This window comes from Triticum urartu, chromosome 2A (genome assembly GCF_056163025.1).
Source record: "Triticum urartu cultivar PI428250 chromosome 2A, HENAU_Tu73, whole genome shotgun sequence".
NCBI lineage: Eukaryota > Viridiplantae > Streptophyta > Magnoliopsida > Poales > Poaceae > Triticum > Triticum urartu.
Genome location: NC_141874.1, coordinates 691,682,849 through 691,754,937, shown reverse-complemented (window position 1 = coordinate 691,754,937; position 72,089 = coordinate 691,682,849). Strand labels below are relative to the sequence as shown.

General features: G+C 47.1%; 2 protein-coding genes across 2 annotated transcripts; both read right to left on the bottom strand.

Moving 5' to 3' along the window:
- Positions 1-38,191: 38,191 nt before the first annotated feature.
- Positions 38,192-40,632, bottom strand: LOC125537944 (BTB/POZ and MATH domain-containing protein 2-like). The gene is made up of 2 exons (XM_087540153.1): positions 39,547-40,632; positions 38,192-38,659 (listed from the first exon to the last, which is right to left on the bottom strand). Exons 1-2 carry the CDS (start codon positions 40,606-40,608, stop codon positions 38,471-38,473), a joined length of 1,251 nt encoding a protein of 416 aa, XP_087396279.1. The 5' UTR covers positions 40,609-40,632; the 3' UTR covers positions 38,192-38,470.
- Positions 40,633-42,373: 1,741 nt separating this feature from the next.
- LOC125534153 (BTB/POZ and MATH domain-containing protein 3-like) lies at positions 42,374-45,261 on the bottom strand. Its single transcript, XM_048697441.2, has 2 exons — positions 44,650-45,261; positions 42,374-42,580 (listed from the first exon to the last, which is right to left on the bottom strand). Exons 1-2 carry the CDS (start codon positions 45,259-45,261, stop codon positions 42,374-42,376), a joined length of 819 nt encoding a protein of 272 aa, XP_048553398.1.
- Positions 45,262-72,089: the final 26,828 nt, after the last annotated feature.

Sequence of the window (72,089 nt, the reverse complement as noted above, 5' to 3'; positions counted from 1 at the left end):
CATATTACAACGACGATGCAGCTTGTGGCAATACATGGCTTCTATTGCAACAAAACGAGTACTTAACGCGATGAAACAAAATTGTGGCAATATGTAGATCCTATTACCACAGACTGGAATTTTGTGGAAATATAGCATTTTATTGCAACAAAAGATAGCTGTAGCAATAATTTTTGTTGCAATAGACCGGAATCCTTGTAGTGCTAGTAGGAGTCCTACTCCTACTAGGAGGAGGACTCCTCCTGGCGCGCCAATAGGGGTCGGCCGGCCTCCTCCCCTTGCTCCTTTATATACGGGGGTAGGGGGCACCCCTAGACACAAGTTGATCCATGTGATCATATTCTTAGCCGTGTGCGGTGCCCCTTCCACCATAATCCTCGATAATATTGTAGCGGTGCTTAGGCGAAGCCCTACGACGGTAGTACATCAAGATCGTCACCACGCCGTCGTGCTGACGGAACTCTACCCCGACACTTTGCTGGATCGGAGTCCGGGGATCGTCATCGAGCTGAACGTGTGCTAAAACTTGGAGGTGCCGTAGTTTCGGTGCTTGATCGGTCGGGCCGTGAAGACGTACGACTACATCAACCGCGTTGTGCTAACGCTTCCGCTGTCGGTCTACAAGGGTACGTAGATCACACTCTCCCCTCTCGTTGCTATGCATCACCATGATCTTGCGTGTGCGTAGGAAAATTTTGAAATTACTACGTTCCCAATAGTGGCATCTGAGCCTAGGTTTTATGTGTTGATGTTATATGCACGAGTAGAACACAAGTGAGTTGTGGGCGATATAAGTCATACTGCTTACCAGCATGTCATACTTTGGTTCGACGGTATTGTTGGACGAAGCGGCCCGGACCGACATTACGCGTACGCTTACGCGAGACCGGTTCTCCCGACGTGCTTTGCACAAAGGTGGCTAGCGGGTGACAGTTTCTCCAACTTTAGTTGAACCGAGTGTGGCTACGCCCGGTCCTTGCGAAGGTTAAAACAGCACCAACTTGACAAACTATCATTGTAGTTTTGATGCGTAGGTAAGATTGGTTCTTGCTTAAGCCCGTAGCAGCCACGTAAAACTTGCAACAACAAAGTAGAGGACGTCTAACTTGTTTTTGCAGGGCATGTTGTGATGTGATATGGTCAAGACATGATGCTAAATTTTATTGTATGAGATGATCATGTTTTGTAACCAAGTTATCGGCAACTGGCAGGAGCCATATGGTTGTCGCTTTTTTGTATGCAATGCAATTGCACTGTAATGCTTTACTTTATCACTAAGCGGTAGCGATAGTCGTGGAAGCATAAGATTGGCGAGACGACAACGATGCTACGATGGTGTTCAAGGTGTCGCGCCGGTGACGATTGTGATCACGACGGTGCTTCGAAGATGGAGATCATAAGCACAAGATGATGATGGCCATATCATATCACTTATATTGATTGCATGTGATGTTTATCTTTTATGCATCTTATCTTGCTTTGATTGACGGTAGCATTTTAAGATGATCTCTCACTAATTATCAAGAAGTGTTCTCCCTGAGTATGCACCATTGCGAAAGTTCTTCGTGCTGAGACACCACGTGATGATCGGGTGTGATAGGCTCTATGTTCAAATACAACGGGTGCAAAACAGTTGCACACGCAGAATACTCAGGTTATACTTCACGAGCCAAGCATATACAGATATGGCCTCGGAACATGTAGACCGAAAGGTCGAGCGTGAATCATATAGTAGATATGATCAACATAGCGATGTTCACCAATGAAACTACTCCATCTCACGTGATGATCGGTCATGGTTTAGTTGATTTGGATCACGTAATCACTTAGAGGATTAGAGGGATGTCTATCTAAGTGGGAGTTCTTTAGTAATATGATTAATTGAACCTAAATTTATCATGAACTTAGTACCTGATAGTATCTTGCTTGTTTATGTTTGATTGTAGATAGATGGCCCGTGTTGTTGTTCCGTTGAATTTTAATGCGTTCCTTGAGAAAGCAAAGTTGAAAGATGATGGTAGCAATTACAGGGACTGGGTCCGTAACTTGAGGATTATCCTCATTTCTGCACAGAATATTACGTCCTGGAAGCACCGCTAGGTGCCAGGCCTGCTGCTGGAGCAACACCAGATGTTATGAACGTCTGGCAGAGCAAAGCTGATGACTACTCGATAGTTCAGTGTGCCATGCTTTACGGCTTAGAATCCGGACTTCAACGACGTTTTGAACGTCATGGAGCATATGAGATGTTCCAGGAGTTGAAGTTAATATTTCAAGCAAATGCTCAGATTGAGAGATATGAAGTCTCCAATAAGTTCTATAGCTGCAAGATGGAGGAGAACAGTTCTGTCAGTGAGCATATACTCAAAATGTCCGGGTATAATAATCACTTGATTCAATTGGGAGTTAATATTCCAGATGATTGCGTCATTGACCGATTTCTCCAATCACTGCCACCAAGCTACAAGAGCTTCGTGATGAACTATAATATGCAAGGGATGAATAAGACTATTCCCGAGTTCTTCGCAATGTTGAAAGCTGCGGAGGTAGAAATCAAGAAGGAGCATAAAGTGTTGATGGTCAATAAGACCACTAGTTTCAAGAAAAAGGGCAAAGGGAAGAAGAAGGGGAACTTCAAAAAGAACAGCAAGCAAGTTGCTACTCAAGAGAAGAAACCCAAACCTGGACCTAAGCCTGAAACTGAGTGCTTCTACTGCAAGCAGACTGGTCACTGGAAGCGGAACTGCCCCAAGTATTTGGCGGATAAGAAGGATGGCAAGGTGAACAAAGGTATATGTGATATACATGTTATTGATGTGTACCTTACTAATGCTCGCAGTAGCACCTGGGTATTTGATACTGGTTCTGTTGCTAACATTTGCAACTCGAAACAGGGACTACAGATTAAGCGAAGATTGGCTAAGGACGAGGTGACGATGCGCGTGGGAAATGGTTCCAAAGTCGATGTGATCGCGGTCGGCAAGCTACCTCTACATCTACCTTCGAGATTAGTATTAGAACTAAATAATTGTTATTTGGTGCCAGCGTTAAGCATGAACATTATATCTGGATCTTGTTTGATGCGAGACGGTTATTCATTTAAATCAGAGAATAATGGTTGTTCTATTTATATGAGTAATATCTTTTATGGTCATGCACCCTTAAAGAGTGGTCTATTCTTATTAAATCTCGATAGTAGTGACACACATATTCATAATGTTGAAACCAAAGATGCAGAGTTGATAATGATAGTGCAACTTATTTGTGGCACTGCCGTTTGGGTCATATCGGTGTAAAGCGCATGAAGAAACTCCATACTGATGGGCTTTTGGAACCACTTGATTATGAATCACTTGGTACTTGCGAACCGTGCCTTATGGGTAAGATGACAAAAACACCGTTCTCCGATACTATGGAGAGAGCAACAGATTTGTTGGAAATCATACATACAGATGTATGTGGTCCGATGAATGTTGAGGCTCGTGGCGGATATCGTTATTTTCTCACCTTCAGAGATGACTTAAGCAGAAATGGGTATATCTGCTTAATGTAACATAAGTCTGAAACATTTGAAAAGTTCAAAGAATTTCAGAGTGAAGTTGAAAATCATCGTAACAAGAAAATAAAATTCCTGCGATCGGATCATGGAGGAGAATATTTGAGTTACGAGTTTGGTGTACATTTGAAACAATGCGGAATAGTTTCGCAACTCACGCCACCCGGAACACCACAGCAAAATGGTGTGTCCGAACGTCGTAATCGTACTTTACTAGATATGGTGCGATCTATGATGTCTCTTACTGATTTACCGCTATCGTTTTGGGGTTATGCTCTAGAGACGGCCGCATTCACGTTAAATAGGGCACCATCAAAATCCGTTGAGACGACGCCTTATGAACTATGGTTTGGCAAGAAACCAAAGTTGTCATTTCTGAAAGTTTGGGGCTGCGATGCTTATGTGAAAAAGCTTCAACCTGATAAGCTCGAACCCAAATCGGAGAAATGTGTCTTCATAGGATATCCAAAGGAAACTATTGGGTACACCTTCTATCATAGATCCGAAGGCAAGTTATTCATTGCTGAGAATGGATCCTTTCTAGAGAAGGAGTTTCTCTCGAAAGAAGTGAGTGGGAGGAAAGTAGAACTTGATGAGGTAACTGTACCTACTCCCTTATTGAAAAGTAGTTCATCACAGAAATCTGTTCCTGTGACTACTACACCAATTAGTGAGGAAGCTAATGATGATGATCATGTAACTTCAGATCAAGTTACTACCGAACCTCGTAGGTAAACCAGAGTGAGATCCGCACCAGAGTTGTACGGTAATCCTGTTCTGGAGGTCATGTTACTTAACCATGACGAGCCTACGAACTATGAGGAAGCGATGATGAGCCCAGATTCCGTGAAATGGCTTGAGGCCATGAAATCTGAGATGGGATCCATGTATGCGAACAAAGTATGGACTTTGGTTGACTTGCCCGATGATCGTCAAGCCATTGAGATTAAATGGATCTTCAAGAGGAAGACGGACGCTGATAGTAGTGTTACTATCTACAAAGCTAGACTTGTCGAAAAAGGTTTTTGACAAAGTTCAAGGTGTTGACTACGATGAGATTTTCTCACTCGTATCGATGTTTAAAGTCTGTCCGAATCATGTTAGCAATTGCCGCATTTTATGAAATCTGGCAAATGGATAACAAAACTGCAATCCTTAATGGATTTCTTAAAGAAGAGTTGTATATGATGCAACCAAAAGGTTTTGTCAATCCTAAAGGTGTTAACAAAAATGTGCAAGTTCCAGCGATCCATCTATGGACTAGTACAAGCATCTCGGAGTTGGAATATACACTTTGATGAGTTGATCAAAGCATATAGTTTTATACAGACTTGCGGTGAAGCCTATATTTACAAGAAAGTGAGTGGGAGCACTACAACATTTCTGATAAGTATATGTAAGTGACATATTGTTGATCAGAAATAATGTAGAATTATTCTGTAAAGCATAAAGAAGTGTTTGAAAGGAATTTTTCAAAGAAATACCTCGGTGAAGCTGCTTACATATTGAGCATCAAGATCTATAGAGATAGATCAAGACGCTTGATAAGTTTTCAATGAGTACATACCTTGACATGTTTTCGAAGAAGTTCAAAATGGAACAGTCAAAGAAAGAGTTCTTGACTGTGTTACAAGGTGTGATATTCAGTAAGACTCAAAGCCCGACCACGGCAGAAAATAGAAAGAGAATGAAAGTCATTCCCTATGCCTCAGCCATAGGTTCTATAAAGTATGTCATGCTGTGTACCAGACCTATTGTATACCCTGCCCTGTGTTTGGCAAGGGAGTAAAATAGCGATCTAGGAGTAGATCACTTGACATTGGTCAAAATTATCCTTAGTGGAATAAGGATATGTTTCTCGATTATGGAGGTGACAAAAGATTTGTCGTAAAGGGTTACGTCGATGCAAGTTTTGACACTGATCCAGATGACTCTAAGTCTCAATCTGGATACATATTGAAAGTGGGAGCAATTAGCTAAAGTAGCTCCGTGCAGAGCATTGTAGACATAGAAATTTGCAAAATACATACGGATCTGAATTTTGGCAGACTCGTTGACTAAACTTCTCTCACAAGCAAAACATGATCACACCTTAGTACTCTTTGGGTGTTAATCACATAGATGTGAACTAGATTACTGACTCTAGCAAACCCTTTGAGTGTTGGTCACATGACGATGTGAACTATGGGTGTTAATCACATGGTGATGTGAATTATTGATGTTAAATCACATGGCGATGTGATCTAGATTATTGACTCTAGTGCAAGGAAATATGCCCTAGAGGCAACAATAAAGTTATTATTTATTTCCTTATTTCATGATAAATGTTTATTATTCATGCTAGAATTGTATTAACCGGAAACATAATACATGTGTGAATACATAGACAAACAAAATGTCACTAGTATGCTTCTACTTGATTAGCTCGTTGATCAAAGATGGTTATGTTTCCTAACCATAGACATGAGTTGTTATTTGATTAACGGGATCACATCATTAGGAGAATGATGTGATTGACTTGACCCATTCCGTTAGCTTAGCACTCGATCGTTTAGTATGTTGCTATTGCTTTCTTCATGACTTATACATGTTCCTATGACTATGAGATTATGCAACTCCCGTTTGCCGGAGGAACACTTTGTGTGCTACCAAATGTCACAACGTAACTGGGTGATTATAAAGGAGCTCTACAGGTGTCTCCAAAGTTACATGTTGGGTTGGCGTATTTCTAGATTAGGATTTGTCACTCCGATTGTGGGAGAGGTATCTCTGGGCCCTCTCGGTAATGCACATCACATAAGCCTTGCAAGCATTTCAACTAATGAGTTAATTGCGAGATGATGTATTATGAAAAGAGTAAAGAGACTTGCCGGTAACGAGATTGAACTAGGTATTGAGATACCGACGATCGAATCTCGGGCAAGTAAAATACCGATGACAAAGGGAACAACGTATGTTGTTATGCGGTCTGACCAATAAAGATCTTCGTAGAATGTGTAGGAGCCAATATGAGCATCCAGGTTCCGCTATTGGTTATTGACCGGAGACGTGTCTTGGTCATGTCTACATTGTTCTCGAACCCATAGGGTCCGCACGCTTAAGGTTTCGATGACAGTTATATTATGAGTTTATGAGTTTTGATGTACCGAAGTTAGTTCGGAGTCCCGGATGTGATCACGGACATAACGAGGAGTCTCGAAATGGTCGAGACATAAAGATTGATATATTAGACGGCTATATTCGGACACCGGAAGTGTTCCGGATGATTTCGGAGAAAACCGGAGGGTTACCGGAACCCTACCGGGAGAAGTAATGGGCCATATGGGCCTTAGTGGAGAGAGAGAGGGGCAGCCAGGGTGGGCCGCGCGCCTCCTCCCCCCTTGGTCTGAATTGGACTAGGAGAGGGGGGCGGCGCCCCCCTTTCCTTCTCCCTCCGCACTTCCTTCCCCATCCTAGTAGGAGTCCAACTCCTACTAGGAGGAGGACTCCTCCTGGCGCGCCAATAGGGGCCGGCTGGCCTCCTCCCCTTGCTCCTTTATATACGGGGGCAGGGGGTACCCCTAGACACAAGTTGATCCACGTGATCATATTCTTAGCCGTGTGCGGTGCCCCCTTCCACCATAATCCTCGATAATATTGTAGCGGTGCTTAGGCGAAGCCCTACGACGGTAGTACATCAAGATCGTCACCACGCCGTCGTGCTGACGGAACTCTACCCCGAAACTTTGCTGGATTGGAGTCTGGGGATCGTCATCGAGCTGAACATGTGCTAAAACTCGGAGGTGCCGTAGTTTCGGTGCTTGATCGGTCGGGCCGTGAAGACGTATGACTACATCAACCGCGTTGTGCTAACGCTTCCGCTGTCGGTCTACAAGGGTACGTAGATCACACTCTCCCCTCTCGTTGCTATGCATCACCATGATCTTGCGTGTGCGTAGGAAAATTTTGAAATTACTACGTTCCCAACACAATCCGCATCATTGCTACTAACATCTTTCAACACAATTTTCTCTAGGAACATATCAAAATAAACATATGAAAGCAACAACGCGAGCTATTGATCTACAACATAGATATGATAATACTACCGGGACTAAGTTCATGATAAATTAAAGTTCAATTAATCATATTACTTAAGAACTCCCACTTAGATAGACATCCCTCTAATCCTCTAAGTGATCACGTGATCCAAATCAACTAAACCATGTCCGATCATCACGTGAGATGGAGTAGTTTCAATGGTGAACATCACTATGTTGATCATATCTACTATATGATTCACACTCGACCTTTCGGTCTCCGTTTTCCGAGGCCATATCTGTATATGCTTGGCTCGTCAAGTATAACCTGAGTATTCCGCGTGTGCAACTGTTTTGCACCCGTTGTATTTGAACGTAGAGCCTATCACACCCGATCATCACGTGGTGTCTCATCACGAAGAACTTTCACAACGGTGCATACTCAAGGAGAACACTTCTTGATAATTAGTGAGAGATCATCTTAAAATGCTACCGTCAATCAAAGCAAGATAAGATGCATAAAATATAAACATCACATGCAATCAATATAAGTGATATGATATGGCCATCATCATCTTGTGCTTGTGATCTCCATCTTCGAAGCATCGTCATGATCACCATCGTCACCGGCGCGACACCATCATCATCTTGTGCTTGTGATCTCCATCTTCGAAGCATCGTCATGATCACCATCGTCACCGGCGCGACACCTTGATCATCATCGTAGCATCTTTGTCGTCTTGCCAATCTTATGCTTCCACGACTATCACTACCGCTTAGTGATAAAGTAAAGCATTACAACGCAATTGCATCGCACACAATAAAGCGACAACCATATGGCTCCTGCCAGTTGCCGATAACTCAGCTACAAAACATGATCATCTCATACAATAAAATTTAGCATCATGTCTTGACCATATCACATCACAACATGCCCTGCAAAAACAAGTTAGACGTCCTCTACTTTAATGTTGCAAGTTTTACGTGGCTGCTACGGGCTTAGCAAGAACCGTTCTTACCTACGCATCAAAACTACAACGATAGTTGAGGCGTCGGTGTGGTGGAAATGCTGAGCTCCGCTGCTTGGTGAGGGGTTTCTCTGTTTGGACGGTGGGGCGAGCGTCGTGGCTAGCCACTGGAACACTTCGCTGCCTTTTTATCACCTTAAAATTCGGTCAAGTTGGTGCTGTTTTAACCTTCGCAAGGACCGGGCATAGCCACACTTGGTTCAACTAAAGTTGAAGAAACTGACACCCGCTAGCCACCTTTGTGCAAAGCACGTCGGGAGAACCGGTCTCGCGTAAGCGTACGCGTAATGTCGGTCCGGGCCGCTTCGTCCAACAATACCGCCGAACCAAAGTATGACATGCTGGTAAGCAGTATGACTTATATCGCCCACAACTCACTTGTGTTCTAATCATGCATATAACATCAACGCATAAAACCTGGGCTCGGATACCGCTATTGGTTATGTAGTAATTTCAAAAAATTTCCTACGCACACGCAAGATCATGGTGATGCATAGCAACGAGAGGGGAGAGTGTTGTCTACGTACCCTCGTAGACCGACAGCGGAAGCGTTATGACAACGTGGTTGATGTAGTCGTACGTCTTCACGGCCCGACCGATCAAGCACCGAAACTACGGCACCTCCGAGTTCTAGCACATGTTCAGCTCGATGACGATCCCCGGACTCTACTCCAGCAAAGGATCGGGGAAGAGTTCCGTCAGCACGACGACGTGGTGACGATCTTAATGTCCTACTGTCGCAGGGCTTCGCCTAAGCACCGCTACAATATTATTGCTTCACTGTTGTTGCTTTGTCATTGCTTGCGTGTCATGCATTGCATATCATGTCATATGTGCATTTCATTTGCATACATGTTCATCTCATGCATCCGAGCATTTTTCCCGTTGTCCGTTTTGCAATTCGGCGCTCCTATGTCACCCGGTGTCCCTTTCTACCTCTTTTCGTGTGCGGGTGTTAAACATTTCCAGATTGGACCGAGACTTGTCATGCGGCCTTGGTTTACTACCGGTAGACCGCCTGTCAAGTTTCGTACCATTTGGACTTCGTTTGATGCTCCAACGGTTAACTGAGGGACCGAAAAGGACTCATGTGTGTTGCAGCCCAACACCCCTCCATTTTGGGACAAAAACCACCAAAAACCTCTTCATCATCTAGAGCGTTCGATCACGATCGCGTCCCCGAAAACCGCACCTCATTTGGACACTCCTAGCTCCCTCTATGCCTATAAACACACCCCCCCTCCGAAATTCTCGGTTCCCCTCTCCTGAAACCCTAGCCCACTTCATCCGCCGCCGCCGGACAATTTTTCCGCAGGTCGGACGTGTCCGGTCCGCCCACCGCCACCACGTGTCATCGCCTGGTTCGCACGCCGCCCGCGCGCCCACATCGCCGCGCCGGCCCGACGGGGCCCAGGCGGGGCCCTCCCTGGCCCGCGATCGGGCGCCGCCGCCCCACGGGCTCCCCGCGCCCCGCCGCCTTCGTCCCGCCGGCCAGTGACACCGCGCCGCCGCACGAAGCCAACGCCGGCCACCACGCCCTCGCCGGTGACCGCGCCGCCCCACCGGACGCCGACCCCGCCGCTTCGTCCTCGCCACCAGCCGGCGCCGGAGTCCACGCCCGGCCACCGCGCCCATGCCCTTCCCCGACAACTCCGGCCACCGCCCCTCTTCTCTGGCGAGAGGATCCGGCCGCCTCGGTTCGCGTGCCGACGATCCGATCCAGATCTGAAAACCCTAGGTTGACCCCATTTTTTCCCTAAGTCTGCAGTCCAAATTGCCATGTTCATCGTGCCGTAACTTTGCATCCGTAGATCCGTTTGGGCATATAGCATATCAAAATGTTCGCCTCTGAGAGCACATGATTTCATCTCGTTGCATCATTTTCATTTGAGATCATCTTGTTGCCCGAAATGCTGTTGGAAGAATGCTATTCGAGTTAATTGTCAGATCTGCTGCTCCAAATAGCTATTTGTCATATTTGCCATGATTATTGTGTGCATGATATGCCCCTGAGCTCTACATATGTTTTGTTATGTGCTTTGTCTTCTTTCCAGAGGTGCTATCCATGTATTTTTGTGATGTGTGTGGTGACTAGCACAAGCTTGCAAAGTGGTGCATTCGTTAATGTTGATTTCAGGGACTTAGCAATTCCACTAAGTCCTTGATCTGTTTTTATCAATATGCCATATGTTCATGTTGTTTCCTTGTGATACGTCCCTCTTTTGAGGATGATCGGTAAGGGTGATTTGTTATTCTTGTAGTGCTCTATCCATCCATGTCTTTGTTTGCAATTATGGAGCACCCTAGCTTGAGTCAATCGAGCTCTACTTTTGCTATTTCATGAACCTGGGCAGATTGTCTACTTGTTAGCGATTTTGCCGAGGATGTTGTAGTTGATCCGTGCATGCTATGTTGTCGTTCTTGCCATGTCTAGCTTGTATAATGTGTATTCTTGATGGGTGTATGCTTAGTTTGTCATGCCTTTCTCTGTAGTGAGTGCATCAAGCTCGTAAACATGCCTACATGATATCTGATTTGCATGCTCCAGTTTTTCACTAAGTCTGAGATCTGATTATGTTTTTGCCATGTTCACATGCTTGCAATTGTATTTTCTGATACCTTTTGGCTCAAGGTCACTAAGAGACTTTTGTTAAGATCTTTGAGTAGCTCCATGCCATGCTTTACTTTGCCATGTTCATGACTTGTAGCATATAGTTTTCATGCTCCAAAGTGTGCTACCTGATCTGAAATTCCAGACAAGTGTTAATTTCACTAAGTCTGAAATCTGTTTATCAATTGCACTTTTGCCATGCTTGTTTGAACCTGTTAATGAATGAATTGGCCGCAGCTCAGTGTTCATATTTTGTTAAGCTTCATGAATGGATCCCTGCCATGTATTTTGTTGCCATGTTTGGGTGCTGTAGCATGTTTAGTTTGTTGCATTTAGATGGCTACTTGCTGTATATCGCAGACCGGTGGCATATTTGAAATGCTTGCCATTTCCAAACAGTGTCTCCGATTCCCGTGTTCTTTATATCGATTTCAACCTAAATCACCTCACCTTTCCAATGGCACACTTGGATTTCCAAGTGGAGGCCAGGTTCATTCATTGCTCGCCAAATCTTGTATATGCATCACATATCGCATCCCGCATATCATCCCATGTTTGCATCATGTTGTTTGAGCTTTGCTCGTGGTTGATTGTGTCCTTTTTGCTTGTTTGTCTTGTTTGGGTAGATCCGGGAGATGAGTTCGCTAACTAGGAGCCCGTTGAGTTTGCTTTCGAGGATCCAATCAACTCTGACAACTTTGCACGCAAGATGATCATACCCTCGAAATCACTTCTATCTTTGCTTTGCTAGATGCTTGCTCTTTTGCTATGCATATGCTACGATGCCTACCACTTGCTTATCATGCCTCCCAAATTGCCATGTCAAACCTCTAACCCACCATGTTCTAGCAAACTGTTGATTGGCTATGTTACCGCTTTGCTCAGCCCCTCTTATAGCGTTGCTAGTTGCAGGTGAAGATTGGAGACCGTTCCTTGTTGGAACATTATTTTCTTATTGGGATATCATTATATTATCTTGTTATCTTAATGCATCTATATACTTGGTAAAGGGTGGAAGGCTGGCCTTTTGCCTAGTGTTTTGTTCCACTCTTGCCGCCCTAGTTTCCGTCATATCGGTGTTATGTTCCCGGATTTTGCGTTCCTTACGCGGTTGGGTAATAATGGGAACCCCTTGATAGTTCGCCTTGAATAAAACTCTTCCAGCAATGCCCAACCTTGGTTTTACCATTTGCCACCTAGCCTCTTTTTCCCTTGGGTTTCCGGAGCCCGAGGGTCATCTTATTTAAACCCCCCCGGGCCAGTGCTCCTCTGAGTGTTGGTCCAAACTAGAGTCCTGTGCAGCGCCCCCTCGGGGAAACTCGAGGTTTGGTTTTAGTTGTATGGAGCGCTCATCTGAGTGTGCCCTGAGAATGAGATATGTGCAGCTCCTATCGGGATTTGTCGGCACATTCGGGCGGTGTTGCTAGATTTGATTTAACTTGTCGAAGTGTCTTGTAGAACCGGGATACCGAGTCTGATCGGAATGTCTCGGGAGAAGGTATATCCTTCGTTGACCATGAGAGCTTGTCATGGGCTAAGTTGGGACTCCCCTGCAGGGATTTGAACTTTCGAAAGCTGTGCTCGCGGTTATGGGCAGATGGGAATTTGTTAATATCCGGTTGTAGATAACTTGAACCTTAACTTATTTAAAATGAATCAACTGAGTGTGTTACCGTGATGGTCTCTTCTCGGCGGAGTCCGGGAAGTGAACACGGTGTTGGAGTAATGCTTGTCGCAGGTTGTTCTCTAGTTAATCGATCGTGCATTGCCTTCTCTTCTCGCTCTCATTTGCGAATAGGTTAGCCACCATATATGCTAGCCGCTTGCTGCAGTTCCACATATTACCTTGCCTTACCTATAAGCTTAAATAGTCTTGATCGCAAGGGTGCGAGATTGCTGTGTCCCTGTGGCTCACAGATTACTTCCAAACCAGATGCAGGGCCTGATGACTCCGTTCCAGATGACGCGCTTGAGCTCAAGTGGGAGTTCGACGAGGACTCACGCCGTTACTACGTGTCTTTCCCCGATGATCAGTAGTGGTGCCCAGTTGGGGCGATCAGGACCGTGTCGCATGTTGGGTTGGTCTTTTAGTTTTGGCACCGTAGTCGGGCCATGAGTGATTGGATGATGTAATGCTATTTATGTACTTTGTTTGACGTGGCGAGTGTAAGACAACTATGTACCTTTCCCTTTTATCATCTATATTACATGGGATGTTGTGAAGATTGCCTTACTTGCGACATTGCTTTCAATGCGGTTATGCCTCTAAGTCGTGCTTCGACACGTAGGAGATATAGCCGCATCGAGGGCGTTACAAGTTGGTAATCAGAGCCTTCCCCGGCCTTAGGAGCCTCCACTGCCTGATCGTTTTTAGCAGCCGAGTGGAGTCTAGAAAAAATGTTTTGAGTCATTTAGGAATTATATATCGGAGAGTTTAGGAATTCTTTTTACTCCCCAGTCCCTTCATTGCTCTGGTAAGGCATCCTGACGTAGAGTTTTGACTCTTCTCTTCTCAAATTTCACTAAAAAAAATTTAGGATCACACGGGTATCTTGGAATCGTTCCGATCGATTTGTGACGAGAACATTGTTCTTGGTGCCTCCTGTCATTTAGGGGTTGCGGCAGTGTCCCGGGGAGTTGATCTCCGAGGTGTTGTCGTCACAATTTTATCGTTGTAGTTCTGGAATACCTGAGTTTAGTTCGCCGAGATCGAAAATCTATTTTATGCAGTTGTTGGTGAGATAACCTCGACGCCACCCAGTACTGGGGCGGGAGTTCGGGAGTATTGCCATAACTTGTATAACGGATGCTTTTCGAAGGTTGAGGTAGACGATTTCCGAAGGTTTCTTGGTTATGTGTTGAAGGATGGATACAGCTGGATGTAGGATTTGCTAGTTTTGGGTGAGATATTATGCTTCCCCTGTATCCCCAACACCTGATTGCATAACCAGAAAATTTTCGGGAGTTTATAAGTGGGAATTCAAGTAGCTCTTAGGATTTCTTTCCGACAGATGTATGATTTGAAATTGGGGTTCGACGTCTAGTGGTCCGCCTATTCATGGTTGATTTTACAGTGGTCTCGTTGTGTCTTAAAGAGTCCTTGGCTATGCCGACTCGAGGATGCTTCGTATGTCATGTGCACTGCCTTGTACATGATGGTGCTGTACGATCGAGCCCGTGTAGGCCCCACCACGAAAACTTCGGACGAAATCTCTATCATATGTTTGTTCTGGCTTATTCTGCAAGCCAATCCTTTGTTTTGTTTTGAGTTGTGGTATTCGAGTTGCTTCGATGTCAAGTGTTGATTCCATACCTTTTTCCTAAGTGGTGTTCTCATACTCCGATGGGAATACTAATCCTTCTTGATAATCGAGATTGCCATGTAAATCCTTTTCACCGGTGTGTTTCTCTTCAAGTGGATCCGATCATTTCAACATCCGCAAGATCAAGTACCAGTTCTTCTCAACGTTGTTTGTTTCATCCGCCCAAGCTGCCTTTGTTTTTCCGGCCCTCCCACCCTTTTTTCTCGAAGGACTAAGATTTCTTTATCAAGTATCCTTTTATTCTTGTGAAGTCTCTCCATCCTTTTCTGTCAATATTGTTATCCGGTGATTCTCATGAAGATTCTAACGGAGCCTCAAGTTCGTCATTCTTCATTCCTTTCATCTACGGTGGATTCAATTCAAGCTTTTGGTGTTGATCATATCCTTTCCTCGTTTCAGAAGTTTTATCATACCGGTGCAACCTCTCTTTTAAATCATTTCAACGGTGTTCTTTTGAGTGGGCCCTAACACACAGGTCTTTTCCCAGGATCTTACATGACTCTTCTTATTTTCCCGGAGCTATTCCCAAATTATTTTCAAAGTCTGACGTAAGAATGAGTTATCATCAGTCAATGGCCTTCTCCAAGATCTTTCAAATTCTTTTCATCATTGGTTCAACCTTTATAATTTTCATCCTGGAGTATCTCAACAACTCTTGTTGGTGTTTCTCGTCGTCATTCTCAACATTTGAAGACCGAAGAAGAGTTTTACCTCCAAATCTTGTCTGTTCTCTCAGAGACTCGTGATTCTAGCTTGTTGCCTTCCTCTCATAATTGTTTTCGTTCGTGATAATTCTTTTCACCCATCCGGAGTAATTCAGAGTATTTTCAATTTGATTCTCCGGAGCCCATCATCTCATAATTATTCATTCTCAGCTTTCGTCTCTTTTTCTCTAAAATCTTACCGGTGTTTAGTGCAAATGTCCTCTATTCAGTTCGGGATATTTTCGTTCACTTGTATCTAAATACTCTCAAGTATCGTCATTCGTTCTCAAATTCTTCCCGGTGTTTTCTTTATCTTTTCTTCAATCGTTTTCAATTCTTACGGTGGTTCGTTCAAGAGTTTTCTTCCTTCGTGTATCATATCTATGTATTCGTTCTTTTCAAATTCTTTCGGTGGTTCGTTCAATACCTTCTCAAGTTTACGCTATATCTCTCTTAATACTTTCTACGACAATAAGTAGTGTGCCAAATCCATTGTTTATCATCAATTTAAATTGGTGAAGGATAAGCATAATGTAATTCTTTTTCTTGTTTCATAGAGTGAACTCAATTCCTTATCCCGGAGGTTCATCAAAATTCTTGTTTCCAATTGTTCATCTTCTCCTTTCCCCGGAGTTCCAACCTTTTTCAACTATTTCATCATGGAGATCCATCTAAGTCATTACAAGGATTCACCTTGTTCTTTCAACTTCTCTTTCTTTCGTTTGATCATTCTTTTATTACCGGAGTTCTTCATGAAGACTCTACATGTTGGTTCATAAAGGATTTAATTCCATCTAGAAGTTTTTCATTGAGATTCTTTTTCTAAGGAGCTCATGCTTTCTTCATCCTGCAATCCGGAGTGCAATTGTTTCTCCCTTATCTTTTGAGGTGGTAATATATCATTCTTCATTCACAAGATTGAGATATTTAAACCCATCAATCTCTTCATTGCAATTATCTTGGGTTATATTTCACCTAAAGTTTTCCCTAAGGATTGTTGCTATTTATGGTGCTTATAAAGGACCCTAGTTCTTTATCCTCCCGGCGAAATACTTTCTCATCTCCTTGCTGATATCAATCCAATTCTTCTTCCCGTGAGTTACTGGTTGTCACCTCATAATTTTGAGATGTATTCCGTAAGACCATATCAAGCTTATTCTTTTCGTTGTTGTTAATTCAACAACTCCGTTCGACCCTTCTCCTAAATATGCTTTTTCAAGCTCAATTGAGGTAGAAGATGTTGTTTTCTCCTCCGTTCTTTTGATTCCATTATTTTATCTCTTCCGGAGGCATTGTGGTGTTGCTCTCCTCACTCTTCATCTCGGATTGTCAGGTATATGTTCTTTTCGTGCTCATCCTTTTAACCGGAGTGTCATGGCCTCTTTCCAAGTATCCTCTCATCCTGTCAAGATCATGTTCAATTCCTTCCATTTCCAACCGGAGTATTGCCGTAATTGATCTTTATCATTCTTTGTGCTTCTCATTTCAACCGGAGTGCTTGCTTGTAATTCCTGTTCATTGCAACCTTTTTTCTTATGTCTTCAACCTACAAGGTTCTAGTAATGTTCCTTGTTCCTCTTGTCTAACGGAGTGTTTTCAACTTTGTTCACCTTCGTTGTATTCTTTTCTCGTATTTGTTCAACCTCGCAAGGTTCTTTGGTTTCACTCAATTGTCAAAGAAGCAATTTGGTTAACCTCACCTCTTCCTCTTCCTTTTCCCTCCGGTGCCATCCCTAGGATCTCGAGTCGAGATCCTCTCGTAGTGGTGGAGTGTTGTGACGCCCCGAGACCGATGTGCCAGGTGTCCTCCAGTTATTCGCTGTTGTTGCTTTGTCATTGCTTGCGTGTCATGCATTGCATATCATGTCATCATGTGGATTTCATTTGCATACATGTTCATCTCATGCATCCGAGCATTTTTCCCGTTGTCCGTTTTGCAATCCGGTGCTCCTATGTCACCCGCTATCCCTTTCTACCTCTTTTCATGTGTGGGTGTTAAACATTTCCGGATTGGTCCGAGACTTGTCATGCAGCCTTGGTTTACTACCGGTAGACCGCCTGTCAAGTTTCATACCATTTGGAATTCGTTTGATGCTCCAACGGTTAACCGAGGGACCGAAAAGGCCTCGTGTGTGTTGCAGCCCAACACCCCTCCATTTTGGGCCAAAACCCACCAAAACCCTCTCCATCATCTAGAGCGTTCGATCACGCTCGTGTGGCCGAAAACCGCACCTCATTTGGACACTCTTAGCTCCCTCTATGCCTATAAATACACCCCTCCTCCGAAATTCTCGGTTCCCCTCTCCTAAAACCCTAGATCCACTCCATCCGCCGCCGCTGGACGATTTTTCCGCAGGTCGGACGTGTCCGGTCTGCCCGCCGTCGCCACGTGTCATCGCCCGGTTCGCTCGTCGCCCGCGCGCCCACATCACCGCGCCGGCCCGCCGGGGCCTAGGCGGGGCCCTCCCTGGCCCGCGCTCGGGCGCCGCCGCCCCACGGGCTCCCCGCGCCCCGCCGCCTTCGTCCTGCCGGCCGGCGACACCGCGCCGCCGCATGAAGCCGACGCCGGCCACCACGCCCTCGCCGGTGACCGCGCTGCACTACCGGACGCCGACCCCGCCGCTTCGTCCTCGCCACCAGCCGGCGCCGGAGTCCGCGCCCGGCCACCGCGCCCACGCCCTTCCCCGACAGCTCCGGCCACCGCCCCTCTTCTCCGGCGAGAGGATCCAGCCGCCTCGGTTCGCGTGCCGGCGATCCGATCCAGATCTGAAAACCCTAGGTTGACCCCATTTTTACCCTAAGTCTGCAGTCCAAATTGCCATGTTCATCGTGCCGTAACTTTGCATCCGTAGATCCGTTTTGGGCATATAGCATATCAAAATGTTCGTCTCCGAGAGCAAATCATTTCATCTCATTGCATCATTTTCATTTGAGCTCATCTTGTTGCTCGAAATGCTGTTGGAAGAATGCTATTCGAGTTAATTGTCAGATCTGTTGCTCCAAATAGGTATTTGTCATTTTTGCCATGATTATTGTGTGCATGATATGCCCTTGAGCTCTACATATATTTTGTTATGTGCTTTGTCTTCTTTCCAGAGGTGCTACCATGTATTTTTGTGATGTGTGTGGTGACTAGCACAAGCTTGCAAAGTGGTGCATTCGTTAATGTTGATTTCAGGGACTTAGCAATTCCACAAAGTCCTTGATCTGTTTTTATCAATATGCCATATGTACATGTTGTTTCCTAGTGATCCGTGCCTCTTTTGAGGATGATCAGTAAGGATGATTTGTTATTCTTGTAGTGCTCTAGCCATCCATGTCTTTGTTTGCAATTATTGAGCACCCTAGCTTGAGTCAATTGAGCTCTACTTTTGCTATTTCGTGAATCTGGGCAGATTGTCTACTTGTTAGCGATTTTGCCGAGGATGTTGGAGTTGATCCGTGCACGCTATGTCGTCGTTCTTGCCATGTCTAGCTTGTATAATGTGCAGTCTTGATGGGTGTATGCTTAGTTTGTCATGCATTGCTCTGCAGTGAGCGCATCGAGCTCGTAAACATGCCTACTTGATATCTGATTTGCATGCTCCAGTTTTTCACTAAGTCTGAGATCTGACTATGTTTTTGCCATGTTCACATGCTTCCAATTGTATTTTCTGATCCCTTTTGGCTCAAGTTCACTAACAGACTTTTGTTAAGCTCTTTGAGTAGCTCCATGCCATGCTTTACTTTGCCATGTTCATGCCTTGTAGAATATATTTTGCATGCTCCAAAGTGTGCTACCTGATCTGAAATTCCAGACAAGTGTTAATTTCACTAAGTCTGAAATCTGTTTATCAATTGCACTTTTGCCATGCTTGTTTGAACCTGTTAATGAATGAATTGGCCGCATCTCAGTGTTCATATTTTGTTAAGCTTCATGAATTGATCCCTTCCATGTATTTTGTTGCCATGTTTGGGTGCTGTAGCATGTTTAGCTTGTTGCATTTAGATGGCTACTTGCTGTATATCGCAGACCGGTGACATATTTGAAATGCTTGCCATTTCCAAACCGTGTCTCCGATTCCGGTGTTCTTTATATCGATTTCAACCGAAATCACCTCACCTTTCCAGTGGCACACTTGGATTTCCATGTTGAGGCCAGGTTCATTCATTGCTCGCCAAATCTTGCATATGCATCACATATCGCATCCCGCATAGCATCCCATGTTTGCATCATGTTGTTTGAGCTTTGCACGTGGTTGATTGTGTCCTTTTTGCTTGTTTGTCTTGTTTGGGTAGAGCCGGGAGACGAGTTCGCTAACGAGGTGCCCGTTGAGTTTGCTTTCGAGGATCCAGTCAACTCTGACAACTTTGCAGGCAAGATGATCATACCCTCGAAATCACTTATATCTTTGTTTTGCTAGATGCTCGCTCTTTTGCTATGCCTATGCTACGATGCCTACCACTTGCTTATCATGCCTCCCAAATTGCCATGTCAAACCTCTAACCCACCGTGTCCTAGCAAACCGTTGATTGGCTATGTTACCGCTTTGCTCAGCCCCTCTTATAGCGTTGCTAGTTGCAGTTGAAGATTGGAGACCGTTTGTTGGGGATATTACTACTGGGCATAAACCGGCCTACCTGGGCCGGATTAACTTCATCAGTAGTTCAAAGGTGTTAAATCCCAAAGAGGCAGATAAAGGCCCAGGGACCGTAGTCGGTTTGCAACCTGTAGCCGTACACCGGCTTTGTGCACATACTTGTACTATAAGTTAGGAACAAGGAGAGACCAACCCGAATACGGGTATGAACCGGTGTTGGGACTCTCTGAACCGGCAGGCATCACCCGTGTATATAAGGGGACGACCCGACGGCGTTTCAGGGACACAGACAACAACTCGAGACATAGGCGAAGCTTGCTTGCTCCCTAGTCATCGAAACCCCATCAATTCCATCACAACTAGACGTAGGCTTTTACCTTCCTCGAAGGGGCCGAACTAGTATAAACTCTCTTGCGTCCTTGTGTCCGCTTTAACCCCTTCAAGCTAACCCGTCGCGATGGCTCCATGACTAAGTCCTTTCCCTAGGACATCTGCCGTGACAAAACCACGACAGTTGGCGCCCACCGTGGGGCTATCACATGATGGTTTCCGGTTCTTGGAGGGCCTCTTTGAAGGACTCGAGGGCTATGCTGTAGGCTGAATGACTAAGAGTCGTCGCGGCAGGCTCTACATCGACGAGGCAGGCTGGGGCCCCGAGGCCGGCTCAATTGAGTACGGGTACCGGGTCCCCTTTGGTAGCGTTCACGTTTTCATTGGCAAGATCAGTGAACCGGGCCCTGAGCCGGACATCTGCACCGACCTCATCGAGACGGCTCAGCGTGCGCAATCCGCCCGGGTTAAACCGACCATGAAGCGTGCCTTCGTGGGATTCATCCATGGAGGAAGTTATGAGGACGGATCGGGATTTCATAGGGCGACTATCATTTGTTCCGGTGACGAATCTTCGACCGAAGAAACCGAATCTCTTTATCACCTACAAGATGGCCGGATTGGGTGCTATTCTGATGGCGACAGTATTCCGGACCCCTCTGATCTGCCCAACCGGGTTGGAATATTCATGACCGGAACACAAGCAGCGCTTCATTCTTCGACAGCTGCGGCAACGATTTCCGGTTCAGCAGCAGCGACGGCTGCCGGGGCAGGAGGCCCTGTGCGCCCGCCGGCTCAGGTTCTATCAGAACTATTTGATGTGTTGGCTGTGCTTATGGCGGAAGTTAATTCGCCAGATCAGGACGTTCACAATATGGAGATTGCAAAGGTAAAGGAACAGATCACCCAGGCCAAGGCGGATCTGGCGGCTAAGGACACCAGGATGGCCGCAGAGCGGGCTGCTTTAGACGCACAGGCCTACAGGCTTATGTTAGACCAGAGCGCATCGCATGAAGTCATGAGGAGGAAGCACCGACCCCGCTTACCTCCGGTTTTCGAGGCCAGAGACCTTTTCAACACTCCAGGGCCAAGAGCCGGCAATCCGCTGGAGGGGAACCGGGCAGAAGCCCCTGGGACCGGTGCATCGGTTCAGCCTTGTCAGATCGACCCGCCTCGTCAAAACACCGTTGTACCTCAGGCTGCTTTAACACCCCCGGGTCACTACTCCAACCCAATGGACAATCTTGTTGTCGCTACTGCACGGCTGGAGACCATTCCAATTGAAGGTGACTCGCCGCAGGCAGTAGAGACACGGCGGGTCAAGGAACTTCCGAGGACAGCTTTTGCCCAACAGGAAGCGTACTCGTACAGCCGCGACCGGATCCACTCGACCCCTCATCCAAGCCGGAGCTATAGCAGACATATGGATGAACCGGCAGTGTCAAGTAATGAACGACGTGGGGCACCCCGAGACAACAACCCGGCGGGTGGTGCTGATGACGCTCAGGGAGTGGTGGACCGGGCCCGCGCGCAGGGAGGCCGAGTTAGCCGCACAACATCAGGCTCGGCAGCTCACGCCGGTTCGTCCAACCACCTTGACTAAACCTGGTGTTACTTCTAGTTCTTTGGGGGTGCCTTTCCTTATCCCCGCTTTACGCAACGTGCGCCTACCCAAGGATTTCAAAGGCCCGCGCAAGGTACCAAATTACACGGCGGATCAACCTCCAGAGACATGGGTGGAGAGCTATGAGATGGCCATGGAGATGCTTGATGTGGATGATGCGGCGTGTGCAAAATACTTCACCATGATGCTCGAAGGAACGGCCCATACTTGGTTAAGAAGCTTGCCGGCTAATTCTATCAGTTCATGGGCCCAATTACGGGCCCGGTTTATCAGCAATTTCAAAGATACCTGTAAACAGCCTATGTCGATAGTGGACTTAGCTGCATGCGTCCAGGAGGAAGGAGAATCAACGAATCATTGGGTGCGCCGGGTTTCACAAGTGTTGCACTCCTCAGACCGCATCAACGCTGACACCGCAGTATTAACCCTAGAGGGCAACTGCCGGTTTGGACCCCTGAAGCTGAAGTTGGGACGGATGAAGCATCATTGCACCGACATGGGGACTCTCATGGCCGCTTTGGTGAAATATGTTGATTCTGATAGTACCAAGGATCCCGAATCTGATGATGACAAGACAGGGAAAGGAAAGAAGAACAGCAGCTCCAAAGGTCAGCAGCATCACTGGGTAGGCAATGGCGGAGGAGGCAAGCGTAAAGTGGATGGTAACATGGACTTTGTGGCTAATACCAACGCACAGAACAATGGCCAGCGACGCAAGGGTAGGCCAAAAAATCGTAGTGGGGCACCCAACCCTAACCCAAACCGCCTAAACTATCTGCTAAGCCAGCCCTGTCCAAGACATGGGACGAAGGAGGAACCAGCAAACCACCTTTGGAAGGATTGCTTTATTATGCAGGAGTTCAAGAATTCTAATAATTTCCGGTATGATCACGAATCTGGCGATGGCTCAGGGTCCGGGCCGGGTCACGGTGGAGGAAGTTCCGGTTCAGGATTTAATGGTAAACCGGGCGGAAATAATGGTCAAAATAATCAGAACAACCAGGGTGGTTACAACCAACAGCAGCAACAGTCAGGTTACCAGAGCAACCCAAAGCAGTTGAGTGGTGGGCAGTACCATGTCTTTACCACTAGCTTGGACAAGCGAGACCGGAAGGTTCAGAGGCGGGCGGTCAACTCAGTTGAACCGGCCATACCCCGTTATCTACGTTGGTCTGAACAGCCGATCATATGGAGCAGAGAGGATCACCCGCCCCAGGTCGATAATCCGGGTTAGTTGGCTCTGGTGGTGGCGCCTTAGGTTGGAGGTTATAAGTTCACCAAGGTGCTCATGGATGGAGGGAGCAGTATTAACATCATGTACTATGAGACCTTCCGTCGTATGGGACTAACAGATAAGAATCTCAAACCGTCTAATACAGTATTCCACGGTGTAGTGCCTGGCAGATCAGCATATCCCGTTGGTAAGATAGCTCTGGAAGTGGCCTTTGGGGATGATCATGATTCCAGGTCAGAGACATTGACGTTTGAGGTGGTGAAAATCCAAAGTCCATATCATGCCCTGTTTGGGCGACCGGCATACGCCAAGTTTATGGCCCGGCCCTGTTATGTGTATTTGCAGCTCAAGATGCTGGGTCATAAGGGGACAATAACGGTTCACGGAAGCCGCAAGATCGCTTTGGAATGCGAGGAAGGAGATGCGGCTTATGCAGAGTCGGTTTGTGCCACCGAGGAGTTGAAATACTATAAAGACAATGTTGATCCGGCGGACATGACTCCGTTGAAGAAGCCAACTACGGAGCATGATCCAGCCCTGAAGTTCAAATCGGCAGCAGAGACTAAGCTTGTTGACTTCGTACCTGGTGATTCGTCCAAGCAGTTCAGCATCAGTGCCAACTTGGATCTGAAATAGGAAAGCGCGCTCATCGAGTTCATCCGTGACAATCGGGACATTTTCGCATGGAAACCCTCCGACATGCCAGGTGTACCGAGGCAACACGCTGAGCACACACTTAATGTGGATCCTAAATATAAACCGGTGAAACAGTTCCTCCGCCGGTTTAACGAAGAAAGGCGCAAGGCGATTGGAGAAGAGGTAGCCAGGCTCTTAGCAGCTGGCTTTATTATTGAAGTTTTTCACCCTGAGTGGCTTGCCAATCCGGTGCTGGTCCTCAAGAAAAACGGCACCTGGCGCATGTGTGTGGATTACACAGATCTTAATAAAGCTTGTCCAGCAGATCCTTTTGCCCTCCCCCGTATTGATCAAATTATTGATGCTACGGTGGGTTGTGAGCGTTTAAGTTTTTTGGATGCGTATTCTGGCTATCATCAGATCAAAATGGCAGTTAAGGACCAGGAGAAGACGAAATTTATAACTCCCTTTGGAGCCTTCTGCTATGTGTCTATGCCCTTCGGGCTCAAGAGTGCCCAGGCAACTTACCAACGGTGTGTACAAAATTGTCTTCACAAGCAGATTGGCCGTAATGTACATGCTTACGTGGATGATATCGTGGTTAAATCCAGGGAGAAGGAGACTCTGATTGATTATTTGAAAGAAACCTTTGATAATCTGAGAACATACAAGATGATGCTTAATCCGGACAAGTGTGTCTTTGGTGTACCGGCGGGCAAGCTATTGGGTTTTCTAGTGTCCAACAGGGGAATTGAGGCCAATCCGGAGAAGATCACGGCTATCACCTCCCTGGCTAAACCGAAGTGTATCAACGATGTTCAACGCCTGGCAGGCAGGATTGTTGTGCTAAGCCAGTTTATCAGTCGCCTGGGTGAGAAGGCAATCCCTTTGTATCAGATGTTGAAAAAGACGGATCAGTTTGTCTGGAGTTCTGCTGCTGATGAAGCATTTGAGGACTTAAAGCGGCAATTGGTCAATCCGCCTGTACTCGCCGCTCCCGTTGACAAGGAGCCGTTACTGCTATATGTTGCTGCTAATGTTCGGGCGTTCAGTGTAGCTATTGTGGTGGAGTGAAAGGAGGCAGGTAAGGAGCATCCGGTTCAACGTCCGGTCTATTACATCAGCGAGGTGCTCATTGAGTCCAAGCAAAGGTATCTGCATTGGCAGAAGCTGGTGTATGGAGTTTTTATGGCAAGCCGGAAGCTTAAACAATATTTCCAAGGACACTCAATTACGGTGGTCAGTTCTGCTCCTTTGGGAGATATCATCCAGAACCGGGAAGCAACTGGCCGGATTGCAAAGTGGGCCATAGAGCTGGGGCCGTACGGTTTGAAGTATGTGCCTCGGACAGCGGTTAAGTCTCAAGCACTTGTTGATTTCATCAATGATTGGACGAAAATGCAAGCACCTGAAGAAAAGCCGGATCATATGTATTGGAGCATCCATTTTGACGGATCCTGGCAGTTGGAAGGCTCGGGGGCTGGAGTCGTATTAACTTCCCCACGAGGTGATAAGTTTTGTTATGTTCTCCGTTTAATGTTCCCTTGTACTAACAATGCAGCTGAGTATGAAGCCTTGCTCCATGGTCTCCGGATGGCTAAGGAGATGAATCTAAGTCGAGTTAAGTGCTTCGGTGACTCGGACCTTGTGGCCCAGCAAGTGTCTGGCACTTGGGACTCCAAGGACCCACTCATGGCAGCATATCATCGTGAGGTGGATACTGTCGCAGGTTATTTCAAAGGCTATCAGGTGGATCACGTGGACCGGCGGAAAAATGAAGCGGCAGACGCTTTAAGGCGGCTGGGCTCTCAGCGCAAACCGGTCCCACCCAATGTTTTTCTGGATGTGCTGCACAACCCGTCGGTCAAGATCCCTCGTGAAGAGGATTTGGCTATTCCTGATCCGGAGGCTCGATTGGTGGCGGCTCTTCATATTATTCCGGATTGGACGCTTCCTTACCTGGCGTACAAGAACCGGAGTGAGTTGCCAGAGGATGAGATTCTAGCCCGGCAGATAATCCGGCGATCCAAGTCCATGGCTATCATCAACGGCGAGTTGCATCATTGCAGTATATCAGGAGTTTTTCAACGCTGCGTGTCTCCTGAAGAAGGCCGTGAAATCTTGCGTGAGATCCACGAAGGAGATTGTGGCCACCACGCCGGTTCAAAGTCTCTGGTGGCTAAAGCGTTTCGCCATGGTTTTTATTGGTTAACTGCTCATGCTGATGTGGAAGATCTGGTTAGACGATGTGATGGTTGCCAAAGATTTTCAAGGCGTGCTCATGTACCGGCCCAAGAATTGAGAATGATTCCAATTACTTGGCCGTTTGCGACTTGGGGGCTGGATATGGTTGGGCCTTTCAAAAGGTCCAAAGATAAGAAGACCCACCTCCTGGTGGCGGTTGACAAGTTTACAAAGTGGGTGGAGGCAGAACCTGTTAGCAAGTGTGATGCGGCCATAGCGGTTCAGTTCATCAAAAAGGTGATTTTCCGGTTTGGTTTTCCGCACAGTATTATCACAAATAATGGTACCAATTTATCCAAAGGTGCTATGAAGGAGTTCTGCAAACGGGAGCACATCCGGCTCGACGTCTCATCAGAGGCACATCCACAGTCCAATGGTCAAGCAGAAAGAGCTAATCAAGAGATCTTGAGAGGCATTAAGCCCCGGCTCATGGTTCCTTTGCAGAGAACGCCGGGTTGTTGGGTAGAAGAATTACCATCTGTGTTATGGAGCATCAATACAACACCCAACAGATCAACAGGATACACACCGTTCTTAATGGTTTATGGAGCGGAGGCGGTTCTCCCCAGTGATATCCGCCATGATTCACCTCGTGTCACGGCTTATATTGAAGCGGACAACGAGACAGCACGGCAAGATGCTTTGGACCGGTTGGATGAAGAGCGTGACATCGCAGCCGCCCGATCGGCGATTTACCAGCAGGATCTTCGTCGTTATCATAGTCGCCGGGTCAGAACCAGAACCTTTCAGGAAGGAGATTTGGTGCTTCGGCTCATCCAAGATCAGACTAATATGCATAAGCTATCCCCACCTTGGGAGGGGCCTTTCGTGGTCAGCAAGAATCTGCACAACGGGTCGTACTATCTGATCGATATTCGAGAGAATAAGGACTCACGTACATCAGAGGAGGAGACTAACAGGCCGTCGAATATAGCTCATCTTCGGCCTTACTACATCTGAGCCATTGGCTATACTTATGTACATATTACGACAATGTATATATTATGATTAAATATAATAAACCGGAACCTCAGCTAAAGCGGGGTATCTGTTCTTTTACATCATGTGAGGTTACACGAAGTTGCTCTAAAGCGGCTTTCGGTTTACCCCTTGAGTTCGCTTTGCTAAAAGCATCATGTTATATCACTTGGAGGATTGGTCGTGTCTGAACCAATACCGTGCCTCTTGATAGGCGAGAGCCACCAGATCACTTGGGGACTTGGTCATGTCTGAACCAGTCATGCCTCTTGGTCGGCCTAAGGCCACAGAATCACTTGGGGGCTTGGTCGAACCCGAACCATGACCACGCCATTTGGTCGGCATAAATGCCACGGTTTCATCTGGGGACCTGGCTAACTAGAACCATAGTTACACCTAACGGGAACTTGGTCGTGTTTAGCCATGGTAACGCCATTTGATCAGCTTAAATAAAACTTTTCTTTTGCTTCACACTTTTCTTTGAAGGGGTTTTTTTGCTTTTCATTGTGTTTCTAACCGACAATTTTTTTTTCAATTGACGGAACACAGTTCACATCAATCCGTAGACTATTTGACCGGTTTGATCCGTGTTGTTAACATCCTCTTATGGAGTAACACGGTGTTTACTATAACCCGGCACGGTTTACATGGTAAACTAGCATCATATATATATATATATATATATATATATATATATATATATATATATATATATATATATATATATACAGGAGCTATTATCTCCTCCAACAGTGTGGGTTTGCAAAGCTCCGCTTCAAGATTGGCCAAGCCAACTTCACGCTCAATGACGGCAGAAAGTGTTTTGGAAAGTTCATTACCACAGGAAGAACAAATTATGCACGAAGGCATATCAACATCAAAGGTATCAGCTAGCCTATTACAAGGCAACATGGTGCCCATAATAATATAATTGTTTTTCACAAAGAAGAGGAGGTTTTCAAACCGGCTTCCGGTTTAAGCTTGGTCACCAGCCTGGCCTGATGGTTGTGGGTCATCCTGCGCCGCTTCAGCCTCCGTGTCCCTACCCAGTGGCTGGAAATCCACAATTGTCCAGTCGATTCCCATTAATGCTTGAAAAACAGCTTCATCATGGATCAGCAATGACGGGTCAATATCGGGAGCGTAAGTATGCTTACGGATTGGAGGGATCAGATTTTCCGATTCATGGATTGGTGCAGCTATTCGCTTGTTCTGACTGTCATATTGCGCTTGATAACGAGACAAGTCTACTTCCTCAGCCAACTGACAAGCTAGTGGACGCACCTCCCGGTTTATTGCTCGCAGATCCGCTTCACCAAATTCTGACCCGTCTTTCTTCAAGATGGGATAGCCCTGAGCCGCTTCAATAGGATCAAAATCCGGCACCCAGGCTTTTGCCCGGATTAAAGCATTGATTGCGCCGGTTCGAGCAGTAGATTTCTTCAGCTCTTCAACCCGGGCAGGAAGCACCGACAGTTTCATCAGAGTATCTTGAATTAAAGTGGGCGCCAGTTTGTTATGAGATGCGGTACAGATGATCCGCTGGGCACCAGTATACAATTGTTCAGCCAATGTATAGACGGCTTTTAGTTTCTTCCGCACATCTGACCCCAAGTGACCAATACGTGTCCCTGAAATACCATAAAGGATTAATAAACCGGTGACTCTGTCAGAAGGCAGAGCCAATTCAGAAGGCAAGCTGGCTTACCAAAGATAGCAGCAGTCATGGCATGCATGTGCCGCTTTATGCTGGTCAGTTCATCCGCCACTGGTTTTAGTGCAGCCTCGGCATCCTCTGCTCGTTTGATCAAAGCGGATTTTTCAGTGGCCCAGTCCGCCCATTTCTTCTTGAAGTTCTCCTTAAGTTGTTCCATGGCGCTTAAAGCACTCGCCAATTCATCTTTTGCTTTGGAGGTTTCAGCCTGTTGGGTTTTCAGGTTTTCTTGAAGATCGATGACTTGGTTTTCTTTCGTCTTCAGCTCCGCCTGCATGCATACAGATACATGTTTCAACAAATCGGTAGAAGGATTCAAGTACCAACCACATGACAAGTGATGCGCTTAGCACTTGGGGGCTAATGCATATTTGATCTTCATCTTTCGACTGTTTACAAAGTCCCAAGATCAATACAAGTATTCAACTTGGCACTTGGGGGCTAATGGCTATTTGATCATATATATTCTAATACGGCAGTTTCAATTACTTAAAGTACCGGTTTAACTACGCTAAGTTCAACTGGCCCTTGGGGGCTACATCGGCAAATTTCAAAGCAACAAGATTTAAGTCCCGGTTTGAAAGAATATTCCAAACCGGCCCTTGGGGGCTAGGAGAGTCAGGAATGGAAGCATACAAGCAGGAAGGAGCATATGGAAATTACCTCATATTTATCTTTCATCATATTAACCAGACCGGCTTCATAGTCATGGCTGGTATACAGCCGGTTTAGATAGCCGGAATGGATATCTTGGGCGTTCAGAGCAGTGTAAGTCGTCAGATCAGCGTTCCACTTGCCTTTACCAAAGGCAGCAAGTTCTTCCTTGGCAGAATGTTTGAATAAAGCGACATGATTGTTTGGCTTAGTATGGTCAGTGCCAGTAATGACAACCTCATCATCTTTGGTACCGCCGGTTTGCACTGGAGCTGTTGGCTTGTCAGTAGGTTTTGCTGGACCGGTGGAGCTTTCAATCTGGATGGAACCTGTGGGCTGATGGGTAGGACCTGAGGTATCAGTAGGTCTTTCTTCAGCAATAAGATCATCATCTTGCTGCGGTGGATCGTTGGGAATATCCTCAAGAATAGCCACTTCAGCGTTGGGTGTCTTGTCTGCTTCAAGAACGACATCTTCTTCGGCCGCTTTGTCCAGGCGGGCCTTCTTGCTTGGAATAGATTTGGCCCTGAGAGGAATAACAAAATCAAATACAGAATATGTTCTAAGGCAATGTACTGCAAACATCACAATAAGTATAGCTTACCCAAGCACCGTTTTGAGCGGTGGGAGCTGAGTAGCCGATGACTCGCCAGAAGATGAGTGGGAAGTAACCTGATAATCGGAGTCAGATGGATTAAGAGGTTGACGAAAGCAGCCCGCTTTAGGACAAGCACTGATAAGCAAATAAGAGACCTCGGAATGGCGTTTCCGAACCGGACTGTTCGGTAAACCGGGGGAGGTAACTACCTGGCCGCTGTGTCGGGTGGTGCGGCGAGCTTCGTGTTGTTGGGTCTACATAAGAAGTTTAGGATCCAAATAAGCAAGAGGATGAGAAAATTTAACTTTCCGGTTTGCCTGACGGATTTTTTGTGAAGGCAAAGTTTCTGAATCGGAAGAGAGAATAATTACCTCTGCGACATCCGCGTGGCTGGCTTCGGCATCATCCTGACAAATATCATCATCAATAAGACGCATGAAAAATAAACCAAGTGAGTCAAGCTCTACCTCAAAGTCCGGATTATCCACCTCGTTGTTAGGGGCCGGATTAGAAGATGCAGTGGTTCTTTTCCTATGGGCAGTCTTCTTTACAGCTTTAGTCTTTTGCCGGGTTGCTCTTTCTGGTTTGTCTGGTTTTTCTGGTTTCTCCTGCGGCAGTTTTTTGCTCCAAAACGGATCTTCGCCCTGATTATGCAGACACTGATATTAAAAAACAATGACCAGACATATCAATAACAGATTCAGCAAAGAGAAAAATCAAAAGTCTTACAGCTGGCGGTTTGTTGGTAGCACAGAAGGGAAGAAGTGGGTCATCAACATGGTCAGTATACTCGCACATCAAACCGGAGCGCTGACTAAGAGGCATTATGCTCCATGATTTCCAACAGCGAGCAAGGTCAACCCCTGTTAAACCATTGGCCATAAAAGCTCTGAGCTTTGATAGCTGAGGAGCATATTTACTTCTCTCCTATGCACTCAATCTTTGTGGAGAAGGGTGTGTATTGCTGAGCCCCTCCGGTCGAAAGCCGGGCAAGGGATTCTCACCAGCAGGGGAGGTGTCTTTGCAGTAGAACCATATCTGATTCCATTCTTTGGGGTGGCTATGAAGTTTGGCGTGAGGGTATGTGACCTCTTTCCTTTTCTGAATCGCCACGCCACCCAACTCCGTATTGGAGCCGTCAGTAAATTCAGTATGACGGTTTAGATGGAATAGGTCTCTGAACAGTTCCACTGTGGGCTCCTCTTGAAAGAACGCTTCACAGAGCACTTGGAAGTGACACATATTTGTAACAGAGTTGGGGCCAGTATCTTGTGGATGGAGCTGGAAATCGGCTAAAACATCCCGGTAAAATTTAGAACTGGGAGGTTTAAAGCCCCGGGCTAAGTGATCTACGAAAACAACAACCTCTTCTTCTCGAGGTGTGGGAGGGAATTCTTTGCCAGGAGCCCTCCAATGGATGATATCTTTGCTGCCTAAAGCACCAATCAGGACTAAATCGTCCAGTTCAGCCTCTGTGACGCGAGAAGGAACCCAATTGCACTCATACACTTGCTTGGCCATGATGGAATCTACAAGGTAAAAGATCCCGGTTCAAAAATGCATTGATTAAAGTGCACTGGTATGTACAATGTTAAACCGGAGACAGCTCTATCTAAACCGGAGTTTCATGAAGCAACCAACGTCTGGCGGTTCAACAAGGGGACTAATGGCATATACCGGTTTGGAAAATTTTCTATAAGGTTAAACCGCCTGATATAAACATTGAAGCAATTGAGATTGCGGATGGTTAAGTATGCAGAAACAGGTTTCACAAGATCTTGTTACGGTGTTGGATCTGAAGCAAGTTCAGAAAATAAGAAAAATAGTCGAAGATCAAAGCAGAACAGTATTGAATCAATGGGCAGAAGTATATGTGAGATCTATGGTTTTGGGCAGGAAAATAGCGGCGGATACTGAAAGTTACCGCTACACAAAGCTAGGGTTCACATGTGCATCCAGGAGCTAGTACATGAGTATGAACAAGTGATGAACACCGCAAGAACACGAAGCCCTAGATCAGATCTATGATGAGAAGAGTAGAAGACCTACCAGAGCTGAGGAAGACGCGAAAGGTCGCCGCGGTTTTCTGGTGCGTTCAGGTTGATGCAGCGGCCAAGGATGATGCAGAAGACGATGGCGGCGGCGGAGCTCTAAGACTGGCGACGCGAGGAAGACGAAGAGGAAGGGCACGAAGGGAAGAAAAGAAATGACCCTTCGGGCCTATTTATAAGGCAAAGGACATGTGTCAGGCGCGTAAATCAAGGGACCGTAGATTTTGGAAATGGAGCTGTCACCTCGGTCATTGCGAATCTATTAAACAAGAAGATATCATGGATTTTTTCTTTATGACAGATGACGTCACGCCGGTTTACAGCAACCAGAGAAGATGACATCGCGGCGGTTCAACAACTACAAGAAGATGTTGAAGACGAAGATTTTTGCTAAGGATTGACATGAACCTGTTCAAATCAATCTAGGGCCTAATGTTGGGGATATTACTACTGGGCATAAACCGGCCTACCTGGGCCGGATTAACTTCATCAGTAGTTCAAAGGTGTTAAAGCCCAAATAGGCAGATAAAGGCCCAGGGCCCGTAGTCGGTTTGCAACCTGTAGCAGTACACCGGCTTTGTGCACATACTTGTACTGTAAGTTAGGAACAAGGAGAGACCAACCCGGATACGGGTATGAACCAGTGTTGGGACTCTCTGAACCGGCAGGCGCCACCCGTGTATATAAGGGGACGACCCGGCGGCGGTTCAGGGACACAGACAACAACTCGAGACATAGGCGAAGCTTGCTTGCTCCCTAGTCATCGAAACCCCATCAATTCCATCACAACTAGACGTAGGCTTTTACCTTCCTCGAAGGGGCCGAACTAGTATAAACTCTCTTGCGTCCTTGTGTCCACTTTAACCCCTTCAAGCTAACCCGTCGCGATGGCTCCATGACTAAGTCAATCCCTAGGACATCTGCCGTGACAAAACCACGACACCGTTCCTTGTTGGAACATTATTTTCTTGTTGGGATATCATTATATTATCTTGTTATCTTAATGCATCTATATACTTGGTAAAGGGTGGAAGGCTCGGCCTTTTGCCTAGTGTTTTGTTCCACTCTTGCCGCCCTAGTTTCCGTCATATCGGTGTTATGTTCCCGGATTTTGCGTTCCTTACGCGGTTGGGTAATAATGGGAACCCCTTGATAGTTCGCCTTGAATAAAACTCTTCCAGCAATGCCCAACCTTGGTTTTACCATTTGCCACCTAGCCTCTTTTTCCCTTGGGTTTTCGGAGCCCGAGGGTCATCTTATTTAAACCCCCCCAGGCCAGTGCTCCTCTGAGTGTTGGTCCAAACTAGAGTCCTGTGCAGCGCCCCCTCGGGGAAACTCGAGGTTTGGGTTTAGTTGTATGGAGCGCTCATCTGAGTGTGCCCTGAGAACGAGATATGTGCAGCTCCTATCGGGATTTGTCGGCACATTCGGGCGGTGTTGCTGGATTTGTTTTAACTTGTCGAAGTGTCTTGTAGAACCGGGATACCGAGTCTGATCGGAATGTCTCGGGAGAAGGTATATCCTTCGCTGACCGTGAGAGCTTGTCATGGGCTAAGTTGGGACTCCCCTGCAGGGATTTGAACTTTTGAAAGCCGTGCCCGCGGTTATGGGCAGATGGGAATTTGTTAATATCCGGTTGTAGATAACTTGAACCTTAACTTAATTAAAATGAATCAACTGAGTGTGTTACCGTGATGGTCTCTTCTCGGCGGTGTCCGGGAAGTGAACACGGTGTTGGAGTAATGCTTGTCGCAGGTTGTTCTCTAGTTATTCGATCGTGCATTGCCTTCTCTTCTCGCTCTCATTTGCGAAAAGGTTAGCCACCATATATGCTAGCCGCTTGCTGCAGTTCCACATATTACCTTGCCTTACCTATAAGCTTAAATAGTCTTGATCGCAAGGGTGCGAGATTGCTGAGTCCCTGTGGCTCACAGATTACTTCCAAACCAGATGCAGGGCCTGATGACTCCGTTCCAGATGACGCGCTTGAGCTCAAGTGGGAGTTCGACGAGGACTCACGCCGTTACTACGTGTCTTTCCCCGATGATCAGTAGTGGTGCCCAGTTGGGGCGATCGGGACCGTGTCGCATGTTGGGTTGGTCTTTTAATTTTGGCACCGTAGTCGGGCCATGAGTGATTGGATGATGTAATGCTATTTATGTACTTTGTTTGACGTGGCGAGTATAAGCCAACTATGTACCTTCCCCTTTTATTATCTATATTACATGGGATGTTGTGAAGATTGACTTACTTGCGACATTGCTTTCAATGCGGTTATGCCTCTAAGTCGTGCTTCGACACGTAAGAGATATAGCCGTATCGAGGGCGTTACAATTATCGAGGATTATGGTGGAGGGGGGCACCGCACACGGCTAAGAGAACGATCATGAAGATCAACTTGTGTGTCTAGGGGTGCCCCCTGCCCCCGTATATAAAGGAGCAAGGGGAGGAGGCCGTCCAGCCCTAGGGCGCGCCAAGGAGGAGGAGTCCTCCTCCTAGTAGGAGTAGGACTCCCCTCTTTCCTACTCCTACTAGGAGGGGGAAAGGAAGGGGAAGAGGGAGAAGGAAAGGGGGGGTCGCCCCCCCTCTCCTAGTCCAATTTGGACCAGAGGGGGAGGGGGCGCGCGGCCCACCCTGGCCGCCCCTCTCTCTCTCCACTAGGGCCCATAAGGCCCATTACTTCTCTCGGGGGGGGGGGGGGTTCCGGTAACCCTCCGGCACTCCGATTTTCTCCGAAATCACCCGGAACACTTCCGGTGTCCGAATATAGCCATCCAATATATCAATCTTTATGTCTCGACCATTTCGAGACTCCTCGTCATGTCCGTGATCACATCCAGGACTCCGAACTAACTTCGGTACATCAAAACTCATAAACTCATAATATAACTGTCATCGAAACCTTAAGCGTGCGGACCCTACGGGTTCGAGAACAATGTAGACATGACCGAGACACGTCTCCGGTAAATAACCAATAGCGGAACCTGGATGCTCATATTGGCTCCCACATATTCTACGAAGATCTTTATTGGTCAGACCGCATAACAACATACGTTGTTCCCTTTGTCATCGGTATGTTACTTGCCCGAGATTCGATCGTCGGTATCTCAATACCTACTTCAATCTCGTTACCGACAAGTCTCTTTACTCGTTTCGTAATACATAATCTCGCAACTAACTTATTAGTTGCAATGCTTGCAAGGCTTATGTAATGTGCATACCGAGAGGGCCTAGAGATACCTCTCCGACAATCGGAGTGACAAATCCTAATCTCGAAATATGCCAACCCAACATTTACCTTTGGAGACACCTGTAGAGCTCCTTTATAATCACCCAGTTACATTGTGACGTTTGGTAGCACACAAAGTGTTCCTCCGGCAAACGGGAGTTGCATAATCTCATAGTCATAGGAACATGTATAAGTCATGAAGAAAGCAATAGCAACATACTAAATGATCGGGTGCTAAGCTAATGGAATGGGTCATGTCAATCACTTCATTCTTCTAATGATGTGATCCCGTTAATCAAATAACAACTCTTTTGTTCATGGTTAGGAAACATAACCATCTTCGGTTAACGAGCTAGTCAAGTAGAGGCATACTAGTGACACTCTGTTTGTCTATGTATTCACACATGTATTATGTTTCCGGTTAATACAATTCTAGCATGAATAATAAACATTTATCATGATATAAGGAAATAAATAATAACTTTATTATTGCCTCTAGGGCATATTTCCTTCGGTGACGGGCCGCTAAACCTAGACAAATCTCGAGGAAAATGGAGCTCGGAGGTCGAGCTTCGAGAGGAGAAAGCTTAACTAGTGTGGCTTGGGCATTTCATCGAACACCTCATGTGCATAGGAGGTGAGCTAGAGCACCACAAAGCTCTCCCTTCGCCGACCAGAAAAAACAGAGCACCGTGGAGTGCTCTGCTCGCGGGCGAGGGGGCATATATAGGCAACTCATTGGTCCCGGTTCGTGGCTGGAACCGGGACTAAAGGCCCCCCTTCCGTCCCGGTTCTAGGCACGAACCGGGACCCATGGCTGTGGGCCAGGAGCGATGTCCATTGGTCCCGGTTCGTTCCTAGAAATGAGACAAATGGGTCCACATGAACCGGGACAAATGCCTCCCGAGGCCCGGCCGGCCCCGTGGGTGCACAAACCGGGACGTATGCCCCCATGGGTCCCGGTTCGTGACAGAACCGGGACTAATGGGCTGGCCAGGTCCCAACCAAAGCCCTGTTTTCTACTAGTGGCAGATCAACCGATAACATTTGTTCCTTTAGCTTCTCAGAGCGGTTTTGGGAAGCTCTATGGACCTTTTTTAGAAGCTTCCACGTGCCTTTTTATTTGTTTCGTAAAACCTCGAGAACAAAATTTTAACACACCTCAAACATTTTTATAATACGCCGGTGAAAAGTTTTTAAAATTAAACAAAGTAATTTTCCATATATATATATATTATAGCATTATCAAAATTTAAATATAAGTAATGAAGAGATTTAGAAAATCCTCACACTGGAAAAAGAAAACAAAAAGCATGTAGCGTGGGTTGACCTACTAGAGGCTGCCATTGAGGCAAGCGGCACGCCCGTCTCGCAAGAGTAGTGACATACATCCATAGGCTCGTCAACACGTACGTCCGGTCGTTCCATTGAGCTATCCTATTGTCTATCTTGAAATTGTTGGCTAACCTTAGAAGACATTTTGACATACTCGGGTGGAAACTACGATCGAAAGGATAATGAGGATAATGGGACATCTTGACGAGACTACAATGCACTGCTTACCAACCTTTCTATATGGGGGGGGGGGGGGGGGTTTATAAGTCCAGAAGAGAAATATGGCTGGAAAGAAGATGGCGGGAACATGAGGGTTGGTGGGAAGAAGATGGCGGGAACAGAAGGATGGCGGGAACATAAGAGTTGGCGGGTAAGACGATGGCAGGAAAGAAGATGAAGGGAAAGGCAGGTTTGGCGGGAAAAGGTTCCCTGGAACACGGTTATGTTCCAATCATTTTCAGAGAGGATGACTAGAGCTAATCATCTTCAGGGAGGGCAACTGGAAGCCCTTGTTCAGCCGACTGCCCAGTCATCTTCAGGGAGGACGACTCGACACTAACCAGTAAGACGATTAGTTCCAGTCGTCTTTCCCAAAGAAGACGCCGTATTATTTGTGGAATATATCTAAACCGTGTATTATTATTGTAAATTAATAAAAAATGTATTATTTTAGAAAAAATAGCTAATTTATTATGCTCCCTAATCTTGGACCTCTCCCATTCAAATGGGGTATTTAATTTGGAATTTGTTTCACCATTTTGACAGGGTCAATGAATTATTAAATCAATCGACAACAACCAGCCTATAAAAACATACAGTCCGTGCATCCTCTCACCACCTAGAAAAAAACACCAATATGTGATATTGTAACACCAATATAATATATGCAACCATCAACCTAAAAAATGTCCCCACATAAATATGGATTGATTAGCACAGAATACTGAATCACCTCGCGAAAGGGATAGAAATACAACAATATAAATAAAAAGAAAACACACTTCATCATACCCCCCACTCACCAAACCAAATACTCCTCGGTTTCAAAATATAAGGCGTGTTAGTTTCTTAAAATAGTCAAATTTATTAAACACTAACCAAGTTCAGAGCCGAAAATATCAACATCCGCAATATTAAATAAATAACATACGAAAAATCATTTCACGAGGAATCTAACAATACCAATTGGTATTATGAATATTGATACATTTATCTACAAAATTGGTCAAACTAAAACAGGTTTGACTTTTCAAAGACTACACCTTATATTCTGAAACACATGGAGTAGAAAATTTATGAAAATCCAACAACATCAACGACGCAGCAAAGGTCGCCCAATCCTTCTAGATGAAGATGATGCCCAAGTGCATGCCAAATTTGGCGGCCCTGTCTCTTGGAGGTCCTCACAGGTATAGGGTGTGCATGTGCATGTTCATGTGGATGAGTGTACATGTGTGTATGTGAGCGCCTGCATTTGTATTGTATTTCTAAAAAAAGTATGAAGGTTTGCTCACACAAACACATGGTGCAACTGCAAGTGCAAACAAGTATCTAACAACACAACAAACTAACTAGAAAAATGTTGCTTTGAAAATACTAAATCGATGCAATCATGAAATTTGGACCTTTTTCGCAACATCACAACTCGAGGACTAACCTAAGTCGACCAATTTCTCTCGTTTGACAACCAAATGACATAAGAAACATACAATAACTATTTCGTAAGTAATAGTCCATGAAACGTTGATAGCACAAGTTAAATATAATGGAATTTGGTCTAGAATATGACGCTCAACAAAAATTCCAATCTGGTGAGCTTTATACAAAGAAAGCATTACTCCCTTCATTCCTTTATGTAAGAGTATATGGTAGTAAAACTAGATACAAAGCGTCGTGTATCAGATGACCAGAGCAACTGGACTTTGTCTTCTGAAGACGTTGGTGAGCTCTCCAATACTTGGACACATTGTTGTATGTTGGTTCTTTCAGACCACCCTTCGTTTTGACCCTAGATATTTGCCACTACAAGAAGCCAAGCATGGGCTGTCTTGTTAGGAGCCGCTGTGGATGTGGAATACAGAAGCCAACCAAGGCCAGCGCCAGGACGCAAACCGAGGGCAAAACCGCATGGCGTACTCGCGAGGCACGTCGCTTCATGTTGCGTGATATTGGAGTCCTGCCTCGCTGCATCCGTACGACCTGCTTGCGAACCTGACAAGTATCAAGATATGTGATATTGTAAATTGTAAAAAGAATGTTGTGAACTTCAAAGCACAATAAGGCCAGATTGAGCTATTTTAACATGATCCAAAATAGATATGGGTCATCTAACGTCTAATATTACTCTTAACTCTTGGAGGTAAAACGATTTCTATGATGGTGTAGGGCTAATATGAACATCCTATATTGCAAACCAGGAAACAAACTATATATCGCTAATAAAATCTAGCATCAAATAAGGGAAGATATAACAATATCAATTAATGCTCTCTCTATCTTCCATATTTGGTTGTGTATAACAATTTTCAATGTTGGCATGTAAAATATATACCAGTAGGAATAAAGATTGTTGGTATAAAATAGTTAACAAATATATGTTGTAGAAACACTTGAGTAATTTAGAGCAAGAGAATGGCATTAATACACATATAAGAGTATGTGTGTTTTTGTAAGTAAATAAATATATTATCAATCTATTACCAAAAATTTTAGATAGGCGTACTAATTCTGAAAATATAGCCATAAAATATTTATATTTGAATAATTTTGTAGTACACGGAATAAGTACAAGAATATAAATATAAGATATTCAACTTGAAGTATCTCTATAACGCACATATATTTTCCTTCTAAAACTGTAGGACGTGATAAGGAGCATTGGAATCATATTTCAACTTATAATATATATGCACACATAGAATAATATTTTATTTTCAAGCATGTAGTAGCATATATATATATATATATATATATATATATATATATATATATATATATATATATATATATAATGAGAAACATTTGCCCACTGCGATTATGTTCCAGTAAGTTCTAACATAAATTTATTTAAAGACAATTCTACCATAAATTACACGTACCCCTATTGACGACGGCAGATTCTGTTTCAAAATATCCACCATCACCCCCGGGTAGCGTGTCATGAGGTGCTTGAATCCATTGGTCTCCTTCATGGCGTCGAGCACATCCTGCGACGACACAAATGCGATGCAAGCATTTTTGAGAAGGACGCGGTCATACCACTCTGCCAAAGTTAGGGCGGTTGCCACTGTTTGCTCGTTTATGTTTTGGCATAGTTTCCCTTCGCACATCGTCGCTAGCCTGTCCAGGCCATATCGAACTCCGACAACGAACAAATGTTGCAGCGTCGCGTTTTTCTCAAGATCACAACCATGTGGGAGCGTATCCGTGTACATGAAATAAAGAAGCGCCTCGAAGATGACGGGGTCCATGTCATCAACCTTGACGGGTTTTGTAGGGTCCTCCTTTGTCGGGTCCAAAAGCTCTGCCCTGAAGGCCGGTGATCGTGCCGCCAGCACGTGTCTATGAGCACGGAACGATTTGTCACCCACGATGAACGTTACATCCGCGCCTTCCTCGTCCTTCAACATCCTTGCAAAATCCTCTTGCAGATTTGACGGCGGGGCCGGGATGGCCAAAGTGTCATGCTTCCTCATGACAGTCAAAACACACCTGATCGTTACACAGTCCTCGTTGTCGGATAGCAGCCGTCGCAGCTTGGACTTCTGGACAAAGTGCTCGAAGCCCCAAAAAATACCTGCGGACTGGAAGGTATGTTCTATGCTCCGTTGCACAAACACTTGGCCATCCTTGCCCAATAAACTCAGGGTGTAGTTGGTCTGCAACCCTAGTTCTCCATTGCATAGACGCAGATAAGCGGAGGCGTGGGCGCCACCGCCCGCCTTCCACCCGTCGGGGTAGAACGTGATGTCCCACTCGCAGCCGCCGACGAAGAATGTGCTCGACGAGACAAAGTTGCCGGCGCCCATGCCGTCTAGCAGCGAGAAGCCCGTCACCTCAAAATTGTGCGCCGCGGTGTCGCCCTCCGTAAAACTCGTTGACCACGTCTCGGGCACATCCTGCTTCACCGAAGAAGACGCAGAACCGATGGTGTTTCCCATCGGAATAGGTAGGAGATCGGGCGAAGGGCGACGGGCTGGTGCTGCAGGTTCGTGACATACGCGTCGCTTATGTATATATTATGCCAAAAGTGTTCAGAGTTCACGTCGCGTACGCACGGACATATAGATGGAATATAATCCTCCAAAAAAGAGGGTTTCCTGATATTTACCCTGGTGCAATTCTGTAAGGACAGAGTTCACGTACCGTACGAGAGCGGCTGGTGTTGGAAGGCACCGGCAGGCGGCAGTGCCGTCAGCAACCGGGTCTCGCAATGATTTTTTTTTTTTGCGAAATCTCGCAATCAAAATTTTTGCCACGGATCAGGCCCTCGATTGCGTTTGCTTAGCTCTGGATTAGATGGGCCAGGCGGCCAGCAATTTTGTTTCGAAAAGAAAACTTGGTAAAAAAATTATCTCTTTTTTTTGTATACAAGGGTCGAATTGCCCTTGCTTAATGCATATACCTGCCGTTCAACAAAAATATTTTTCCTAAGAAAAGACATCCAAAACATCTTAATAAATCTAATAATATCAAGGAACATAGAGGACGATGGAGACAGAAAAGACACAAACAATCAACAACAACAAAAAACCATGCTGGCCGTCTTATTCCTACGGCTGCTAAAAGGGCGCTCCGCCGGCTCCGCTCCACGGAGAGTGGCCGAACAGGCGCTTATTACAAAGATATTCCACCTGTTTCTTTTTATCTTGTATGTAAGATTTGCCTTAAGTCAAACTTTGCAATGTTTGATCAAATTTATACTAAAAATATCATCATCTACAATACTAAAGATCTACAATATGAATTCCACAAGGCACCTAATGATATTAATTCGAGTGTCGAGGCACCCTTCCAGCCCAGTCATACTCATCATACATCGGAGCTGAGCGTATACAAATTTCGTACAGGACTGTATGAGCGGAGCCCGAGGAGCCAAGCACGGCTTGCCTCGTTCCCATCCTATGTAAAACAACGGCCGTTGTGCATGTAAAAATAGAGGCCAACAAAGGGGGTCAGCGCCAGGACGCAGACGGAGGGCAAAACTGCACGGCGAACTCGCGAGGACCACAGCTTCATGTTGCGTGATCTGGGGATCCTACCCGGCTGGCTCCGTGCAGCCTGATTGCAAACCCAAAGACAGGAAACAAGGTATGCAAAGTTGTAATAAACTGTAAAAAGAAATTGAAAACTGTGTAAAGCACAATGAGGTCAGGTTGAGAAAACTATCTAGGCATCTACTCTAATCATACGCCCTTGGGGTACCAGTATCAGCGCATGAAAACAGAACAGATATATATATGCTATGCTAATTCAGCCCAAAGTCCAAAGTCCAAACCATGTTGTCCAGATGAAAATAACCCGGCAAACGATGATGTATATGGCTGTTTTTAGAATTCATAGTGCAAACCATCTTGGGAGAGGCTCAGAAAATAAAAACAGATACTGAATGCGACAATCTTTTGTTATGAAAGAAATTTATTCAGAGAAAATTCTAGCATAAATTACGCATACCCCCGGTGAAGACAGCTTCTGTTTTAAGATATCCACCAGGGCCCATGGACAGCTTCTCATGAGGTGCTTGAATCCATCGGTTTCCTTGACGACATCGAGCACATCCTGCAACGACACAAATGTGATGCAAGCATTTTTCAGTCGCACGCGATCATGCTGCTCTGCTAAAGTTAGGGTGGTCGCAACTGTTTGCTCGTTTATGTTTTGGCATAGCTTCCCTTCGCAAATCGTCACCAGCCTGTCCAGTCCATATCAATCTCCGACAGCCAACAAACGCCACAATATCCCGGTTTTCTCAAGATCGCTACCATGTGGGAGTGTATCAGTGTACATGAAATGAAGAAGTGCCTCGAAGATGTCGGACGTCATGTCATGAACATTGACGGGGTTTGTAGGGTCCTCCTTTGTCAACGGGTCCAAAAGCTCTGCCTTGAAGGCCGGCGACCGTGCCGCCAGAATGTGTTTTTTTTTGAACTGTCACCGGGAGAGGGATAGCGATCCCTCCACCTGAATTTTATTGCCAAGTCACCACCACAGGGGGGAGGTCCTCATTTTTACAAACAGCAACACACACTAGAAGGGAAAATCCAACAGAGCCTAGACTAGATCACCGCATCAACGCATGCACCCATGCATCAATATCCTCGCGATCCCGTGGACGTAGCCGCTCCCGCCAAAGAACAGCATCCTCGCGACAGTAGCTTAGTACCCGGTCTAGGGACGGGACCATAGCTTGAAAAACCACACCGTTCCGATGCTTCCATAGGTGCCAGCAGCAAAGGAGGACGAAGGTGCCCGGAGAGACGTCTCCAACTGCTGCTCTCACATCCAGGGCGGAGAGCCGCTCCACCGATGTGTCCGTCGTGATCACCACACCTCCCACGGCGCGCCAAAACTCACGCGCGAATGGGCAGCCAAACACCAGGTGGTCCGCAGTTTCCAGCTCCGCCGAGCAGACGGGGCAGCCGGCCCCCGTGTGATCAACAATGTTTTTCCGGAGGAGGACATCTCGAGTGTTGATCCGACGGTGGACTAGCAGCCAACAGAAGAATTTCACCCGCGACGGCGCGCGCGTCCCCCAGACGAATGCAGCATGGGGCGAGAGACGGCCGCCGTAGCTTAGGAGGGCGTAAGCGCGGCTCGTGACAAGCCCGCCGGACCGCGGGTGCCCACAGAGCGGCAGCACCCTCTCGTCTACGCCCGGCGTCGCGGGTGCTTCAGGAAGGATGGCGAGAAGGGCGCACGCTCCCGAGCACCAGCCTGGGTGTGTCTTGGGACCAAGACGCGGTCAAGCCCCCCTCCCCAGACGTGGGACACGGTGGCCTCGGCGCTCGTGGTGTGCGAGTATAGCGCGGGGAAGGCCACACTCAGGGGGCCGCACGGCAGCCACCAGTCGAGCCAGAAGGAGGTTCTTCGCCCATCTTGCACGCGCACTCGGGACAGGGCACGGTAGAGCGGCAGCATGCCGCGCAGAGAACGCCCATGCTCCCCGGCATGACGACAGCTACCGAGGTGGAGAAGGGAGCGCCCGTTCAGCTCCGCCCAAACCCACGACGCCCATCTCGACTCCGACGAGTGTAGACGATGAAGCATCTTGAGCAGCAGGCACTTATTCTGGGTGGCAAGGTCTCGCACCCCGACCCCCACCCCCCCTCACACTTCGCCCTGCAGACCTGGCTCCAAGCAATCAGGCATTGGGCTCCCGTGGCCCGGTCGGCCGCATTCCAAAGGAATGCGCGAGAAGCGCATCCATGGTTTTAACAACGGCCGGCGGAAGGACGATAGCGGCCATGGCGTACACTGGAAGAGAGTCCAGCACCGCATTGATCAGGACCAGGCGGCCTGCGGGGGAGAGAAGGCGCGCCCGCCACCCAGCCAGGTAGGCATCGACCTTGGCGATCATCGGCGCGAAGTCGACCGCTGACAGCTTGTCCCACGATAGAGGCAGGGCCCAGGCCATCTGGGCCGGGGGCACTTGAGCGGTCGAGGAGCCCCGTCGCCTCCTTGATCTCGGCGGGAGAGAAGCGGCTCACAAGGGCTCCACCGTCGACGCCTCGGACGCCCTGGTACAGCGCCTCTAGATCGAAGCTTCATTCAGGGGGGCAGCAGCGCCCGAGAAGGTTGGCGAAGAAACCCCGCAGCGCGGTCGCTTTACCATGGTGATCAACCACCTCTAGCCCATCGACATCGAGCGTGCGGATCCAGTTCCCGCGACGGCGATGGGAGGCACCGGCGTGGAAGAATTTGGTATTCTCATCGCCTTCTCGGACCGCACGGCACTTCCCACGTTGTTTCCAGTGCGCGCTCTGCCTCTTGATGGATGCGGCAAGGCAGCGACGAGCATCCTGCCTCAGCAGTGTTTCATCTCTAGACAGACATCTAAACTCTTCCAAGAAATCAAGGAGGTCAACCACAAACTTGCAATCATTATCAAAGGTGGGGATGAATTTGTGTTGCCGTTTCCAAACCTTGGCCGTAGACCGGAACCTCTTCTTACGTGCCGCGAGCCGTCCTGCCGCGGCGAGAATGTGTTGATGAGCACGGAACAATTTCTCACCCACGACGAACGCTACATCCACGCCGTCCTCGTCCTTCAACATCCTTGCAATATCTTCGTGAAGATTTGACGGTGGGGTTAGGATGGTCAAGGCGCGCACCTCTTCGGTGCGATGCTTCCTAGTGACAGTCAAAACACACCTGATCGTCACACAGTCGTCGTTGCGGGATACCAACCGTTGCCGCTTGGACTTCTTGACGAAGCGCTCATAGCCCCAAAAGGTACCTGTGGATTTGAAGACATGCTCTAGGCTCACTTGCTCAAACACTTGGCCGTCCTTGCCCAATAAACTCAGGGTGTAGCTGGTCTGCAACCCTGGTTCTCCTTTGCACAGACGCAAGAAGGCTGAGGCGTGGGCACCTCCGTCCACCTTCCACCCATCTGGGTAGAAGGTGATGTCCGAGTCGCAGTCGCCGACTCTGAACGCGCTCGACCAGACCAAGTTGCCGCCGCCCATGCCGTCGAGCAGAGAGAAGCCCGTGACCTGGAAACTGTGCGCCGCGGTGTCGCCCTCCATAAAACTCGTCCACCACGTCTCCGGCACGCACTGCTTAGCCGGAGAAGAGCCGACGGTGTCTCCCATGGCAAAAGGTGGGAGATCGAGCCAAGGGCAACGGGATGGCGCTGCAGGTTCGTGACATACGCCTCCCTTATGTATTCAGCAGGAACAGGGTACCTATGCCAGAAGTGTTAAGAGTTCAGTTCGCGTACGCATGGAAGAAGATGGAATATAATCCTTCAAAGATTTTTTTTTCTTTTCGAAAAGGGGGTCTCCCCGGCCTCTGCATTAGAGTGATGCATACGGCCATCTTATTAACCAAATAAAAAAATTTCAACAAGGTTCCAAAGTCTTCAACTGTAAAAACTGAAAAGAAAGCTCACAGAGAGCCAAAACAGGTTAGAAACACAAACTAGCCAAGAAAAGACGTCACAACCGGCTGGCTAAAGATAGATAGATAAACTAATTGCGTATCCTATTACATGACCGCCATCCAAACCGGTTGAAGATATCCCGAGCTACCATCTCCCAACGGATAGATCCAGTAACCAAATGCTCCATGGCCTCCATCGGAGTGAGTAGCGACCACGAATGGATCACTGCCGTGGCTCGGAAAATAACCTGCAAAAAGTGAATACGTGATATTCTGCTAAAAACCAAATCATTTCTGCAATTCCAGATAGTCCACAGCAAAGGGCAAACTCCAACACGAATATGTCTCGCTAAGTCAGGCTCAATCCCATTAAGCCATGTCCCAAATAACGTGTTGACAGAATTCGATGGAGTAATATTAAAAGCAATGTTGATCGTCCGCTAAAGGACTTTGGCCAACGGGCAATCAAGAAAGAGGTGTTTGATCGTCTCATCCCGATCACAGAAACTACACCTAGCAGGTCCTGTCCAATTACGCTTTATCAAGTTGTCCTTGGTTAAAATAACTTGTTTATGGACAAACCACATAAACACTTTTATTTTCAATGGAACTTTGACAACCCAAACATGCTTGGAGGTAGGAATGGAGTTCGAATTAATAACATCAATATACATTGATTTAACTGTGAATACTCCAGACCTAGTTAGTTTCCAGCGTAATTCATCGGGTTGTTGAGAAAGCTGAACCTCCATCAGCCTCCTAACTAGACGGAGCCATTCTTTCCAACGATTGCCCGCTAGCGACCGTCTGAACTAAATATTAAGGGGGGTAGATTGAAATACCGTTGCAACGAACACCTCACGTCATTGAACAATACGATATAAAGACGGATATTGAATGGCCAAGGGTTTCTCGCCGAGCCAAGTATCCTCCCAGAAGCGCGTACTAGCGCCGTTGCCAATAACAAACTTTGTCCTATTAAACAAGGATTGTTTGACTTTCATCAGTCCTTTCCAGATAGGCGAGTCAGTCGGCCTGACTGTGACCTGGGACAAGGTTTTTGTCTGTAGGTACTTGCTGGGAAGGATTTGCGCCCACGTGGCATCAGTCTCAGAAGAGAGCTTCCACAACCACTTACTAAGAAGGCATCTGTTCTTAACTTCAAGATTCTCAATACCAAGACCCCCTTGGTTTTTCGGTCTACAGATGATATCGCATTTAGCAAGCCGGTATTTTCTTTTTAGTTCATCACCCTGCCAAAAGAAACGCGATCGGTAAAAGTCTAGTCTTTTCCTAACACCAACTGGGACTTCAAAGAACGATAAGAGAAACATAGGCATACTCGTGAGCACCGAATTTATCAGAATTAATTGCTCTGTATGACATGAGCTTACCCTTCCAGCAACTCAGTTTCTTCTCAAATCGGTCTTCGATGCACTTCCATTCTCTATTTGTCAGTTTACGATGGTGGATTGGAATACCTAGGTAAGAGAAAGGTAAATCCCCAACTCGCACCCAAACAATTGCCTATAAGCCTCTTATTCGTCTTTGGCTCTACCAAAGCAGAACAACTCGCTCTTACGAAAGTTAATCTTTAACCCGGTCAATTGTTCGAAAAGGCATAACACCAGCTTCATATTTCTCGCCTTGGCCAAGTCATGCTCCATAAAGATGATTGTATCATCAGCGTACTGAAGGATGGATACACCTCCATCAACAAGATGAGGTACCAAGCCACCTACTTGACCATTCTCCTTAGCCCTGCCTATCAAAATTGCTAACATATCAACCACAATGTTAAACAGGATAGGGGACATCGGATCTCCTTGTCTTAGGCCTTTATGTGTCTGAAAGTAATGACCAATATCGTCATTCACTTTCATTCTCACACTCCCTTTTTGCGTAAATGATTCAACCTGGCGCCGCCAGGCTTCATCAAAACCTTTCATACGCAATGCCTGTAGGAGGAATGGCCATTTGACCTTATCGTACGCTTTCTCGAAATCCACCTTAAAAATTACTCCATCTAATTTTTTAGAATGGATTTCATGGAGCGTTTCATGAAGGACGACCACCCCTTCAAGGATTTTTCTGTCCGGCATGAAAGCAGTTTGGGATTGTTGCACCACAGAATGCGCAATCTATGTGAGCCTATTAGTCCCGACCTTGGTGAAGATTTTGAAACTAACATTGAGAAGGCAGATCGGCCTGAACTGCTCAATTCTCACAGCATCCGTTTTCTTAGGAAGTAGTGTGATAGTTCCAAAATTCAAGTGAAATAAGTGAAGCAGTCCAGAGAACATATCATGAAACATAGGTAGCAAATCCCCCTTAATAATGTGCCAGCACTTTTTGTAGAACTCGACCGGGAATCCATCCGGTCCGGGAGCCTTATTGTTTTTCATCTGTGCAATAGCATCAAACACCTCCTTCTCTGAGAACGGGGCTACCAGAATATCATTATCAGCAGCCGATAGTTGAGGCACATCCTTAGTCCTGGACTCATCGAGGGACACACAATTATCCTCCGGAGGTCCAAATAACTGCCTATAATAGTCGGTTATATAGGTTTTTAGGTTATCCTATCCTAAAATAGTGCCCTCATCTTGTTCAAGTTGAAAGATTCTCTTCTTTCTGTGCTTACCATTAGCAATCAAGTGAAAGAATTTAGTATTCGCGTCCCCTTGGACCACTTTGTGGACCTTAGCCCGCAATGCCCACTTCAATTCTTCTTCGCAGAGAAGTTCTTTCAACCTCTTCTCTGCCTCAGTTTTAACCTGAAGCTCAGCTGGCAGCAAAATCGTGGATTCGGCCTTTATGTCTAGGGTCTGTATAAGAGAAAGGAGCCTGTCCTTTTCAATCCTATACACCCCACTAAGGTGCTTAGCCCAACCCCGTAAGAAACTTCTCAAATTCCTAATCTTATTCTGCCAACGCTCGACTGCAGTCCTACCTCCCGCACCCTTAGCCCATTCCCTGGCAATCAGGTCCAAGAACCCTTCAAGTTCGAACCAGGCCATCTCGAATGAAAAGGTGTTTTTGTTTCCCATGTGGTTCGGCTCCCCTGAGTCTACGAACAAGGGTGTGTGATCAGATATGGCCCGTGAGAGAGCTTGAACCGTAACAAGAGGGAACTTCTGTTCCCACTCCACACTCGCGAGAACTCGATCAAGCTTTTCCTATGTCGGGTTTGGCATAGCATTAGCCCAGGTAAACTTTCGACCAGAAAGCTCTATCTCCCTTAGATCCAAGCTTTCAATAATGGTATTGAACATAAACGACCACCTGTCGTCAAAGTTATCATTATTCTTCTCCTCTCTCCTCCTAATGATATTGAAATCACCCCCAACTAAAATTGGAAGCTGCTCGGACCCACAGAGTCGAACAAGGTCCGCCAGAAACTTCGGTTTAAGCTCGGGCTGTGCGACAGCATAAACCGCCACCAAAGCCCAGTTGAAACCATCAACTTTAGACCTGACTCGAAACTTAACCGCGAAGTCGCCCATCACTACACTTCGGACTTCAAGCGAATCGCATCTCACACCTAGCAAGATACCACCCGATCTTCCTCGCGGAGGGAGGCAATGCCAATCGAATTCAACACCACCCGCAAGAGAGGAAAGAAATTGGGGCGTAAAGTTATCTCTACCAGTTTCCGATAGAGCAATAAAATGTAAACGATGCTCTAGAGATGCCTCAGCAAGAAACCTTCTTTTAGCCAAGTCTTTCAGACCTTTGCTATTCCAGAAGATTCCTTTCATAACTCAACATGAAATTTTTTAGTAGTCCGAATCCTAGCGCTCCTATGAACTGCAGAATCGGGATAAATCTTCCGTTTCCACTTGCGCTTTGGTTTACTAGGGTTCTGTCTCCCGGTCCTCATAACCAGGCTCAGTAGTACTAACAACTGCATTATCTATGGGCACATCATCGTCCTCAGACTCATTATTGGAGGGTGCTAGATCCGCACACAGATTATCGAGCACTCTAACCCCTAACGCATCAATCTCATCATCATTCATGGGTTTTACCGCTCCGAGATTACGAATAGTCTCTAAGGCACGCTGCCCTCCAAATCTAACAGATCATTCACCGAATTGGAAATCTCACTATCAGTAGCCCCTAGTGAAACTCCTAATTGGTTTGCATTATTTATAATTTCCTCATTAGCAAAATGCAATAAAGAATTAGATATGTTGACGGACATACCAGTAGAGATCTCAGCATCATGAAGCTTGGCCGCCCTCATAGCGCACCTCTGCTGCATGTCATCAACCTCCGGAAGCTCCTGAATGCGAGCACTCATCTGTCTCCACGTCGAGACCGGGTCAGGGATCCCGCCAAAAGCAACGACCTCCTCCCTAGTAAAGCCTCGCGCTGAATCCCGCAAAGGGTCAACCAAGGTTACCGAAGGAGGTGGCTGCGGGCTCCCATGCCCCTCGGACAAGTGCCCCACACCGAGGCCCAGGGCCACGGGCACGTCGGGAGAGAGGATGGCGGGGGCCGCCTGCCCGAGCCCTCCTCCCACCCCACCCCTCGGCGCAGAGTGGAACGCCGTCATCATAGGAGACGTGGTCCTCCTGACCGGCGAAGAGGAAGGAGGAGCCAGGGACAGCTGCCCCAAACCCCCCTCCCCCAGCGCCACTGGAAGCGCGGGCGCCGCCGCCGCGACCGGAGGAGAAAGAGCCGAGGCCGCCTGCCTCGGGCCCCCTCTCCCAGCACCAGCCGACCCCATTGTGACTGGCGTCGCCGGCGTCGGGATAGGGAGGAGAGAACTCGAGGCCACCTGCCCCGAACCCCTGTCACATCCCTAGCTTTACCTAGGCCTTGGACTATCTTGGTTGTTGCATCATGTTTAAATTGAAAGGAAAATTGAATTGAGGGAATTCCCAAAGCCTCAGAAATCTTTTAAAAATGAGCAAGTTAAAAATTTCTTCAAATGAGCCCAAGGAAATGTTCACTTCAATCCCTGAAAATATTGGCAAGAGGTAAAAATCCAAACCAATATTTTAAGGCATTAAGGGTAATTAAATTGGGCATTTTGAATTAAACCATAATGTATTTGAATTGGCTTTATTTCTGTTATAAAAGAAATACATGTCCAATAATTTTGAAAATTATTGTGGGGCTCTAGAGTAATATCTCTAGTCCATACAATAATTTACAGAAGCAACAAAAATGGTTTAGTTTTAAAACTAAATCAAAACAGAGGAAAAAATAGAAAACAGAAAGATTTAGAGAGGACAGAGAGAGAATGACTCACCTGGGCCTTACCTCTGCCAGCCCAGCACTGTTGGCCCAGGCCAGTCATCGCCTTCCTCCTGCCAGGAGGACAGCGCGCGCGTGGCCGACGCGCGTGAGCCCGCGCCTCGCCAGCTCCTGCTTGCCGCCGAGGGCCTGAACGCCTCCACGAGCGCCACGCAACACCCCGACCCCTCTCTGCTTCCCCGTGCTCATCCCCTCCTCTCCCTCGTCTCTCTCAGGGCCGAGCATGCCCATCGCCGCCATCCGCTACCACTGCGCCAACCGAGCTCGTATGGCCTCCCCATCGTGCCAGAAAGCTCCGTCATCGAGCTCCACGCCATCTCCGCCGAGACACATGGCGCCGGACGCCTTGGAACACCGTCAGCGACGCCATCTTCGTCCTCTGCTCCGACGGCCGCCATCGCACGATTCGTCGTCGTCAGTGCATCCCTGACCTCCCCCTCGCGCTCGTTAGCCTCGCTATGAGCCTCCGCACCGAACCCCTCTCTTCCCTCTACCGATTTCATCCTCTAACGAGTGGACTCCGTTGAGCCCGAGAGCTCGTCGCCGCCGACCATGGCGCCGCCGTGGCCAGAGCCCAAGACGGCCGCTCCCGCGCGCGTCATCATACCCCGTACTTCTCCACGAGTCTGATGAGCCCACCGGCGAGCTCTCCCTTGCCCTGTAGCCCGCACCCTCTCGGATCCGTACTCCGGCCTCCGCCGCGAGCTCGTTCCAGCGAGCCCCGGCTGCCCCGTGACCTTCCGCTGCCTCCACTGGATGCGCGGGAGCACGAGCTACCTCCTGGTGCCCTCAGCGCACCCAGCCGCTGCCCCTAGCGCCACTCCGGTGAGCCACCGCCGCTCTGGGTCGTCGTCGTCTAACCGCCGGCGCATCCGCCGTGGCCGTCATTAGCGGCTAATGGTGCCACTAATAGAACCCACACCCACTGACACCAGGCCCCACACACTAAACTAACCCCTGGCTATTTAGTTTAACAAAACTAACTCTCTGTTAGTACAGAGCCAATGACATGTGGGTCCTAGAGTAAGGTTTGACTTGGGCTGACGCTGTTGACCTGATGACGTCACACTGGCGTCAGACGGATGCAGTAAATAATTTTCTGGATTAAATTTAATCCAGGAACTTCCAGAAAATAGTTATAACTTGTAAAAATCATAGAAAATCAACCGTAACTCCAAATGAAATAAATTATATATGAAAAATTATCAGAAAAATTCAAGGAATCCATCTGTACCATTTTCATTCATTGTTTGAACAATGTTTGTCCTCTGTTTTGGAGAAAACAAATAAAGGGCATTTAAATAATCATATATGGAATTGGAAATTGAATCATGTATTCAAACCAACTTCATTTAAATCATAACTAGATGCATTAGCTCAAATCACAGCATATTGCCATGTCATGATCATGCATCATATTGTGGCATTGGATTGATTGTGTTCTTTCTCAGTTGCTGGTGTTTGTCCCCTCTCAATAGACATGGTTCCGACGATGAGTTCGATGACACCGATGAAGAGCTATACTATCTTCAGAAGTGCCAGGCAAGCAAAACCACCTTGTTCATTCCGATACAATCGCACTCTCTCGCTCCTGCTCTCATTTACTGCATTAGGACAACAACGATTCAACTGTTACATGCTGCGGTAGTTGAACCGCCTTTCCCTGCATGACCTGTCATTGCCACAGTAAATAGATGAAACCCACTAGCATGAGTAGGAATTGTTTTGAGCCCTGATGTGCCTACTCATTCATGCTTGTTGTCATGCCTGCTACTGCTTGGAGTTGAGTCTTGTCTAATTCATCGAGAATGAATTGGAACATGGTGAACATGTCCTACCGTTGAGATCTAAGTGTGTGAACACGATTTGGTAAAGGTAGCGGTGAGAGGCCATGTAGGAGTACATGGTGGGTTGTCTCATTGCAGCCGTTCTTAGGAACTGAGTTCTGTGTTTGTGATCCATGAACAGTTACTACCACACATTGGGTTCCGGTAACTCAACCCCTCTCGACTTATTAATCAACTCGATCTCTGTCCAGGAGTTGCAACTAGTTTCTGGAGTTTGTAGGTAGTGTTAGTAGTCTACGAAGTGGGACCCGGTATAGGTGGGCTTGGGATAGACTAGGAACAGTGGCCCGGTGTACCAAGTGGCACCCGGATGGTGGGCTTGGGAACCCTGTACACATCGTTTGGGGCCGTGAGCGACACCCCGGCCGGATCTCCTTGCGCATGGAACCCGAATAGGCGATAAACTTGGACGAGAGACTTGTGTGATTAGTCAGGTCGTGGCCGACTCCCTCACCAGGATTCCGCTTGAAGGTTGCCGAGATACACGACGTGTACATGGTGGTAAGTGGCGAGAACGTGTGTGAAGAAGTACACCCCTGCAGGGTTATCATTATCTATTCGAATAGCCTGATTCCTCGGATATGGAAACTTGGACCCCTTGCATAGTTCATAGACAAGTGAAAGTGATTACTCTAAAATGCGTAGGATAAGCGTGACTGCTATGGATGGCGTTCTCGTAGGGAGACGGGAGCGGATCCATAGTGGTGTATTGATATGGTGAATTTGTGGACTCGTGTGCGCCACCTCAAAAGAGTTACTTGCAGTCGTAGTTCAGGATAGCCACCGAGTCAAAGCTGGCTTGCTACAGTTAAACTCCACCACCCCTTTGTAGATACTGATGCATATGTAGCTAGTTCTGATGTAAGTCTTGCTGGGTACATTTGTACTCACGTTTGCCTATTCTATGTTTTGCAGAGAGACTTCAGTCTCGCTAGTAGTTCCGCGTGGACTTTGACGTTTAGCTTGTTACCTCAGCTACGATCTTGTATCCTTGGGAGGGTCCTATAGATAGTCAGGCTTCTCAGCCTTTTTCATTTGTAGATGTCTGTACTCAGACATGTTAAGCTTCCGCATGTTCTTGTTTCTTGTATACTCTTTATGTTGGGTCATGAGACCCATGCTTGTAATATCTCGCTCGTCGGAGCCTAATGAATAAATACTCTGAGTCGTAGAGTCTTGTTGTGATGCCATGTTGTATTGCACATATTGAGCATATTGTGTGTATGATTGAAATGCTTGGTATGTGTGGGATCCGACAACCTAGTTGTTTATCCTTGGTAGCCTCTCTTATGGGGAAATGTAGTCTTGTGCTTCCATGAGCCATAGTAGTCCGCTACAGCCCGGTTCACCGGAGTCCTGCTAGCCCAGCACTACTGCTCCGAAACAATTGACTGGCCGGCATGTGATTCACTTCGTTCCTGTGTCTGTCCCTTTGGGGAAATGTCAGGCGGTGACATCCGGAGTCCTGCCTAGCCTGCTACAGCCCGGTTCACCGGAGTCCTGTTAGCCCAGTGCTATAGCCCGGATTCGCATGCTACTGACCGACATGCTCGATGTTGATTCATGTATGCCTGTCCCCGTAAGTTAGTGCCACTTTGGCTTCATGACTAGTCATGTCGGCCCGGGTTCTCTGTCATATGGATGCTAGCGACACTATCATATACGTGAGCCAAAAGGCGCAAACGGTCCCGGGCCATGGTAAGGCGACACCCGTGGGAATACCATGCGTGAGGCCGCAAAGTGATATCAGGTGTTACGGGCTAAATTGATGTGACTTGGAACCGAGGTCCTGACAGCTTTGGTATCAGAGCCTGACTGCATGTAGGATTACCAAGCCAAGCTGGTCGAAGTTGAGTCTAGAAATGCTTTAGTTATATAATGGAATTGATTTTGGATGGGAACGTAAGGCTCTTTTTACTCCTTTACCTTATGCCCTTCTGATCTAAGTCAACCTCTTCTTTCTACGGGGATTAAGAACTAGGCTTCTCTTCTATCTCTCAGGATGATGTGTTACTAAACCGTAGTTGCCTATGATTGTTGAGTTCAAGCCTCATTTCAGTTCCTACTACTTCCATATGTTCATAGCTGGCCTCAGAACCTTGATATTATGGTGTTGAGTGGTTATGCCACCATTTTGCAGGATGTCTCAAATCATTTTGAGCATTTACAGCCGTTATGCTGTCCGAGTCATCCCAGGTTTCTAAACAGTCTGATGCATCTGCAAATCCCTTCCTCCCGTTCCTGATGTCCTTTTGGGCCAGATTAAGCACACTAATCAGTGAGTTGAGGTACTCTATTGCCTTAACATATATGTTGGAGCTAGTATTATGACCCTAGGCATTCTAGCGAACCACCCAGTAATCTAGAAATGCTTTATATCCCCTGTGTGATAATTCTGGCCATCATTCTCGAAAGCATCCCATGATGTTATTATTTAGTAGGTATTCTACTTCCGGGTTTCTGAACCTGAGATCCACCCTACCGACTTCATGTTGTTAGTATTTGCTAGTTTCCTTAAGATATTAGTAACCTTTGCAATAGTCCTTGAGGTCCATGGTATCTCATTCTTCCAATACCATGAACCATCATGGCAGAAGTTCTTTTGAACCAAAAGATCACAACCAGGGTGCTCTTGAGGAGTACTCCATTCATATTGTAACTCTGCCAGTCCTTCCTTTTCTGCATGAGTTATCCGGAAGAATTATGTTGAACTTTGCTCGGCATACTGATCTATGCACCCACAACTCAGAAAGTTATATATTCCTTTGAATTGTCCCTCTTTAGTTATTTTCTGGGCCTCTGTCTATCAATTGATAGTCAGGACTAATTGTGCATCCGTGTTATCGATGCTTATTACTCTTGTGGTCCGTCAAGCCATCCTATTTCGGAATGACTAGGAGAAACAAACTCCAGAACCTCATCCATATCTAGGACTGGGTCAAAACAATTGTATTCCGTGGATCAAAATGCCAATCTAGCTTTTGCTCTGCTCTACCTTGGAGTGTTACCATTTTTATGTCAGGAGTGTCATGAGAACTGCACCACCTCTTATGAATTCTTGACGCAGTAATACTTCTTGCCATTATTTTTCATTGCTCGGTTCCATGTTATTGTAACCAGAATGCCGACAAGTGTACTATGATGTGCGAAATCAATACTCCTAGCAACTCCGTTGCTTGGTAGTAAATGGACAATACTCATTCTTAGCGTGCTGGTTATTGAATCATCATCTTAAGATTGATCGTGCTACCTAGTCCATATTTCTGGGTGCACTCTTCGACCAATGAGTTAGGATTGTGACAATCCCTCGCTCCTTGATCATATCGTCCTGCCCTGAGAAGCAAGATTGTTCTCGAGCTTAATAACATATCGGTGGTTCGTGATTTTCTGGATATCTTCTCGGAAGTATTACCTGGTTGTCACCTGACCGCTATGTTGAGTTCGTGATCAAGTTAGTTTTCTTATAAATCACCCCTTGTCCAAGAATCTGTGTTGGATATCCCTGAGCTAGTTGGTTTAGCTAGACAACAAGTTGGAGAGTTGGAAGGTAGAAGCTTTGCTTAACTTAGTTCATCTCTAAGGGATATCTTGTGTGTGTGTGTTGAAGAAAGATGATATCTTCACCGATTGGTCCCTGTGATCAGTTGTTGGACCTATTGACTTATCAAAACTTTGATTTGAGCATGGGCTATCTTCAAATCAAATCAGAACCAATGATATTCGCAATGTTGTCTTACTCGTGGTTGATCCCTCAAGCATACACCATTACATCTTTTGGTCTGACCAATGCTATCACCGTGTTCACATGATGGTGGAAGTCCAGTGATATGGAAATTCCGATGAGTTGTTGTTGAGCCCATCAACAGCATTTTGTCTCCACCAAGATTCATGTTGGACATCAACCTAGTGTTGAAAACTTTGTAAGTAATGCCTTCATGTTCCGTTCATGAAGCTTATGCTTGGATGGAAGAAGTGACTTCCTCGAATTCATGTGCATTTGGTGCAAGTTGCCGCCGTGTGTTCGAGAAAGATTGTTTTTGTTTCCTCTAGTACCATCCCAAGTCAGTTATGCATGGGAGGATGTATTCTATGGTTTGGTAGATTAATTACCTCCACTCCATATGTATTCCCTAGCACACCAAGCCACTGATTGACTTGTTCAAGGAAAAGAAGTCTATTCTTGAGATCTAATCCATGGAGTTGTGTAAAGACTTTGAAATCCTTGATGATGGTTCCCGACCAGAACTCGATAGTGTTTTATTATAAGACTACTATGTGGTCATTCTTGTCTTGGACAACATGCTCACATGTGTGTAGCAGAACCAGCTCATGTTTTGGAGCTTGCCATCGTAGTTCATCTCCCGAGAGTCTCGAAACGTTATCTCGTCGACTTGTGTTGCAACCTTTCCTTTCTAGACATGTTGTCTGGAAAAAATCATGTTACCAGTCAGATCTGAATCTCAGGCAGATATGATGGCTGGAACATTTCCAAGATCTATGATGTAGGTCCCGACGAGGTTGATGTTCCGGTCGACACACCTAGTCGGAACATCTATTATGGTAGTATCTTGAATGAGCAATTCGAACATCTTCTCCATGAGGATTTGGTATGACTTATTCCACAAGTTGTTCCTTATGGATTTTTGTGCTCCCGAAGTCCGACCTTTACTTGATGGCCATGTTGATGCTTTTAAGCATCGACCGTGGTACCTAGTACATCAAGGAGAACATTAGAAGCGGAGTGCTAAATGTCTCTCGGTCGATCATCTAGATTTGCTTCTTTGGCATTGCTAAGGAAAAATCTGAGAAAGTGATGTCCTCCTTTGCATCTGCATCCTCCGTCACCGTTTATCATGGTAGTATGATGTGTTGCCAGGATCCTTGGCAAGGATGTTGGTAAAACCTTGATGAATACGGAAATGCTCAAGTTCTTGAGAGCACGCTCGGTTATTGGGTTCTATCCTCGGTATCAATTGGAATGTGCCTTCCGTTGCCGAGTTGTCCTATAACTCTAATTTCCTCTCCAAATCGAGTATGCCATTCTTTCAAATTCATTCAAACAATCAATTGTGATTTTCCTTAGGCTGGTATAGAGAGTTTCAATGATCTCTGTATCAATAGTAATTCTTTTTGCCACTTAAGGGAATAATTCTACGAGTCACCTTCCCCGAGGTGTCCCGTTATGGAATCATGGCAATTATCTCCTCACTACCTTGAAAACCATGCACTATCCTACTCCAGCATGGAATTGTCGCCTACCAATTTGAACCTTTGTCATATGTTTCTCATCCATCATCTCTGATGTGTGTTTTGCGTCTTAGCTCATGGGATGTTTCTACATCTCATTACGTGAGTTGATCTTGTGTTCATTAAGATCGATGATCCATTCTTGTGAGGTTGTCTTGCTCTCTTGTCGCCATGTTGGATAAAGTTCTCGAAGGAAAGGATGTCATAATCAAAGATGATGATCGAATCAACGCTCTAAAAGCAGTGCAAGTTGGATCGAGAAGATTGTGATAGTTTGTGACCTCCTTTCTTCCTACCTCACGTCTCGAATCTCAGGACGAGATTCTTCTTTCGTGGGGGTGAGTTGTCACATCCCTAGCTTTACCTTGGCCTTGGACTATCTTGGTTGTTGCATCATGCTTAAATTCAAAGGAAAATTGAATTGAGGGAATTCCCAAAGCCTCAGAAATCTTTTAAAAATGAGCAAGTTAAAAATTTCTTCAAATGAGCCCAAGGAAATGTTCACTTTAATCCCTGAAAATATTGGCAAGAGGTAAAAATCCAAACCAATATTTTAGGGCATTAAGGGTAATTAAATTGGGCATTTTGAATTAAACCATAATGTATTTGAATTGGCTTTATTTCTGTTATAAAAGAAATACATGTCCAATAATTTTGGAAATTATTGTGGGGCTCTAGAGTAATATCTCTAGTCCATACAATAATTTACAGAAGAAACAAAAATGGTTTAGTTTTAAAACTAAATCAAAACAGAGGAAAAAAAATAGAAAACAGAAAGATTTAGAGAGGACAAAGAGAGAATGACTCACCTGGGCCTTACCTGTGCCGGCCCAACACTGTTGGCCCAGGCCAGTCATCGCCTTCCTCCTGCCAGGAGGACAGCGCGCGCATGGCCGACGCGCGTGAGCCCGCGCCTCGCCAGCTCCTGCTTGCCGCCGAGGGCCCGAACGCCTCCACGAGCGCCACGCAACACCCCGGCCCCTCTCTGCTTCCCCATGCTCATCCCCTCCTCTCCCTCGTCTCTCTCAGGGCCGAGCGTGCCCATCGCCGCCATCCACTACCATTGCGCCAACCGAGCTCGTATGGCCTCCCCACCGTGCCAGAAAGCTCCGTCGTCGAGCTCTACGCCATCTCCGCCGAGACACATGGCGCCAGACGCCCTGGAATGCCGTCAGCGACACCATCTTCATCCTCTGCTCCGACGGCCGCCGTCGCACGATTCGTCGTCGTCAGTGCATCCCCGACCTCCCCCTCGCGCTCGTTAGCCTCGTTGTGAGCCTCCGCACCGAACCCCTCTCTTCCCTCTGCCGATTTCATCCTCTAACCGCGGACTCCGTTGAGCCCGAGAGCTCGTCACCGCCGACCATGGCGCCGTCGTGGCCAGAGCCCAAGAGGGCCACTCCCGTGCGCATCATCGTACCTCGTACTTCTCCAGGAGTCCGATGAGCCCACCGGCGAGGTCCCCCGTGCCCGGTACCCCGTGCCCTCTCGGAGCCGTACTCCGGCCTCCGCCGCGAGCTCGTTCCGGCGAGCCTCGGCCGCCCCGCGACCTTCCGCTGCCTCCGCTGGATGCGCGGGAGCACGAGCTACCTCCTGGTCCCCTCAGCGCACCCAGCCGCTGCCCCTAGCGCCACTCCAGTGAGCCACCGCCGATCTGGGTCGTCGCCGTCATCTAACTGCCGGCGCATCCAATGTGGCCGTCATTAGCGGCTAATGGCGCCACTAATTGAACCCACACCCACTGACACCGGGCCCCACACACTAAACTAACCCCTGGCTATTTAGTTTAACAAAATTAACTCTCTATTAGTACAGAGCCAATGACATATGGGTCCCAGCGTCAGGTTTGACTTGGGCTGACGTTGTTGACCTGATAACGTCACACTAGCGTCAGACTGACGCAGTAAATAATTTTCTGGATTAAATTTAATCCAGGAAATTCCAAAAAATAGTTATAACTTCTAAAAATCATAGAAAATCAACCGTAACTCCAAATGAAATAAATTATATATGAAAAATTATCAGAAAAATTCAAGGAATCCATATGTACCATTTTCATACATGTTTGAACAATGTTTGTCCACTGTTTTGGACAAAACAAATAAAGGGCATTTAAATAATCATATATGGAATTGGAAATTGAATCATGTATTCAAACCAACTTCATTTAAATCATAACTAGATGCATTAGATCAAATCACAGCATATTGCCATGTCATGATCATGCATCATATTGTGGCATTGCATTGATTGTGCTCTTTCTCAGTTGCCGGTGTTTGTCCCCTCTCGATAGACGTGGTTCCGACGATGAGTTCGATGACACCGATGAGGAGCAATACTATCTTCAGAAGTGCCAGGCAAGCAAAACCACCTTGTTCATTCCAATACAATCCCACTCTCTCGCTCCTGCTCTCATTTACTGCATTAGGACAACAATGATTCAACTGTTACATGCTGCGGTAGTTGAACCCCCTTTCCCTGCATGACCTATCATTGCCACAGTAAATAGATGAAACCCACTAGCATGAGTAGAAATTGTTTTGAGCCCTGATGTGCCTACTCATTCATGCTTGTTGTCATGCCTGCTAGTGCTTAGAGTTGAGTCATGTCTGATTCATCGAGAATGAATTGGAACGTGGTGAACATGTCCTACCGTTGAGAGCTAAGTGTGTGAACACGATTTGGTAAAGGTAGCGGTGACAGGCCATGTAGGAGTACATGGTGGGTTGTCTCATTACAGCCGTTCTTAGGAACTGAGTTCTGTGTTTGTGATATATGAACAGTTACTACCACACATTGGGTTCCGGTAACTCGACCCCTCTCGACTTATTAATCAACTTGATATCTGTCCAGGAGTTGCAACTAGTTTCTGGTGTTTGTAGGTAGTGTTAGTAGTCTACCAAGTGGCACCCGGTACAGGTGGGCTTGGGACAGACTAGGCACAGTGGCCGGGTGTACCAAGTGGCACCCGGATGGTGGGCTTGGGAACGCTGTACACATCGTTTGGGGCCGTGAGCGACACCCCGGCCGGATCTCCTTGCGGATGGAACCCGAATAGGCTATAAACCTGGACGAGAGACTTGTGTGATTAGTCAGGTCGTGGCCGACTCCCTCACCAGGCTTCCACTTGAACGTTGCCGAGATACACGATGTGTACATGGTGGTAAGTGGCGAGAGCGTGTGTGAAGAAGTACACCCCTGCAGGGTTATCATTATCTATTCGAATAGCCGGATTCCTCGGATATGTAAACTTGGACCCTTGCATAGTTCATAGACAAGTGAAAGTGGATACTCTAAAACGCGTAAGATAAGCGTGAGTGCTATGGATGGCGTTCACGTAGGGAGACGGGAGCGGATCCATAGTGGTGAATTGATATGGTGAATTTGTGGACTGGTGTGCGCCACCTCAAAGGAGTTACTTGCGGTCGTAGTTCAGGATAGCCACCGAGTCAAAGCTGGCTTGCTGCAGTTAAACTCCACCACCCCTTTGTAGATACGGATGCATATGTAGCTAGTTCTGATGTAAGTCTTGCTGGGTACATTTGTACTCACGTTTGCCTATTCTATGTTTTGCAGAGAGACTTCATTCTCGCTAGTAGTTCCGCGTGGACTTCGACGTTTAGCTTGTTACCTCAGCTACGATCTTGTATCCTTGGGAGGATCTTGTAGATAGTCAGGCTTCTCAGCCTTTTTCATTTGTAGATGTCTATACTCAGACATGTTAAGCTTCTGCATGTGCTTGTTGCTTGTATGCTCTGTATGTTGGGTCATGAGACCCATGCTTGTAATATCTCGCTCCTTGGATCCTAATGAATAAATACTATGAGTCGTAGAGTCTTGTTGTGATGCCATGTTGTATTGCACATATTGAGCATATTGTGTGTATGATTGAAATGCTTGGTATGTGTGGGATCCGACAACCTAGTTGTTTATCCTTGGTAGCCTCTCTTATGGGGAAATGTAGTCTTGTGCTTCCATGAGCCATAGTAGTCTGCTACAGCCCGGTTCACCGGAGTCCTGCTAGCCCAGCACTACTGCTCCGGAACACTTGACTGGCCGCCATGTGATTCACTTCGTTCCTGTGTCTGTCCCTTTGGGGAAATGTCACGCGGTGATATCTGGAGTCCTGCCTAGCCTGCTACAGCCCGGTTCACCGGAGTCCTGTTAGCCCAGTGCTACAGCCCGGATTCGCACGCTGCTGACCAACATGCTCGATGTTGATTCATGTATGCCTGACCCCGTAAGTTAGTGCCACTTTGGGTTCATGACTAGTCATGTCGGCCCGGGTTCTCTGTCATATGGATGCTAGCAACACTATCATATACGTGAGCCAAAAGGCGCAAACGGTCCCGGGCCACGGTACGGCGACACCCGTGGGAATACCATAAATGAGGCCGCAAAGTGATATGAGGTGTTACTGGCTAGATCGATGTGACTTGGAATTGGGGTCCTGACAACCCCCTCCCCCAAGCCCCACCTCGGATGCAGTCGTCATCTCCGAAGCCTCGACCACAGGTGAAGCAAGGGAAATAGAAGCAACCACCGGCTCCACCTCCCCAACTCCATCCAAAGTCCTCGTCGACGATGCCCTCACCAAGCGTCCAACCAAGGATCCGCCATCACCCTCGAACTCCAACAAAGGGAGCGTATGTTCAAACACATCATCAAAATCTACCCGGTCACTCCAAAGTCTGGTAGGGGCAGAGGCTAGCTCAAAGGACCCAAAACACAATGAAGTTATAGGCACCGATGGTGAGGGTGCCGGCTCAACCCCGGTCCCATCCCCGGACAACTGAGCATCAGGGCGAGAACAGTTAGACCCCTCTCGTGTCGACTCATCAGTCGGTGCCCCCTTGGCTCCCGCATTGTCGTCACCCTCGTGCATATCAACATCATGCCCATTAATCGCCTCAGCAAACAGATTCGTGTCCTAAAACTCGATCTCGAGCGGAAACACCTCTCCCTTATAAGTTGAGTTGACCACATCAGGCACGGACTCAATATCCAGAACGCTCACTAAAATCCGGGCCACTCCATGAGCATGGGTAAAAGCCATATCCACTTTCTCCGTCTTCCCAGCCATAATACCCATACTAGCCACAACTCGAACATCCTGCAAAGGCTCAGATGGAGCCCCCGAAAACCTCAACCAGACCTGCGTAAGCTGCTTTCCCTTAGGCTCCACCTTCTTCCACTCGTGAAACTCCAGAATGCACTTAGTGCCAGGAACTATACACAAGCCAAAGCTCAGTAGTCTCTGCAAATCATCCACAGTGGGGAAATCAACCTTTAAAACATTGGCCTCGAGAGCAACCAGCTCCCATTGGAAGTCCCTCGGTGCCAGCTCTTGAAGCCTCTGCACTATCTGAGCCTCAGTTACCTCACCCTGGGTAGCTTTCACAACCCCTGTGGTCAAGCTCAGTGTCTCCTCCGGAATCTCTCTCCCGGCCGGGGACTCAAAGAACATTAGCTTAGCACAATAAACTCCATACATTGTCAGAGACGGAGCCTGGTCACGCAATAATGGGCAATCCCCCGAGGCATCTGCTGGCTTGCCACACGACTCACACAGCTCCGCCACGCACTCAGCAATGAAGTGGCCCTTCTCACCACAATGGTAGCAAAGCATCCTTTCCTTCTTATGCGCCCACTTGGACGCCCTCTCAGCATCAGACCTATCGGTTGCCTCAACCGCAGTCCTAGTCGCAGGAACCTCAACATTGGCCAAGGCCGTCACCACCTCCATCGCCTAGGTAGGGAGATCCGTGGAAGCATGATCGGTCTCCACTGCTGACGCCGCATGGTCAACAACTGTCGGAGGTGGAGGCTGTCGGCGATACCTCGCACGGCCACCACCCCGACCACCACGATGTCCATGGTAGCCACCTCTCTAGCGGTGGTCCGGACCTGAGGTTCCCTCGAAAAATCCACCTGGAGGGCCGAGAAACGGTTTCTCAGTAGACCTGTCACTCTGCCAGGCATAACCACGACCTCCTCCCGTGTAAGAGGAACCACGATGTTGTCCATCTCCATACTCATCATACCCATCGTCCCCCCACTAGCCTCGGGGCGGAACATGGAACTCTCTAGTGTTTGAATTCTGCCTCGTCTGTGACGGTCCCGACCGGTTCAGAGCCGGCCTCGCGACGAAGTGAGGCGGAGGTGCGGCACGAGGCTGACCGCCCGAAGGCATCGGCACGACCCCAAGGGCAGCACCACCCCGGCCAGCAGCAGCTACACCGGCCATGCCCGGCGTTTGAGATCGAGGCCCACCACGACCCACGACCGGCTGAGCGACGGGCGCCGCACCCAGCACCGGAGGCCTCAGCCCGCCCCTTCCAGCCGCAGTTAGCATGGGCACTTGCCCCGGCGGCCGCACACCCAAGTGGCCATTGGCACGGCCCGGGTTACCTAGAGTAACACCCCCGCCCGCCGGCGGCCTCTGGCCAAGCAGTGCCAGGGCTCTACGCCTGGCACCCGTCGTCGGCGGCGGAGCCGCCCCGCCCCGTCCTGCTGAAGTGGATGAGGCAATCTTCTTGGCTGGCGGTGGCGCAGCCCCGCGGCCTGCCATGTCCAGGAGAGGCCGGATCCTCCTTGCCCGACAAGCACCACACACCGGGAAACCACGAGTCCCGCACCTGTGAACCCTAGGACCAGCAGGAGACAGCGCACGACGAATAGAAGATCGATCACCCGCGTACGTGCATGGGATAGCGATCCGGGCAGGATTATGGTCCGGTACAGCATGGGCCTCATACCCATCTGACCCTGGCCCATCACCTCGCGGACCCGGCTCCCTCCGAGCCGGCCCAGCACACCAAGATGGTTTCCTGATATATTCTGTGGTGCAATTCTGTAAAGACAGAGCTCGCGTAGGGTACGGGAGCCGCTGGGATTGGAAGGCAACGACAGTGCCGTCAGAACCAGGAGCCATCAACGGCACCTTGGTCGGACGTACCGAGAGGGTCGTGCCATGAAAATTCTTGCCACGGACCAGGCCATCGATTTTGTCTCCAAAAGAAAACATGGCGAGAAATTTTCTCTATACAAAAGAGTCGAATTGCTCTTGCCTAATGCACTACCTGGTGTTCTACAAAAGTATTTCTTTTCTAAGAAAATACAACCAAAGCATATTAATAATGTGATAAATATCAAGGAACATGGAGTACGGCGGAGAGAGAAAAGACACAAACAATCAACAACAAAAAAATTCAATATATTGCAAAGCATATAGGTCGTATATGTTCTACTAATGTATGCTATGTCGACCAAAATCACGCGGGAGCTAACATTGGCACAAACTCGGCTCATTTTCAACCTGAGCTACAAAATAGACTCGTGATCTGCTAATTTATTTTGGAATCAATCCCGCTGTAACTAAAAGACGATTTGCTGTGAGAAGGCGCGTACAACGGGGTGGTACAGGCGGCGCTCTTGGCCGGTGTGACTCTTCAATATCGGCACCAATGAGAGGCCGTGTCCGCTCTGAGTCGGCATGAATTCGACGATAGTGCTCTGCAGTAGCATGAATGCGTGGCAACCTTTTCACGCGGGAAAGGACACGAGTGAGGAAGAGGGTTTTGGTTGGGACCAACAGGTTGTTGACGTCCGAACCGGACCGCGAACGGATGGGGTATTGCGTTGGATGCCATAACACATCCGGACCGCGTTTTTCGGATGGATACGGACACTTTAAAGGTCAAGAAGCCCTAAACTATAGGATACAAAAGTAGCGATCCGAAGAAACATAGACAGATTGAATGCATATAAGTTTATAAAAGTTCATAAAGCCATGCTCTACAAGCAAATTGAAAAGCAACTAGAAGCCCTAAATTATAGGATACAAAAGAAGCGATCCAAAGAAACATAGACAGATTGAATGCATAAGGCTATAAAAGTTCATAAAGCCATGTTCTACAAGCAAATTGAAAATCAACTAACTAGACCATCACTCCAGTCGACTCGGTCTGCTGCTGGGCACATCATTTATGCAACCTTGTTTTTCAGCACGGTCAGATCACACCTGATGGTGAAGCAGTCGTCATCCTGCAACTTGCACTTCTCAATAATCAGCGGATCTTCCCAACCTTGCAAAGTCCCACCATCATCCTTGAACAGAATAGCTCGTGTTGCCGCCACAGGCTCCGTGCCTTTGTACGCCTTGCCATCGTTCCCCAGAAAACTAAGCGTGAACTTCACCTTGACGCCCGGTTGCTCCACCCTTCCTGTCGGTGTCCAAACCGGCGGATCTCGGGTAGGGTGTCCTGAAATGTGCGTCTAGGCCAGATGGTAACAGGAGGCAAGGGACACGATGTTTTACCCAGGTTCGAACCCTCTTGATGGAGGTAAAACCCTACGTCTTGCTTGATTAATATTGAATATATGTGTAGTACAAGAGTAGATCTACCACGAGATCAGAGAGGCTAAACCCTAGAAGCTAGCCTATGGTGTGATTGTATGTTGTGATTGTTGTCCTACGGACTAAAACCCTTCGGTTTATATAGACACCGGAGAGGGTTAGGGTTACACAAGGTCGGTTACAAAGGAGGAGATATCCATATACGTATTGCCAAGCTTGCCTTCCACACCAAGTAGAGTCCCATCCGGACACGAGACGAAGTCTTCAATCTTGTATCTTCATAGTCTAACAGTCCGGCCAATGGAGATAGTCCGGCTGTCCGGAGACCCCCTAATCCAGGACTCCCACAGTAGCTCCTGAACCAGGCTTCAATGACGATGATTCCGGCGCGCAGTATTGTCTTCGGCATTGCAAGGCGGGTTCCTTCTCCGAATACATGACAAAAGAAGTTGAATACGAGGATAGTGTCCGACCCTGCAAAATAAATTCCCATTCCACCGCAGAGAGAATAACGTTTTTGCAGATCTAATTTGCTGGCTTGTTTTGGCAGTATGACGTTACGTCACGGCCCTGTGATTATTCGAACCGTTTCTTTTAACCAGCTCCACACACAACGCAAGGCGGTTTCGTGACACGCCTTGTCGAAGCAGAGACCGTGTTCCCCCAATTACGGGATTCTCATTAATGCGGTCGTGGGTAACCCAACCGTGTCTAGGACTCCTAGATTATAGGCAAGTCCTAAACGGCTACGGAGAGGACGCTTGATATTCACCCTCTTTATAAAGGGACGAGGTTTTTGCTTTTTCTCTCTCGTGTTCAATCGAACCCTTCCTCCGCCTCGAGTTCTAACACCCAAAGCCCAGTTTAGGTGCTCCGGATCTTCAATCATGTCCGGATCTAGCCTTCAACGCCGATGGATGCCCTCCTCCGTTATGGAAGAGGACATTAAGAAGTTGAGGGAGGCCAGATACCTGACCGCCAAGGTTTCGCATTGGCTGCCTGCTCGAGGGCAGGTCGTCCCTACTCCCGAACCCAAGGAGAACGTTGTGTTCGTCTCCCACTTCCTCCGAGGTCTAGGCCTCACTCTGGATCCTTTCGTCAGGGGTTTGATGTTCTATTATGGGCTAGATTTTCACGATCTAGCTCCGGACTCCTTTCTCCACATCTCGACATTTATTGTTGTGTGTGAGGCCTTCCTCCGTGTTACCCCTCACTTCGGCATGTGGCTCAAGACCTTTGAAGTAAAGCCGAAGATGATCGAGGGGCAACAGGCAGCATGCGGAGGTGCATCAATAGGCAAGATGGCAGGAGCTCCATGGTCGGAAGGTTCCTTTCCAGAGGTGTCCGAATTATGGCAACGGGAGTGGTTTTACGTCACGGCTCCCCAAGTGCCAAGTGGGCGGCTGCCCCCGCTTTCCGCTCGGGCCCCCCACCACAACTGATGTCATGGGTTAGCAGAGGCCTGAGCCGGGGTCCAGCCAAGGACGTGCCTATACTGCAAAGCCGCATTCGAGATCTCTTTGAGGGAGATTTTAATTTGGCTGTGGTAATACAAGTTATGCTGGTTCGTCAAGTCCAGCCTTGCAGACGCCGGCCCCTTCGCTTCTGGGAGTTCAACCCAGAGGGACCGCGTGCCATTCAAAGTTTCATCGGCCTGACGCACGAGGAGATGTACAAGTCATTCTTCGGATCTCAGGTGGAGTGTCCGGATATTACCGAGGACGTGGGCCTGAGCAGTAACCGCACCGCCGAACAAGTAAGAAATCCTCTGGCCGAACACACTGTCTTTTATTCGAAGTTGTTTCTGAGAGTTTGCTTTTTGACCAGGACTGGCTAACGAAGGTGAAGATGATTCGGTGTTTGGCCCCCCTCCCTGAGGGTTTGGAAAATCCGGTATTGGAAAAGATGAAGGAAATATGCCCTAGAGGCAATAATAATGTTATTATTTTATTTCCTTATATCATGATAAATGTTTATTATTCATGCTAGAATTGTATTATCCAGAAACATAATACTTGTGTGAATACATAGACAAACCAAACGTCACTAATATGCCTCTACTTGACTAGCTCATTAATCAAAGATGGTTATGTTTCCTAACCATAGACATGTGTTGTCAGTTGATTAATGGGATCACATTATTAGGAGAATGATGTGATTGACATGACCCATCCCATTAGCTTAGCACCCAATCATTTAGTATGTTGCTATTGCTTTCTTCATGACTTATACATGTTCCTATGACTATGAGATTATGCAACTCCCGTTTGCCGAAGGAACACTTTGTGTGCTACCAAACGTCACAACGTAACTGGGTGATTATAAAGGAGCTCTACAGGTGTCTCCAAAGGTACATGTTGGGTTAGCGTATTTCGAGATTAGGATTTGTCACTCCGATTGTCGAAGAGGTATCTCTGGGCCCTCTCGGTAATGCACATCACATAAGCCTTGCAAGCATTTAAACTAATGAGTTAGTTGCGAGATGATGTATTACGAAACGAGTAAAGAGACTTGCCGGTAACGAGATTGAACTAGGTATTGAGATACCGACGATCGAATCTCGGGCAAGTAAAATACCGATGTCAAAGGGAACAATGTATGTTGTTATGCAGTCTGACCGATAAAGATCTTCGTAGAATATGTAGGAGCCAATATGAGCATTCAGGTTCCGCTATTGGTTATTGACCGGAGACGTGTCTCGGTCATGTCTACATTGTTCTCGAACCCGTAGGGTCCGCACGCTTAAGGTTTCGACGATAGTTATATTATGAGTTTATGAGTTTTGATGTACCAAAGTTAGTTCGGAGTCCCGGATGTGATCACGGACATAACAAGGAGTCTCGAAATGGTCGAGACATAAAGATTGATATATTAGACGGCTATATTCGGACACCGGAAGTGTTCCGGGTGATTTCGGAGAAAACCGGAGAGCCGGAGGGTTACCGGAACCCTACCGGGAGAAGTAATGGGCCATATGGGCCTTAGTGGAGAGAGAGAGAGGGGCAGCCAGGGTGGGCCGCACGCCTCCTCCCCCCTGGTCCGAATTGGACTAGGAGAGGGGGGGCGGCGCCCCCCTTTCCTTCTCCCTCCCCACTTCCTCCCCCCTCCTAGTAGGAGTCCTACTCCTACTAGGAGGAGGAATCCTCCTGGCGCGCCAATAGGGGCCGGCCGGCCTCCTCCCCTTGCTCCTTTATATACAGGGGCAGGGGGCACCCCTAGACACACAAGTTGATCCACGTGATCATATTCTTAGCCGTGTGCGGTGCCCCCTTCCACCAAAGTTCTCGATAATATTGTAGCGGTGCTTAGGCGAAGCCCTTCGATGGTAGTACATCAAGATCGTCGCCACGCCGTTGTGCTGACGGAACTCTACCCCGACACTTTGCTGGATCGGAGTCCGGGGATCGTCAACAAGCTGAACATGTGCTAAAACTCGGAGGTGCCGTAGTTTCGGTGCTTGGTCGGTCGGGTCGTGAAGACGTACGACTACATCAACCGCGTTGTGCTAACGCTTCCGCTGTCGGTCTACAAGGGTACGTAGATCACACTCTCCCCTCTCGTTGCTATGCATCACCATGATCTTGCGTGTGCATAGGAAAATTTTGAAATTACTACGTTCCCCAATAGTGGCATCCGAGCCTAGGTTTTATGTGTTGATGTTATATGCACGAGTAGAACACAAGTGAGTTGTGGGCAATATAAGTCATACTGCTTACCAGCATGTCATACTTTGGTTCGGCGGTATTGTTGGACGAAGCGGCCCGGACCGACATTACGCGTACGCTTACTCGAGACCGGTTCTCCCGACGTGCTTTGCACAAAGGTGGCTAGTGGTTGACGGTTTCTCCAACTTTAGTTGAACCGAGTGTGGCTACGCCCGGTCCTTGCGATGGTTAAAACAACACCAACTTGACAAACTATCGTTGTGGTTTTGATGCGTAGGTAAGATTGGTTCTTGCTTAAGCCCGTAGCAGCCACATAAAACTTGCAACAACAAAGTAGAGGACGTCTAACTTGTTTTTGCAGGGCATGTTGTGATGTGATATGGACAAGACATGATGCTAAATTTTATTGTATGAGATTATCATGTTTTGTAACCAAGTTATCGGCAACTGGCAGGAGCCATATGGTTGTCGCTTTATTGTATGCAATGTAATTGCGTTGTAATGCTTTACTTTATCACTAAGCGGTAGCGATTGTCGTGGAAGCATAAGATTGGCGAGACGACAACGATGCTACAATGGTGATCAAGGTGTCGCGCCGGTGACGATGGTGATCACGACAGTGCTTCGAAGATGGAGATCACAAGCACAAGATGATGATGGCCATATCATATCACTTATATTGATTGCATGTGATGTTTATCTTTTATGCATCTTATCTTGCTTTGATTGACGGTAGCATTTTAACATGATCTCTCACTAATTATCAAGAAGTGTTCTCCCTGAGTATGCACCGTTGCGAAAGTTCTTCGTGCTGAGACACCACGTGATGATCGGGTGTGATAAGCTCTACGTTCAAATACAACGGGTGCAAAACAGTTGCACACGCAGAATACTCGAGTTATACTTGACGAGCCAAGCATATACAGATTTGGCCTCGGAACACGAAGACCGAAAGGTCAAGCGTGAATCATATAGTAGATATGATCAACATAGCGATGTTCACCAATGAAACTACTCCATCTCACATGATGATCGGACATGGTTTAGTTGATTTGGATCACGTAATTACTTAGAGGATTAGAGGGATGTCTATCTAAGTGGGAGTTCTTTAGTAATATGATTAATTGAACCTAAATTTATCATGAACTTAGTACCTGATAGTATCTTGCTTGTTTATGTTTGATTGTAGATAGATGGCCCGTGCTGTTGTTCCATTGAATTTTAATGTGTTCCTTGAGAAAGCAAAGTTGAAAGATGATGGTAGCAATTACACGGACTGGTTCCGTAACTTGAGGATTATCCTCATTGCTGCATAGAAGAATTACGTCCTGGAAGCACCGCTAGGTGCCAGGCCTACTGCTGGAGCAACACCAGATGTTATGAACGTCTGGCAGAGCTAAGCTGATGACTACTCGATAGTTCAGTGTGCCATGCTTTACGGCTTAGAATCGGGACTTCAACGACGTTTTGAACATCATGGAGCATATGAGATGTTCCAGGAGTTGAAGTTAATATTTCAAGCAAATGCCCGGATTGAGAGATATGAAGTCTCCAATTAGTTCTATAGCTGCAAGATGGAGGAGAACACTTCTGTCAGTGAGCATATACTCAAAATGTCCGGGTATAATAATCACTTGATTCAATTGGGAGTTAATATTCCAGATGATTGCGTCATTGACAGAATTCTCCAATCACTGCCACCAAGCTACAAGAGCTTCGTGATGAACTATAATATGCAAGGGATGAATAAGACTATTCCCGAGCTCTTCGCAATGCTGAAAGCTGCGGAGGTAGAAATCAAGAAGGAGCATCAAGTGTTGATGGTCAATAAGGCCACTAGTTTCAAGAAAAAAGGCAAATGGAAGAAGAAGGGGAACTTCAAAAAGAACAGCAAGCAAGTTGCTACTCGAGAGAAGAAACCCAAACCTGGACCTAAGCCTGAAACTGAGTGCTTCTACTGCAAGCAAACTAGTCACTGGAAGCGGAACTGCCCCAAGTATTTGGCGGATAAGAAGGATGGCAAGGTGAACAAAGGTATATGTGATATACATGTTATTGATGTGTACCTTACTAATGCTCGCAGTAGCACCTGGGTATTTGATACTGGTTATGTTGCTAACATTTGCAACTCGAAACAGGGACTACAGATTAAG

Coding starts and splice junctions, on each gene's coding strand:
- LOC125537944 (XM_087540153.1), bottom strand. CDS start 40,608: ATGGGAAACACCATCGGTTCTGCGTCTTCTTCGGTGAAGCAGGATGTG. Junction 38,660..39,546: donor ATCTGCCGTCGTCAATAGGG/GTACGTGTAATT, acceptor GATACTTGTCAG/GTTCGCAAGCAGGTCGTACG.
- LOC125534153 (XM_048697441.2), bottom strand. CDS start 45,261: ATGGGAGACACCGTCGGCTCTTCTCCGGCTAAGCAGTGCGTGCCGGAG. Junction 42,581..44,649: donor TGTTCCGTGCTCATCAACAC/ATTCTCGCCGCG, acceptor AAAAAAAAACAC/ATTCTGGCGGCACGGTCGCC.